Here is a 72,089-nt window from a genome sequence, read left to right as displayed (position 1 = left end):
AAGGCATGGCAAGGCAAGGTAAGACATGGCTAGGCAAGGCAAAGTTTGTCTAGGCAAGGCAAGACAAGGCATGGCAAGGCAAGGTAAGACATGGCTAGGCAAGGCAAAGTTTGTCTAGGCAAGGCAAGTCGTGTCTAGGCAAGGCAAGGCGTGGCTAGGCAAGGAAAGGCGAGGCTAGGAATAGCGAGGCGTGGCTAGGCAAGGCAAGACGTGGAAAGGCAAGGCAAGACAAGGCAAAACAAGGCAAGCAATTTAAGGCAAGGCAAGGCATGACAAAGCAAGGCAAGGCCAGGCAGGACAAGGCAAGGAAAGGCAAGTCAAGGCAGGGCAGTGCGTGGCTAGGCAAGGCAAGGCAAGGCGTGGCTAGGCAAGGCAAGGCGTGGCCTGGCAAGGCAAGGCGCGTCTAGGCAAGGCAAGGCGTGGCTAGGGAAGGCAAGGTGCGGCTAGGCAAGGCAAGGCTTGGCTAGGCAAGAGAAGGCGTGGCTTGGCAAGGCAAGGCGTGGCTAGGCAAGGCGTGTCTAGGCAAGGCAAGGCGTGTCTAGGGAAACCAAAGTGCGGCTAGGCAAGGCAATGCGTGGCTAGTCAAAGTAAGGTGTGTCTAGGCAAGGCTAGGTGTGGCTACGCAAGGCAAGGCGTGGCTAGGCAAAGCAAGGCAAGTCTAGGCAAGGCAAAGCAAGGCAAGTCGAGGCAAAGCAGGCAAGGCAAGGCAAGGCAAGACGTGGCTAGGCATGGCAAGGCGTGGCTAGGCATGGCAAGGCGTGGCTAGGCAAAGCAAGGTGTGGTTAAGCAAGGCAAGGCGTGGCTAGGCAAGCAAGGCGTGGCTAGGCATGGCAAGTCAAAGCGTGGCTAGGCAAGACAATGTAAGGCGTGGCTAGCCAACGTTAGTTGTGTCTAGGCAAGGCAAGGCGTGGCTAGGCAAGGCAAGGCAAGGCAATGCTTGGCTAGACAAGGCAAACAAACCAAGGCAAGGTAAGGTAAGGCAGGGCAAGGCAAAGCAAGGCAAGGATAGGCAAGGCAAGGAAAGGCAAGGAAAGGCAAGGTAAGGCAAGGCAAAGTAATTCAAGGCAAGGCAGGGCAGGGCAAGGCAGGTCAGGGTAGGGCATACAGGGCAAGGCAAGCAAGGCAAGGCAAGGCAAGTCAGCGCAATACAGGGCAAGGAAAGTCAAGGCAAGGCAAAGCAAATCATGGCAAGGCAAGACAAGGCAAGGCAAGTCAAGGCTATGCAAAGCAAAGTAAGGTAAGGCAAGGCAGGGCAAGGCAAAGCAAGGCAAAGCAAGGCAAGTCCAGGCAATGCAAGGCAAGCCAAGGTAAGGCAAGGCAAGGCAATTCAAGGCACGGCAGGGCAGGGCAAGTTAGGCCATTGCAGGCAGGGCAAGGCAAGGCCAGGCAAGGCAAGGCAGGGCAAGGCAGGGCAAGGCGTGACTAGGCAAGGCAGGGAAAGGCAACAAGCCAAGGCAAGGCGTGTCTAGGCAAGGCAAGGCAAACAATGCAAGGCAAGGTAAGGCAAAGCAGGGCAAGGCAAAGCAAGGCAAGGCATGGGAATGAAAGGCAAAGCAAGGCAAGGCAGGGCAGGGCAGGGTAGGGCAGGACAGGACAGGGAAAGGAATGTCAAGACAGGGCAAGGCACTAATCTGCTTGTAACTTACACAATATTAATCGGACAAAGGTGTTACTTTAGAGCAATTCTGAATCAACGAACATTGGCGTGCAAGGACTACAGAGTTCGTCGGGGATTAACGCAGAAATACAGATGTGTGTGAATATATACGTTGCAATATTATCCACAGACAGACATGAGTTTTGAAGGTCGTTTGAAGACGTCTTATCATATACATGACTTATATAAAGAAACACAATTCTTTTAAGGAAATAATGCATTATGTTCATCGAACTTTAACATACTTGCAAAGATACGTACAAACGTGATAATACAAACAGTATTTAGTGACTCACGGCTCAGTACGCAATATTCCAACATTAGTCAAACCGTACATACCAGGTCGTCCAATAATTGTCAGAAATGGTGATTCATCAAGTTGAACGAATTTGTTTCGAAATATTATAAACATACACGTTAGCGTTTGATATCATTGGTTTAAAGTTGCACTTTTGTCCGATTAATATTGTTTAAATTACAATCAGAATGTTGTGTTAACATATTATGCGTTTTAAACTCCTAATAGCTCACTATTCTGTATCAACGATCATCGGCGCACAGTAACAACATAGTATTTTGAAGAATATCTCAGTTACAAAGATATGTGTGATTATATTCTATGCAATGAAATTTACAAACAAATTTGAGTTTAGATGGTTTTTTGATGACATCTTATCATATACATATTTTATATTAATATCTCATTTCTTTTGAGGTAATAAAGCATGATATACCTCGAACATTGTTATCCATTGAAAATAACATATATATATTAAAATACAAACACAATTTAGTGGCACAAATATCAGATCGAAAAAACAAAACATTAGACCATCCGTACATTACAGGTAGTACAAAAACTTTTAGAAGTTGTTGTTTATAAAGTTGAAGGGAAATATTTTCAATTATTATAAACATGTACACTTAAAATAGAGAATGATTGCTCTAAAGTAGCACCTTTGTCCCATTAATATTATGTAAGTTACAAGTAGATTAATGTGTTGTCATATTAAGCGTTTCAGCTCTGAATAGCACACAATTCTGTATCAACGAAAATCTGCGTTCAGCGACCACAGAGTTCGTCGGGGATTATCGCAGAAACACAGATGTGTGTGAATATATACGTTGCAATGTTATCTACAGACAGACATGATTTGTGACGGTTGTTTGAAGACGTCTATCACATACATGTATTATATAAAAAACACTATTCCTTTAAGGTAATAATGCATTATGTTCATCAAACATCGTCATTCTTGTAATGATACGTACAATAGTGAAAAGAATTTAGTGGCACAATAACCAGAACGAAAAATCAAAACATTAGACCATCCGTACATTACAGGTAGTACAAAAACTGTTAGAAATTATGGTTCTTAAAGTTGAATGAAAATATTTAAAATTATTATAAACATGTATATTTAGGATAGATATTAATTGCTGTAAAGTAGTACTTTTGTCCGATTAATATTATGTAAGTTTCAAGAATATTAGTGTGTTGTCATATTATGCGTTTTTAGCTCTGAATAGCACACAATTCTGTTTCAACGAACATCGGCGTGCAGCGACCACAGAGTTCGTTGGGGAATATATCAAAAGCACAGATGTGTGTGAATATATACGTTGGAATTATATCCACAGACATACTTGAGTTTTGATGGTTGTTTGAAGTCTTATCATATAAATGTATTTTATATAAAAAACACTATTAAATTAAGCTAATCAATCATGATGTACCTCGAACAATGCTATCCTTTCAAAATTACATTCAAACGTAAAAATACAGATAGTATTTTGTGGTCACAGCTGACAACGCAAAATTCAAAGCATTAGTCCACCCGCATATTTCAGGTCGTCCAAAAACTGTCAGAAATGGAGTTTCATAATGTTGACGGGAAATGTTACCAATTTTTCTATACATTTGCATTAGGGTTTAATATACATTTATTTGTAGTAGCACTTTTGTCCTTTTAATATTATTTAAGTAACAGGCAAATAAAAGTGTAGTCATTCTACTTGATTTCAGGCCTGAAAAACTCACAATTATGTATCAATGAACAAGGCCGAACGGCGACCATATATAACGTTTGAGAATATATCAGGTATAAAGATATGTGTGATTAGTTACGATGCAATGATAAATGCATACAAATTTGAGTTTTGATGGTTTTTGATGACGTCTTATCATATACATATTTTATATTAAAATCTCATTTCTTTTGCAGTAATAAAGCTTGACATACCTCGAAAAATGTTATCCTTTTTAAATAACATATTATTGTTAAAATACAAACAGAATTTAGTGGCACAAACATCAGAATTCAAAAATTAAAACACAATACGGTCCGTACATTACAGGTACTACAAAAACTGCTAGAAGTTGAAGTTCATTAAGTTGAAGGGAAATATTTCAAATTATTATAAACATGTATATTTAGGATGGATATTAATTGCTCTAAATTAGCACTTCTGTCCGATTAATATTATGTAAGTTACAAGCAGATTAGTGTGTTGTCATATTATGCGTTTTCAACTCTGAATAGCACACAATTCTGTATCAACTAAAACTGCGTGCAGCGAACACAGAGTTCGTCGAGGATTATCGCAGAAACACAGATGTGTGTGAATATATACGGTGCAATGTTATCTACAGATAGAAATGATTTTTTAAGTTTGTTTGAAGACGTCTATCATATACATGTATTATATAAAAAACACTATTCTTTTAAGGAAATAATGCATTATGTTCATCGAACAATGTCATCCTTGAAAAGATACATACAATAGTGAAAAGAATTTAGTGGCACAAAGTTCAGAACGCAAAAATCAAAACATTTGAGCATCCGGACATTACAGGTAGTACAAAAACTGTTAGAAGTTGTGGTTCATAAAGTTGAAGGGAAATATTTAAAATTATTATAAACATGTATATTTAGAATAGATATTAATTAATCTAAAGTAGTACTTTTGTCCGATTAATATTATGTAAGCTACAAGAAGTTTAGTGTGTTGTCATATTATGCGTTTTTAGCTCTGAATAGCACACATTTCTGTATCAACGAACATCGGCGTGCAGCGACCACAGAGTTCGTTGGGGATTATAGTAGAAACACGGATGTGTGTCTACAGACAGACATGAGTTTTGAAGGTCTTTTAAAGACGTCTTACCATATATATGTCTTATATAAAGAAACACAATTCTTTTAAGGAAATAATGCATTATGTTCATCGAACATTGACATCCTTGCAAAGATACGTACAAACGTGATAATACAAACAGTATTTAGTGACACACGGCTCAGTAGGCAAAATTCCAACATTAGTCAAACCGTACATAATAGGTCGTGCAATAATTGTCAGAAATGGTGATTCATTAAGTTGAAGGGAAATATTTCATATTATTATAAACATGTATATTTAGGTTACATATTAATTGCTCTAAAGTAGGACTTTTGTCCGATTATTATTATGTAAGTTACAAAGAGATTAGTTTGTTGTCATATTATTCGTTCTCGGCTCTGAATATTTCACAATTTTGTTTCATCGAACATCGGCGTGGAGCGACCACACAGTTCGTCAGGGATTATCGCAGAAATAAAGATGTGTGTGAATATATACGATGCAATTTTATCTACAGACAGTCTTGAGTTTTGATGGCTGTTTGAAGACTTCTTATCATATACATCTTTTATAATAAAAAAAACTATTCATTTGAGATAATCAAGAACGATGTACCCCGAACAATGTTATCCTTACCAAATTACATACAAACGTAAAAATACTAATAGTATTTTGTGGACACAGCTCACAACGCAAAATTCAAAACATTAATTCACCCGCATTTTCAGGTCTTACAAAAACTTTCAGATATGGAGTTTCATAATGATAACAGGAAATGTTTCCAATTTCTATAAACATATACATTATGGTTAGATATACATTTATTTAAAGTAGGACTTTTGTCCGTTTAATATTGTTTTAGTTAAAGGCAGAATGTTGTGATAACATAATATGCGTTTTAAACTCTGAATAGCTCACTATTCTGTATCAACGAACATCAGCGCACAGCAAACACACAGTATTTTGAAGAATATCACAATTATAAAGATATGTGTGATTATATATGATGAAATTAAATTTTCAGACAAATTTGAGTTTTGATGGTTGTTTGTAGACGTCTAATCATATACATATTTTATTTAAAAAACACTATTCTTTTAAGGTAATGAAGCATGATGTACCTCGAACAATGTAATCTTTTTAAAAATACATATAAAAGTTAAAATACAAAAAGAATTTAGTGGCACAATGAACAGAACACAATACGATCTGTACATTACAGGTAGTACAAAAACTTTTGAAAGTTGTGGTTCATGAAGTTGTAGGGAATTATATCCAATAAATATAAACATGTATATTTAGGATAGATATTAATTGCTCTAAAGTAGCACTTTTGTTCGATTAATATTATGTAAGTTACAAGCAGATTCCTGTGATGTAATATTGTGCGTTTTCAGCTCTAAATAGCTCACAATTCTGTATCAACGAACATCGGCGTGCAGAGTTCGTCGGGGATTATCGCAGAAACACAGATGTGTGTGAATTTATACGATGTATTGTTACCTTCAGACAGACATGAGTTTTAACGGTTGTTTGAAGACGTCTAATCATATACGTCTCTTATATAAAAAACACTATTCTTTTAAGGAAATCATGCATTATGTTCATCGAACATCGTTATCCTTACTTGGAAATCCTTTGTTCCATTAATCATGAAGAAAAAAATGCCACATGTGATCATCATATGGTGTGTTCATAGCCTTAAGACAGATATGTGATAGTGGAACTTTCTAGCAAATACAGACTTCTGACATACCAAGATTTCGTTTATTGCACGTCGCTCTTTAATGCCGGCCTTCAGCGATTTGATGAGACATCATACTTTGTCTCTCTTGAGCTCATCGTTCACCTCGAGCTCGTCATCTACCACGAAGTCATAATACATCTCGGGGTCATCATCCACCGCGGGGTCATCGTTCTCCTCGAGCTCGTCATTCGCCTCGGGGTCATCATTCTCCGCTGAGCTCGTTGTTGTGATCCTAGGACCAGAATGATAACATTTACACTGCAGCTAGCAGCTTTCAGTGCAAGCGGGAGAGATCTTTTTCATTGGGGAGTTGTTGCTCCGGTAAACATGTAATAACATATGATTCCCCACATTGATATCGGAATACATTGATATTCTCTTCACAGTCACTGCCACTCGCAGAAATGGAAGTAATTTGTCCTATGTATTGTTAGTTATTGTTTGCTTTTAACAAATTTCTGCTTATAACGCGAAGGTCGTGGGTTCGTTCACCAGACGGGCCACAAGGCAAAACGTGGCTAGCCAAGTCAAGGCGTGGCTAGTCAAGGCAATGCTTGGCTAGGCAAGGCAAGGCGTGGCTAGTCAAGGCAAGGCGTGGCTAAGCAAGGCAAGGCAAGGCAATACAAGTTAAGGCTAGACAAGGCTAGGCAAGGCAAGGTAAAGCAAGACAAGGCAAGGCCAAGAAAAGCAAGGCAAAGCAAAGTAATGAAAGGGAAGGCAAGGAAAGGCAAGGCAAGGCAGGGCAAGGCAAGGCAAGGAAAAACAAGGCAGGACAAGGAAAGTCAAGGCTAGGCAAGGCAAGGCCAGGCTATGCGTGGCTAGGCAACGCAAGGCAAGGCAAGTCAAGGCAGTGCACGGCAAGGCGTTGCTAGGCAAGGAAAAGCGTGGCTAGGCAAGGCAAGGCGTGGCTAAACAAGGCAAGGCATGGCTAGGCAAGGCAAGGCGTGGCTTGGCAAGGCAACGCAAGGCAAGCAAGGCATGGAAAGTCGTGTCTAGGCAAGTCAACGAGGGCAGATGAGGCCAGGGCGGGGAGGGAAAGGCAAGGCAAGGCAAGGCAGGGCAAGGCAAGGCAAGGAAAAAAAAGGCAGGGCAAGGAAAGTCAAGGTTAGGCAAGGCAAGGCAAGGCAATGCGTGGCTAGGCAAGGCAAGGCAAAGCAAGTCAAGGCAAGGCAGGGCAAGGTAAAGCAAGACAAGGCAAGGCCAGGAAAAGCAAGGCAAAGCAAAGTAATGAAAGGGAAGGCAAGGAAAGGCAAGGCAAGGCAGGGCAAGGCAAGGCAAGGAAAAACAAGGTAGGACAAGGAAAGTCAAGGCTAGGCAAGGCAAGGCCAGGCTATGCGTGGCTAGGCAACGCAAGGCAAGGCAAGTCAAGGCAGTGCACGGCAAGGCGTTGCTAGGCAAGGAAAAGCGTGGCTAGGCAAGGCAAGGCGTGGCTAAACAAGGCAAGGAATGGCTAGGCAAGGCAAGGCGTGGCTTGGCAAGGCAACGCAAGGCAAGCAAGGCATGGAAAGTCGTGTCTAGGCAAGTCAAGGAGGGCAGATGAGGCCAGGGCGGGGAGGGCAAGGCAAGGCAAGGCAGAGTAGGGCAGGCCAGGGAAGGCCAGGGCAGGGCAAGGCAGGGCAAGGCAAGGCAACGCAAGGAAAGGCAAGGCAGGGCAAGGCAGGGCAGGGCAGGGCAGGGCAAGGCAAGCTAAGGCGTGGCTAGGCAAGGCAAGGCAAGGCATGGCAAAACAACGTAAGGCATGGCTAGGCAAGGCAAGGTTTGTCTAGGCAAGGCAAGGCGTGTCTACGCAAGGCAAGTCGTGGCTAGGCAAGGAAAGGCGAGGCTAGGCATAGCGAGGCTTGGCTAGGCAAGGCAAGACGTGGATACGCAAGGCAAAGCAAGGCAAGGCAATGCAAGGCAAGGCAAGGCAAAACAAGGCAAGGCAAGGTAAGGCAAGGCAAGGCAAGACAGGGCACTGCGTGGCTAGGCAAGGCAAGGCGTTTCTAGGCAAGGCAAGGCGTGGCTAGGCAAGGCAAGGCGCGTCTAGGCAAGGCAAGGCAAGGCGTGGCTAGGAAATTCAAGGCAAGGCGTGGCTAGGCAAGGCAAGGCAAGGTAAGGCAAGGCATGGAAAAGCGTGGCTAGGCAACGCAAGGCGTGGCTAGGCAAGGTAAGGCAAGGCAAGGCAAGGCAAGGCTAGGCAAGGCAAGGCAATGAAAGTCAAGGTAAGGCAAGGCAAGGCAAGGCAGGTCAAGGCAGGGCAAGGAAGGCAAGGCAAGGCAAGGTGTGGCTATGCAAGGAAAGGCGTGTCTAGGCAATTGAAGGCAAGGCGTGGCAAGGCAAGGAAAGGAGTGGCTAAGCAAGACTGATCTAGGCAGGGCTAGGCAAGGCAAGGCAAGGCAAGGCACGACTAGGCAAGGCAAGGCAAGGCAAGGCACGACTAGGCAAGGCAAGGCAAGGCGTTGCTAGGCAAAGCAATGTAAGGCTGGCAAGGCAAGGAAAGGCAAGGTAATGCAAGGCAAGGCATTGCCAGACAAGGCAAGGCGTCGCTATTCAAGGCTAGGCAAGGCGTGGCTAGGAAAGACAAGGCAGGCAAGGCAAGAAAATCAAGACGTGGCTAGGCAAGGCAATGCGTGGCTAGGGAAGGCAAGGCGTGGCTAGGCAAAGCAAGACATGGCAAAGCGTAGCTAGGCAAGACAAGGCAAGGCAAGTCAAGGCTATGCACGGCAAGATAAGGCAAGGCATGGCAAGGCATGGCAAGGCCAGGAAAGGCAAGGCAAGGAAAGGAAATGAATGTCAATGTAAGGCTAGTCAAGGCTGGTCAAGGCAGGGCAAGGTAAGCAAGGCGAGGCTAGGTGTGGCTAGGCAAGGAAAGGCGTGGCTAAGCAAGGCAAAGCTTTTCTAGGCACGGCAAGGCAGGGCAGGGCAGGGCAGGGCAGAGCAGGTCAGGGCAAGGAGGGGCAGGACAGGGCAGAGCAGGGCAGAGCTGGGAAGGAAGGGCAAGGCAAGACAAGGCAAGGCAGGCCAAGGAAGGGCAATGCAAGGCAAGGCAGGGCACGGCAATTCGTGGCTAGCCAAGGCAAGGCGTGGCTAAAGAAGGCAAGGCGTAGCTAGGCAAGGCTAGGCTTGGCTATGCAAGGCAAGGCAAGGCGTGGCTAAACAAGGCAAGGCGTAACTAGGCAAGGCAAGGCTTGGATATGCAAGGCAAGGCGTACCTAGGCAAGGCAAGGCGTGGATAGGAAAGGCTGGGCAAGGCAAGGCGTGTCTAGGCAAGACAAAGCAAGGCAAGGCAAGGCAGGGCAGGTGAATCCAGGGCGGGGAGAGCAAGTCAAGGCATGGCAGGGCAGGGGAAGCCAGGGCGGGACAGGCGGGGCAGGGCAAGGCAAGACAAGGTAAGGCAAGGCTAGGCTAGGCAAGGCAAGGCAAGGCAAAAGAAGACAAGGCAATGCAAGGCACGGCAAGACAAGGCTAGGCAAGGCAAGGCAAGGCAAGGCAAGGCAGGGTAGTGGAGGGCAGGGCGGGCTAAGGCTAGGCAAGGCCAGGAAAGGCAAGGCAAAGCAAGGCAAGGCAAGGCAAGGCAAAGCAAGGCAAGGCAAAGCAAGGTAAGGCTAGGCAAGGCAATGCAAGGCAAGGACAGGCAAGGCAAAGCAAGGCCAGGCAAGGCAAGGCAGGGCAAGGCAGGGCAAGTCAAGGCGTCGCTAGGCAAGGCAAAGCAAGGCAAGGTAAGGCATGGCAGGGCAGGGGAGGCCAGGGCGGGACAGGCGGGGCAGGGCAAGGCAAGACAAGGTAAGGCAAGGCTAGGCTAGGCAAGGCAAGGCAAGGCAAAAGAAGACAAGGCAATGCAAGGCACGGCAAGACAAGGCTAGGCAAGGCAAGGCAAGGCAAGGCAAGGCAGGGTAGTGGAGGGCAGGGCGGGCTAAGGCTAGGCAAGGCCACGAAAGGCAAGGCAAAGTAAGGTAAGGCAAGGCAAGGCAAAGCAAGGCAAGGCAAAGCAAGGCAAGGAAAGGCAAGGCAAGGCAAGGCAAGGAGGGCAGGGCGTGGCTAGGCAAGGCAAGGCGCGTCTAGGCAAGGCAAGGCGTGGCTAGGGAAGGCAAGGTGCGGCTAGTCAAGTCAAGAATTGGCTAGGCAAGGGAAGGCGTGGCTAGACAAGGCAAGGCGTGGCTAGGCAAGACAAGGCAAGGCGTGGCAAGGAAATTCAAGTCAAGGCGTGGCTAGGAAGGCAAGGCAAGGCAAGGCATGGCAAAGCGTGGCTAGGCAAGGCAAGGCGTGGCTAGGCAAGGTAAGGCAAGGCAACGCGTGGCAAGGCAAGGCAAGGCAATGAAAGTCAAGGTAAGGCAAGGCAAGGCAGGTCAAAACAGGGCAAGGCATGGCAAGGTGTGGCTATGCAAGTAAAGGCGTGGCTAGGCAAGGCAAGGCAAGGCAAGGCAGGGCAAGACAGGGCAAGGCAAAGCAAGGGAAAGCAAGGCGTGGCTAGGCAAGGCAAGGTTAGGAGTGGCTAGGCAAGGCAGATCAAGGCAGGGCAAGGCAAGCAAGGCGTGGCTAGGCAATGCAAGGCAAGTCGTTGCTAGGCAAAGCAATGTAAGGCAGGTCAAGGCAAAGAAAGGCAAGGTAATGCAAGGCAAGGCAAGGCCAGACAAGGTAAGGCGTCGCTAAGCAAGGCTAGGCAAAGCGTGGCTAGGCAAGGCAAGGCAAGGCGTAGCTAGGCAAGGCAAGGCGTGGCTAGGCAAGGCAAGGTGTGGCTACGCAAGGCAATGCATGGCTTGGCAAGGCAAGGCGTGGCTAGGGAGGACAAGGTGCGGCTAGGCAAGGCAATGTAATTAAATGTAAGGTAACGTAATGTAAACTAATGAAATGAAAGGCAAGGCAAAGCAAGGCAAGGCAGGTGAGGCCAGGGCGGGGAAAGCAAGGCAAGGCAAGGCAGGGCAGAGGAGGCCAGGGCGGGACAGGGCAGGGCAGGGCGTTCAGGGTTTTGCAGGGCAGGTCTGGTCAGCACAGGCGGGGCAGGGCAAATCAAGACAAGGAAAGGCAAGGCAAAGGTAGGCAAGGCAAGGCAAGGCAAGGCAAGGCAGGGTAGTCGAGGGCAGGACGGGGCAAGGCTAGGCAAGGCCAAGCAAGGCTAGGCAAAGCAATGCAAGGCAAGGCAAGGCAAAGCATGGCTAGGCAAGGCAAGGCAGGGCTACTCACGGCAAGGCAAGGCAAGGCAAGGCAAGGCAAAGCAAGGCCAGACAAGGCAAGGCAAGGCAAGGCAGGGCAAGGCAAGGCGTCGCTAGGCAAGGCAAAGCAAGGCAAAGCAAGGCAAGGCAAGGCGTGGCTAAGCAAGGCAAGGCGTGGCTAGGCAAAGAAAAGCATGGCTAGGTAAGCCAAGGCGTGGCTAAACAAGGCAAGGAGTGGCTAGGCAAGGCAAGGTGCGGCTAGGAAATTCAAGGCAAGGCGTAGCTAGGCAAGGCTAGGCAAGGCAAGGCAAGGCAAGGCGTGGCTAGAGAAGACAAGTTGTAGCTAGGCAAAGCAAGGCTTGGCTAGACAAGGCAAGGCAAAGCGTGGCTAGGCAAGGCAAGGCAACTCTAGGCAAATCAAAGCAGGGCAAAGCACTGCTAAGCAAGGCAAGGCAAGTCAAGGCAAGGCAAGGCAGGGCAAAGCAAGGCAAGGCAAGACAGGGCAAGGCAACTGAAGGCAAGGCAAGGGTTGGCTAGGCATGGCAAGGCAAAGCAGGGCAATACAATTCAAGGCAAGGCAAGGCAAATCAAGGCAGGCAAGGCAAGGCAATCAAGGCGTGGCTAGTCAAGGCAAGACGTGGCTAGGGAAGGCAAGGCGTGGCTAAGCAAGGCAAGGCGAGGCTAGGCAAGGCAAGGCGTGGCTAGGCAAAGCAAGGCAAGGCAAAGCGTGGCTAGGCAAGGCAAGGCAAGGAAAATCAACGCAAAGCAAGGCAAAGCAAGCAAGGCAAGGCAAGGCAAGGTAAGGCGTGGCTGGGCAAGGCAAGTTGTGTCTAGGCAAGGCAAGGCGTAGCTAGACAAGGCAAGGCGTGGCTAGGCAAGGCAGGGCAAGGCAAGGCAAGGCAAGGCAAGGCAAGTAAGGGCAGGGCAGGGCAGGGCATGGCAGGGCATGGCACGGCAGGGCAGAGCAGTACAGCGTAAGGAGGTGCAGGACAGGGCAGAGCAGGGCAGAGCTGGGAAGGAAGGGCAAGGCAAGACAAGGTAAGGCAGGCCAAGGAAGGGCAATGCAAGGCGAAGCAAAACAGGGCACGGCAAGGCGTGACTTGGCAAGGCAAAGCGTGGCTAAACAAGGCAAGGCGTGGCTAGGCAAGTCAAGGCTTGGCTATGCAAGGCAAGGCGTGCCTAGGCAAGTCAAGGCGTGGCTAGGCAAGGCAAGGCGTGGCTAAACAAGGCAAGGCGTAACTAGGCAAGGCAAGGCTTGGCTATGCATGGCAAGGCATGCCTAGGCAAGGCAAGGCGTGGCTAGGCAAGGCAGGGAAAGGCAAGCAAGCCAAGGCAAAGCGTGTCTAGGCAAGGCAAGGCAAGGCGGGTCAGGTGAGGCCATAGCTGGGAGAGCAAGGCAAGGCATGGCAAGGCAGGGCAGGGGAGGCCAGGGCGGGACAGGGCAGGGCAGGGCGGGAAAGGCGTTGCAGGACAAGTGAAGACAAGGTAAGGCAAGGCAAGGCTAGTCAAGGCAAGGCTAGTCAAGGCAAGGTAAGGCAAAAGAAGACAAGGCAATGCTAGGCACGGCAAGACAAGGCTAAGCAAGTAAATTCAAGGCAAGGCAAGTCTTGGCAAGTCAAGGCAAGTCAAGGCTATGCACGGCAAGGTAAGGCAAGGCAAGGCAAGGCCGGGAAAGGCAAGACAAGGCAAGGCAATGAAAGTCAATTTAAGGCAAGGCAAGGCTGGTCAAGACAGGGCAAGGCAAGCAAGGCGAGGCAAGGTGTGGCTAGGCAAGGAAAGGCGTGGCTAGGCAAGGCAAGGCGTGGCTAGTCAAGGCAAGGCAAGGCGTGGCTAGGCAAGGCAAAGCAAGGCAGGGCAAGACAGGGCAAGGCAACTGAAGGCAAGGCAAGGGTTGGCTAGGCATGGCAAGGCAAAGCAGGGCAAGTCAAGGCAAGGCAAGACGTGGCTAGGCAAGGAAAGGCGTGGCTAGGCAATGTAAGGCGTGGCTAGGCAAGACAAGGCAGAGCAAGACAGGGCAAGGCAAGGCAAGTTGTGGCTAGGCAAAGCAATGTAAGGCAGGGCAAGGCAGGGAAAGGCAAGGTAAGGCAAGGCAAGGCCAGACAAGGCAAGGCGTCGCTAGGCAAGGCAAGGCAAGGCGTGGCTAGGCAAGGCAAGGCAATTCAAGACAAGGCAAGGCAAAGCAAATCAACGCAAGGCAAGGCAAGGCTCGGCGTGGCTCGGCAAGGCAAGGTGTGGCTAGGCAAGGCCTTGCGTGGCTAGGAAAAGCAAAGCGAGGCTAGGCAAGACAAGGCGTGTCTAGGCAAGGCATGGCGTGGCTAGGGAAGGTAAGGTGCAGCTAGGCAACGCAAGGCGGGGCTAGGCAAGGCAAGGCGTGACTAGGGAAGGCGAGGTGCGCCTAGGCAAAGCAAGGAGCTGCTAGGCAAGGCAAGGCAATGTAATTAAATGTAAGGTAACGTAAGTTAATGTAATGTAATGAAAGGCAAGACCAGGCAAGGCATAGGAAGGCAAGACAAGCCAAGGCATGACAAACTAAGGCAAGGCAAAGTAAGGCAAGGCAAGGTAATATAATGTAATATTAGGTAACGTAAAGCAATGTAATGCAAGGCAATGCAAGGCAAGTCAAGGCAAGGCAATGCAAGGCAAGTCAAGGCAATGTAATGTAGTGTAAGGTAACGTAATATAATATAATGTAATTCAAGGCAACTCAAGTCAAGGAAAGGAATGGCAATTCAAGGCAAGGCAAGGCAAGGCGTGGCTGGGCAAGGCAAGGCAAGGGGTGGCTAGGCAAGGCAAGGCAAAGTAGGGCAAGACAGGGCAAGGCACTAATCTGCTTGTAACTTATACAATATTAATCGGACAAAGGTGCTACTTTAGAGCAATTTTCAATCAACGAACATCGCCGTGCAAGGACTACAGAGTTCGTCGCGGATTAACGCAGAAATACAGATATGTGTGAATATATACGTTGCAATATTTTCTACAGACAGACATGAGTTTTGAAGGTCGTTTGAAGACGTCTTATCATATACATGTCTTATATAAAGAAACACAATTCTTTTAAGGAAATAATGCATTATGATCATCGAACATTAACATCTTTGCAAAGATACGTACAAACGTGATAATATATACAGTATTTAGTGACACACGGCTCAGTACGCAAAATTCCAACATTAGTCAAACCGTACATACCAGGTCGTCCAATAATTGTCAGAAATGGTGATTCATCAAGTTGAACGAAATTGTTTCGTAATATTATAAACATACACGTTAGCGTTTGATATCATTGGTTTAAAGTTGCACTTTTGTCCGATTAATATTGTTTAAATTACAATCAGAATGTTGTGTTAACATATTATGCGTTTTAAACTCTTAATAGCTCACTATTCTGTATCAACGATCATCGGCGCACAGCAACAACATAGTAATTTGAAGAATATTTCAGTTACAAAGATATGTGTGATTATATTCGATGCAATGAAATTTACAGACAAATTTGAGTTTAGATGGTTTTTATGATGACATCTTATCATATACATATTTTATATTAAAATCTTATTTCTTTTGAGGTAATAAAGCATAATATAACTCGAACATTGTTATCCATTTAAAATAACATATATTCGTTAAAATACAAACAAAATTTAGTGGCACAAATATCAGATCGCAAAAATCAAAATATTAGACCATCCGTACATTACAGGTAGTACAAAATCTGTTAGATGTAGTTGTTAATAACGTTGAAGGGAAATATTTCCAATTATTATCAACATTTACACTTAAAAGAGAGAATAATTGCTCTAAAGTAGCACCTTTGTCCGATTAATATTATGTAAGTTACAAGTTTATTAATGTGTTGTCATATTAAGCGTTTTCAGCTCTGAATAGCACACAATTCTGTATCAACGAAAACTGCGTGCAGCGACTACAGAGTTCGTCGGGGATTATCGCAGAAACACAGATGTGTGTGAATATATACGTTGCAATGTTACCTACAGATAGACATGATTTTTGAAGGTTGTTTGAAGACGTCTATCATATACACGTATTATATAAAAAACACTATTCTTTTAAGGAAATAATGCATTATGTTCATCGAAAATTGTCATCCTTGAAAAAATACGTACAATAGTGAAAAGAATTTAGTGGCACAAAGATCAGAACGCAAAAATCGAAACATTATACCATCCGTACAATACAGGTAGTACAAAAACTGTTAGAAGTTGTGGTTAATAAAGTTAAAATGAAATATTTAAAATTATTATAAACATGTATATTTAGGATAGATATTAATTGCTCTAAAGTAGCACTTTTGTCCGATTAATATTATGTATGTTACAAGCTGATTAGAGTGTTGTCAAATTATTCGTTTTCAGCTCTAAATAGCACACAATTCTGTATCAACGAACATCGGCGTTCAGCGACCATAGATTTCGTTGGGGATTATATCAAAAACACATATGTGTGTGAATATATATGTTGCAATGTTATCTACAGACAAACATGAGTTTTTAAGGTTGTTTGAAGACGACTTATCATTTCCATGTCTTATATTAAAAACACTATTCTTTTGAGCTAATCAAGCATGATGTACCTCGAACAATGTTATCCTTTCAAAATTACATACAAACGTAAAAATACAAACAGTATTTTGTGGTCACAGCTGACAACGCAAAATTCCAAACATTAGTCCACCCGCATATTTCAGGTAGTCCATAAACTGTCAGAAATGGAGTTTCATAATATTGACGGGAAATGTTACCAATTTTTATATACATATGCATTAGGGTTTGATATACATTTATTTATAGTAGCACTTTTGTCCTTTTAATATTATTTAAGTAACAGGCAAATTAGAGTGTTGTCATTCTACTGGATTTCAGCTCTGAAAAACTCACAATTATTTATCAACGTACACCGCCGAACGGCGACCATATATAACGTTTGAGAATTCTCAGGTATAAAGATATGTGTGATTAGTTACGATGCAATGATAAATGCAGACAAATTTGAGTTTTGATGGTTTTTGATGACGTCTTATCATATACATATTTTATATTAAAATGTCCTTTCTTTTGAGGTATTAAAGCTTGACATACCTCGAACAATGTTATCCTTTTAAAATAACATATTAACGTTAAAATACAAACATAATTTAGTGACACAAAGATCAGAATTTCAAAAATTAAAACACAATACGATCCGTACATTACAGGTACTACAAAAACTGTTAGAAATTGTGGTTCATTAAGTTGAAGGGAAATATTTCAAATTATTATAAACATGTATATTTAGAATGGATATTAATTGCTCTAAAGTAGCACTTCTGTCCGATTAATATTATGTAAGTTACAAGCAGATTAGTGTGTTCTTATAATATGCGTTTTCAGCTCTGAATAGCACACAATTCTGTATCAACGAATATCGGCGTGCAAGGACTACAGAGTTCGTCGGGGATTAACGCAGAAATACAGATGTGTGTGAATATATACGTTGCAATATTATCTACAGACACACATGAGTTTTGAAGATCGTTTGAAGACGACTTATCTTATACATGTCTTATATAAAGATACACTATTCTTTTAAGGAACTAATGCATTATGTTCATCGAACATTGACATCCTTGGAAAGATACGTACAAAAGTGATAATACAAACAGAATGTAGTGACACACGGCTCAGTACGCAAAATTCCAATATTAGTTAAACCGTACATAACAGGTCGTCCAATAATTGTCAGAAATGGTGATTCATAAAGTTGAACGGAAATGGTTCGAATTATTATAAAAATACACGTTAACGTTTGATTTCATTGGTTTAAAGTTGCACTTTTGTCCGATTAATATTGTTTAAATTACAATCAGAATGTTGTGTTAACATATTATGCGTTTTAAACTCTTAATAGCTCACTATTCTGTATCAACTATCATCGGCGCACAGCAACAACATAGTATTTTGAAGAATATCTCATTTACAAAGATATATGTCATTATATACGAAGCAATTAAATTTACTGACAAAGTTGAGTTTTGATGGTTTTTTGAAGACGTCTTATCATATACATATATTTTATATATAAAACACTATTCATTTGAGCTAATTAAGCATGATTTACCTAGAACAATGTTCTCGTTTCAAAATTACATACATACGTAAAAATACAAACAGTATTTTGTGGACACAGCTCACAATGCAAAATTCAAAACATTAGTTCACCCGCATATTTCAGGTAGTCCAAAAACTGTCAGAAATGGAGTTTCATAATATTTACGGGATTTGTTACCAATTTTTAAAAACATATACATTAGTGTTAGATACACATTTATTTAAAGTAGCACTTTTGTCCCTTTAATATTATTTAAGTTACAAATTATTGTGTTGTCATTCTACTCGTTTGCAGCACTGAAAAACTCACAATTATGTATCAACGAACACCGCCGAACGTTTGAGAATATTTCAGTTACAAAGATATGTGTGATTATATACCATGCAAGTAAATATACTGACAATTTGAGTTTAGATGGTTTTTTGATGACGTCATATCATATACTAATTTTATATTAAAATCTCATTTCTTTTGAGGTAATAAAGCTTGACATTTCTCGAACATTGTTATTCTTTTAAAATATTATATAAACGTTAAAATACAAACACAATTTAGTGGCACAAATTTCAGATCGCAAAAATCAAAACATTAGACCATTAGTACATTACAGGTAGTACAAAAACTGTTAGAAGTTGTTGTTAATAAAGTTGAAGGGAAATATTTCCAATTATTATAAACATGTACACTTAGAATAGAAATTAATTGCTCTAAAGTAGCACCTTTGTCCGATTAATATTATGTAAGTTATAAGAAGATTAATGTGTTGTCAAAATAAGCGTTTTCAGCTCTAAATAGCACACAATTCTGTATCAACGAAAACTGCGTGCAGCGACCTCAGAGGTCGTCGGGGATTAACGCAGAAATACAGATGTGTGTGAATATATACGTTGCAATATTATCTACAGACACACATGAGTTTTGAAGGTCGTTTGATGACGTCTTATCATATACATATTTTATATTAAAACACTATTCTTTTGAGGTAATAAAACATGATGTACCTCGAATATTGTTATCCTTTTAAAATTACATTTCAACTTTAAAATACAAACAGTATTTAGTGGCACACAGATCAGATCGTAAAAATCAAAACATTAGATCATCCGTACATTACAGGTAGTACATAAACTGTTAGAAGTTTTGGTTCATCAAGTTGAACGGAAATATTTCAAATTATTATAAAATGTATATTTAGGAAAGATATTAATTGCTCTGAAGTAGCACTTTTGTGCGATTAATATTATGTAAGTTACAAGCAGATTACTGTGTTTCTTATTATGCTTTTTCAGCTCTGAATAGCACATTCTGTATCAACGAACATCGCCGAACAGCGTCGACATGATACGTTTGAGACCATCTCAGTTACAAAGATATGTGTGCTTATAGGTGATGCAATGACATTTACAGACAAATTTGAGATTTGATGTTTTTTTGATGACGTCAAATCATATACATATTTTACATTAAAATCACATTTCTTCTTAGGTAATAAAGCATGATATACTTCGAACATAGTTATCCATTTATAATATTGTAGCGTGGGTCGGTATACAACCTTGATTGTCAACCCTTGATTTCTTGCGGGGATTGTAAGAGACCACAAAGTCTTCCAACAATAATAAATTTAATCAACTAAAACGTCTTTACAGCACAAAATAATCTCGTCTACAACACACTTCTGACACCAATGTAGCGTGGGTCCTTTGACTGTATTTGACGCACCGTTAGTGTTGATCCTGCGGCTGCCTTTGCTGCCTGTAGCTTCAGGGCCTGTCCGAGTGCTTCATTGAGGGATCGGTCCCCGCCCATTAGTAGGTGTTGCTTAATCTCTCGGTCTCCCAGGCCGTCGATGAAAGCGTGAGCGGCCTCCCTCTGCAAGAAATCTGCGGGAAGCCCTACGAACGCTCGATCGGCCAGCTTCTCTATTGCCGCTGCGAATTCCTGCAGAGTTTCGCCCCTCCCCTGCGTCCTTGATTTCAACTGAGATCGGTAGACCGCCGCCAGCTGATGGTCCCCGTAACGGCCCTCTAATGCGTTGAGGATGTCGTCGTAGGCCGCCCCAACAGGAAGGCCATGCAGGATGTCAGCAGCCTGCCCCTGAAGTACGGCAAGGAGATGCGTTACCTTCTCCCCAGACGTCCAGCCATTGTGGTTGGCCACAGCCTCAAACTGCCGATGAAATACTGTCCAAGACGTGGATCCGTCGAACTTAGGCGGTTTCACACGGTCCGTGCCACCCACGAACATTCCGGCCCCTCCGTGCCTTGTTCGGGCTTCCACCGCCTGCAGCCGTGTCTCGAACTCGCGCCGCGTGGCCTCTAACTTTTGTCCGAGATCGTCGGTGATCCTTTCCTCTAATTCCACCTGACTGCACCTCAGGGCGCTTATTTCTTTCGAAAACTGTGCGCCTAGATTTTCTTGTAGCTGTTGCTGGCTGGCATCCATCTTGTCTTCAAGATTTTCCTGAAGCTGTTGCTGGATGCATGTAAACTGGTCTCGTAGCTGTTTCTGGCTGTCCTGAAGCTGTCTCCGGCTGGCATCCAGCTTGTCTTCAAGATTGTCCTGAAGCTGTTGCTGGATGCATGTAAACTGGTCTCGTAGCTGTTTCTGGCTGTCCTGAAGCTGTTTCTGGCTGGCATCCATCTTGTCTTCAAGATTGTCCTGCAGATGTTGCTGGTCGTTGCTCAGACTCTGCAATCTTTCCAGTATTTCTTGCAGTACACAATCCATGGTTGACAATCCCACTTCTGACACCAATGTAGCGTGGGTCGGTATACGACCTTGGATTGTCAACCCTGATTTATTCACGTCAAATTAAATCACTTACAGTGGTCTGCACATACAGTCATCTCTCTACAATAACACACTCGAGTCTCTCTCTACAACAACACACACATTCTCTCGCACTGTCCATCGAGTCTATCTGGTCCCCGAGCTCCGCTCTTCACTCTCTTCTCTTACACGTCGGCCCGTAGCACCCCACTGGACACACGCTGGCTCCTCAGCCGCCCCGGTCCACGTACCCGGTGCTCGCTCACGTAGCCGACCCGTCCATACTCGTCGTCGGCCCGTAGCAACCCACTGGACTCTCGCTGGCTCCTCAGCCGCCCCCGTCCACGTACCCGGTGCTCGCTCACGTAGCCGACCCGTCCTTACTCGGCGTCGGCCCGTAGCACCCCACTGGACTCTCGCTGGCTCCTCAGCCGCCCCGGTCCACGTACCCGGTGCTCGCTCACGTAGCCGACCCGTCCTTACTCGGCGCCACACCAGACCTCTCGTTGACTCCACTCACTCGACTCCACCAATGTCCGCAACAGCATACCGCTTGCAACTCACTTCTACATCCTTCCACAATACAACCTCCAACAGTCTCCTCACAATACAACCTCACTCTAACACTCTCTCTTTCCAACCTCTCTTCAACACTCTCCCTTTCCAACTCTCCAAAGCCGATTGTCAACCGGCTTTTATACACAAATACAACAATGTCTATGCAACAATGCTAAACGCAACAATGGTAAACGCAACAATTATAAATGAATACAACAATGTCATTAAACAGACACAACAATGCCAGACACAATAATGTCTAACGCAACAATGGTTATAAACAAATACAACAATGCCAAATACAACAATGTCTATAAACGGTTACAACAATGCCAGACGCGACAATGTCAATAAACAGACAACTAAACTGTTTATTGACATTGTTATGCTGCTCTCAAAGCAACACGTCACAATATCATATAAACGTTAAAATACAAACAGAATTTATTGGCACAAACATCAGATCGCAAAAATCAAAAAAAAAGACCATCCGTACATTACACGAAGTACAAGATCTGTTATAATTTGTGGTTCATAACGTTGAAGGGAAATGAAGATTTCTGTCTTCTGGGTTATTGCGCTGTGTAGTCTGGTCGATGTTAACAAACGTTTCAGAGGTCATACTGCCTCCATCATCAAGGCGATGAAGGCAAGGCAAGGCAAGGCAAGGCAAAGCTAGGCAAGGCAAGGTAAGGAAATGCAAGGCAAGGCTAGTAAAGGAAAGGCGTGGCTAGGCAAGGGAAGGCGTGGCTAGGTAAGGCAAGGCGTGGCTAGGCAAGGAAAGGCGTTTCTAGGCAAGGCGTGGCTAGGTAAGGCAAGGCGTGGTTAGGCAAGGCAAGGTGTTGCTATGCAAGGCAAGAAAGGCAAGGCAAGGCAGGGCAAGGCGTGGCTAGGAAGGCCAAGGAAGGGCAATGCATGGCAAGGCAAGGCAGGGCACGGCAAGGCGTGGCTAGGCAAGGCAAGGCGTGGCTAGGCAAGGCAAGGCTTGGCTATGCAAGGCAAGGCGTGCCTAGGCAAGTCAAGGCGTGACTAGGCAAGGCAAGGCTATGCGTGGCTAGGAAATTTAAGGCAAGGCGTGGCTAGGCAAGGCAAGGCAAGGCAAGAAAAGGCAAGGCAAGGCAAGGCAAGGCAAGGCAAGGCAGGGCAAGGTAAGGCAAGGCGTGGCTAGGCAAGGGAATGCGTGGCTAGGCAAGGCAAGGCATGATTAGGCAAGAAAAGGCGTGGCTAGGCAAGGCAAGGTAATTCTAGGCAAGGCAAGGTAAGGCAAAGCAAGGCAAGGCAGGGCACGTCTGAGCGTTCAGGTCGTTGCAAGGCAACGCAGGGCGGGACAGACGGGGCAGGGCAAGACAAGACAAGGTAAGGCAAGGCAAGGCTAGGCAAGGCAAGGCAAGGCAAGGCAAAGTAAGGCAAGGCAAAGCAAGGCAAGGCAAGGCTAGGCATGGCAAGGCAAAGAAAGGCAAGGCAGGGTAGTGGAGGGAAGGCAAGGTAGGGCAGGGCAGGGAAGAGCAGGGCGGGGCAGGCGGGATAGGGCAAAGCAAAGAAAGGCAATTCAAGACCAGGCAAGGCATGGCAAGGCAAGACAAGGCAAGTCAAATCAAGCTCTATCTAGCCTTGCCCTGCGTTGCCTTGCCCTGCCTTGCCTTGCCCTGCCTTGCTTTGCCCAGCCTTGCCGTGCCTTGCCTTGAATTTCCCTACGTTGCTCTGCCTGTCCTTTCCCTGCTAGCCTTGTTTTGCCTTGCCATGCATTGCCTTGCTTTCCCCTGCACTGTTTTGCTTTGCCCTGCCTTACCCTGCTCTGCCTGCCTTGCCTTGCCTTGCCATGCCTTGTCTTGCCTTGCCTTGCCCTGCCATGTGCTGCCCTGCCCTGCCTTGCAGTGCACTGCCATACCTTTCCTTGTCCTAACCTGCCATGCCGTGCCACGCTTGCACTGTCTTGACCTGCATTGCCCTGCCTTGCATTGCCTTGCCTTGCCTTGTCCTGCTTTGGATTGCACAAAATTGCTCTGTCCTGCTTTACCCTGACTTGCCTTGCATTGCGTTGACTAGCCTTGCTCTGCCCAGCCCTGCCTTGCCCTGGCCTGCCCTGCCCTGCTCTGCCATGCCCTGCCCTGCTCTGCCCTGCCCACCCCCGCCCTGCCTGTCCTGCCCTGCCCTACCCTGCCTTGCACTGCCCTGCCCTGCCTTGACCTGCCTGCATTGCCCTGCCTTGAATTGCCTTAAATTCCCATGCCCTGCCCTGCGCTACCTTGCCCTGCCTTGACTTGCCATGCCTTGCCTTCCCCTGCCTTGCCTTACCGTGCCATGCCCTGCCTTGTCCTGCCCTGCCGTGCCCTGCCTTATCCTGCCTTGCCTTGCATTGCCAAGCCTTGCCCTGCCTTGACTTGCCTTGCCTTGCGTTAATTTTATTTGCCCTGCCCTACCTTGCCCTGCCTTGACCATTCCCTGCCTGCCCTGCTCTGCCTTGCCCTGCCCTGCCATGACCTCCCTGCCCTGTCCTGACATGCACTGCCCTGTCCTGACCTGCCATGCCTTGCCCTGCCTTGCCTTGCCTTGCCTTGCCTTACTTTGCCTTGCCTTGCTTTGGCTTGCCTTGCCTTGACTTGGCTTGCCGTGCCTAACTATGCCTTCAATTGCCTTGCCTTGCCTTGCTTTGCCTTACCCTGGCTTGCCCTGCCTTGAACTGCCTTGCCCTGCCTTGCCTTGCCTTGATTTGCTTTGCATTGCCTTGCCTTGCTTTGCTTTGCCTTGCCTTGACTTGCCTTGACTTTCCTTGCCCTGCCTTGCATTTCCCTGCCTTGCCGTGCCTTGAACTGACTTGCCCTGCCCTGCCCTTCCGTGCCCTGCCTTGCCCTGCCTTGCCCTGACTTGCCCTGGCTTGCCCTGCCCTACTCTGCCTTGCCCTGCCTTGACCTACCTTGTCCTGCCTTGCCTTGCCTTTCCTTGCATTGCCTTGCCTTGCCTTGCTTTAACTTGCCTTACCTTTCCTTGCCAAGCCCTGCCTTACCTTTCCTTTCCCTGCCTTGCCTTGCAAAGCCCAGCCTTACCCTGCCCTGACTTGCCGTGCCCTACCTTGCCCTACCCTGCCTTGACCTGCATTGCCCTGCCGTGACCTGCCTAGCTCTGCCTTGCCCCACATTGCCCTGCCTTGACCTGCCTTGCTGTGCCGTGCCCTGCCTTGCCCTGCCCTGCCCTGCCTTGCATTGCATTGCCCTGCCTTGCCCTGCCTTGCCCTGCCTTGCTGTGCCTTGCTGGGCTCCAGAGCCGATCTGGACGCAGAGGCTAGAGGAAAAATCCTTTGCCCCCATCGGGGATCGAACCCTGGCCGTCCAGCCCGTAGCTAGTCACTATACTGACTGAGCTATCCCGGCTCATACTCACACTAGTGTACAGTACTAAAATTGAAAGTAGATTATATTGTGCGAGAGTGGTGGTAAAGTTGAAGTATTTCCTAGGGTGTCAAACACCTTCATGCCAGCCCTCTACACATAAGCAACATGGTAGATCCTCACTCATAATCACGGTTCAAGTCACAGCTACAGTTCAGATTGGTTGGGGTCAGTGGTATTTAATTTAATCAGTAACAATGACAGCTTAGTTTGGGTGATATGTAGCAGAAAATAAAAATATTGAAACTGCATCTCATTACCACAGTAAGACTGCAAGATATACCATATTCTATCCCCTCAGTTCAAGGAATTTATTTGTTACTTTGTTTCTTTCAGCTAAGAGTCATACACCGAGACCTAAAACCACACAATATACAGGGATATTCAAAAAGATTGTCGGGGTTTTAAAAAATCACTACACTTAGTACAATTTAGGTAGGAATACGAATCTTGTTTTATTGTGTAGCAAAACTCTCAAAGTTATTTTACATGCATGATAAATGCTCAATATGTGCACCATTTGTCACTCTGCAGACATCTACACGATAGTCCATTTTTCCCACACAAACCCCAGCGTGTCAACGGTGATGATTAGAATGGCGGTTCTGATACGCACTTTCAGATCCAGGATAGTAGCAGGTAGAGGGGGGACAAAAACTTGATCCTTCACGTAGCTCCACAGAAAAAAAATCACGTGGTGTTAAGTCCGGTGAACGAGGTAGCCAAGACAGGAACTTCTGATCAATGTCGTCCCGCGTCCAATCCATCGCTGCGGTAAGTGCTGGTTTAAAAACGCCCTGACTTCCCGATGGAAATGAGGTGGGGTGCCATCTTGTTGCAGTATGAAATCAGCTCTGTCCTCATTCAGTGACCATATCCAGATAAGTCAGTCCTGTTACTGTCTGTTCGGCGAAGAAACAAGGACCGTATACCTTCATTTTGGAAACAGCGCAGAACACATTCACTTTGGGGGAGTCACGCTGATGTTCAACGTAACAATGGGGATTTTCCGTAACCCAAACTCGAATATTGTGTTTATTAACTTTTCCACACAAATGAAAGGTTGCCTCATCACTAAAAATCAGTCGGTCACAAAAGCCATCTTCTTCCATTAGTTGTTGCAGTGCAGTGCAGAAAGCCGCCCTTCGGTGGTGGCCATCAGGTGTTAAAGCTTGAAGCAGCATTAGGCGATATGGCTTCATTCTTGGTCACTTCCGTAGCACACGCCAAACTGTGGGTTGCGGTATGCCGAGTTCCCTGCCACCTCTCGCAGTTGATTTTCTAAAACTACGTTGGAAAGCTACTCTGATCTGGCCCACTTTCGCTTCCGACACGGAAAGACGCCCACTGCTTTTTCCTTTACACATGCACCCCGTCTCCACAAATTGTGCATACCACCTGCGAATGGAATTGTTGGAGGGCTGATCCTTCCCAAATTTGGTGTGGAAGTGCCACTGGACAATAGTAACGGACCGACTTTGATGATATTCGAGAGTACAAAACGCCTTCTCCTTACCGTTAGCCGCCATATTGCAAAAGCTGACACCTGGCGGCCAAACGCATAACTACTGAATGGCAGGCGGTACAGAACAAAACTTTGAGAGTTTCTCTATCCACCAGTGAAATGATAATAGTCGTACGTTTAATGCACTGCCCCACAAAAATTCACAAAACCCCGACAGTCTTTTTGAATAGCCCTGTATTGGTAGATCTTCAGGGCCGCATTGCTGTTGCAGATTATGGTTTATGCAAACAGTTTGTCAGCTCTGAAGAGGTAAATATTATATCCACCTTATCTTTTGTTCAGTGTGCGTACAAGGACACATAGGCTGTAAATGTAAGCGCTATGTGGGCCGCTGTCCATCAGGCAGTGCCCTTTATTTGAGGGGTGTCAAAGTATGAGACCTGTAAAGAGTTGACAGGCATCAGGTGCCTGATATTTGACCACACATTTTCACAGTGTGTGTAACTAAAAGATATCACAAGGCCTGTGAATTTGAGGAGGTAAACATGAAGTGTAATACTGGATACTGAAAGGGATGACCCAAGGGCCTAGTTTAAATATCATTTTCTTCTTCATTTTGCACTGCAGTCCTTGTTGGACCCTGGCCTCCTTAGTTTAAATATTGTATAAACATAAAACTTGTGGTACATACAGCATACTGAGTATGGTCACAGTTAAGGATCTTACTTACGATGGGTGGGGCGTGTAGAGAGAGAAGAAATGCTACAGAGTATCAGTGGTAAAATGTCTTAGAAAATGGCAGCTTCAGAAATCATTAAGGAAAGAATCATAGCATTAAGAGGGATGTTACAGAAATGGATTCTGAAGGCAGGAGGTGAATGGAAGTCGCTCAGGACTTTGTCCAATGGTGGTCTTCACTTTTTGACGTAATCAGTGTTTTTTTTGTGCCCCAAATTCCTGTCACAGTTACTCAAAGTGTTGTTTCCATCATCAGGTTGATCATGTGTATTCACCGTGTGGCACAAGTCAGTACATGGCACCAGAGATATTCATCGGCGAAGGCTACAGCTATGTAAGTTTCTTGTCTGTTAACAATATGATAATAAGAAGCTCTTGGTTTTATGCCAAACATGATTAATGTAAACTATCAAGAAAACACATTGTAAGAGTTTGGAGCCACACACAGTAACTTCATGGAGTTTGTAACGACACATGCATAAACTAGTCAGTATACAAGAGAGGAGGCCAAACATTCGAGTGAATGTGGCGCAGTCAGCTGCCTTGCATCTGGCATGATGACATGCATTTTTGTCATATAACAGAATTTGAAAGCCAGGCACTAAAATTCGAAATAAGTGTTGTTCAGACTTTGTTTCTTATGTGACTCAGCATGCAAGTAGCTTTAAGTATCTTCTTGTGGCACATTACACCCAAAAACAGAAAGAAAAATGAAGTAGCTATCACCAAACCTCATGCTTCAAGGCCATTGAAATACTCCATGTCCCTTACCACACTGCTCCATGCTCACCAACTAAAAGGCATGGAAATTAAAACTGAATGGGTTTTAGTAGTTTATGTGATCAAGTGTTCATGACCTAAATTTCAGATGTTCAATGAGGGTGCTGTAAGTGGCCTGGCAGATAACATAATTATATTCAGATTCAGTCCACTCTATAAGGAGGTCTAGGGTGACTTTAGCCAATTCTCCTACCAAGTTCTGGCAAAGTGGAAGTCACTGTTAGCACATGGATAGCATCCTCATGTACCCCCAGAAGAATGCTTTCAGGGGAGGAAGTTCCTGCACACAGCGTGGCCAAGTCACAGGCCCAGCCTTGTCAATAAAATTCTCTTAAAACTTGCGATTTAATTGTCTATCAGTTAGTTGTGAAAATGTGGAGGCATTCTGTCTTGTTCCAACAGCATGTCAATAGGACACACTTCTTTAAAACAGGCGTGAGGAATTCCTCTGCTTAAGATGTCGTCTTAACAGCTGCGAGTGTGGTGCATCTTGTGGAAAGATATGGAAACTAAATCAGCACGAGTTATAAACTTCATCATATAACATTCTCAAATTAATTTAGTTTATATTCCGCTGCATAATGATTCACTAGCATTAAAATGGCATACATTTCATGTGCACACTCTGTGTATAAGCTGTTCTTGAACTGAAATAAACATAAATATTTGCGAAAACTTGTTGCAGTAAACAGTATTGATGGAGGCACAGCAGTTCGGAACAAACATGGAACATTTGTAGGTGCTTTCTCGACAGAAAAATAGAAAAATGCTCCTGTTAGCTTTACCCTGTAGCATTTTAATAATCACTGAATGGGGTGTAATGGCATTTGATAATTTTCCTCACTTGCGTTCTAATGTCATTTATGTAAAATAAGTGATAGTATAACTGTATAATGTCAATTGTAAACGGTGTTTAGTAAAGTGTTTTTTTAAGGTTCTGACTGAGCACTCAAAGAAAATCATAAGAAAATTCACCCCAATCTGTGGCTGACCAAGAATCAGACAGATAACTAAATGAAATAGATAAAAGAAGAAAAAATCATTATCAGACTTAGAAATGTTCCATGTTAACCTGGAGGCAAGAAACGAACAATTAGTTCATTCTAACCACAAAGTTTCTGTTTTTTGGAGAGCCTTGTGAAAAATGTACAAGTGTGCAATGTAATGAAAGTGTCTGATTGCAGCTGTTACCCGTAATATTAATTGTTACAGGAAGTGGACTGGTGGAGTGCCGGCGTAATGGCATTTGAAATGGTGATCGGGTACAGGCCCTTTGAATATGATGAACATCAAAATGATGCAGTACTTTGTTGGTAAGTATTTAGCATGGGAACAGAGATCTGATGTATCTGTTCCCTGTGAACATCATTTTCCTTTGAACTCATTTCTGTTGAAATTAGTTTATGGTTAACAGATGACTGTCTGTTTTAATGGGAATAAATTTGGTGTATGTGCCTGATACCTTTGGAGAATTAACCTTAGGCAGAAAACAAAACGCAGTCTCAACGATGGCCACAATCTTTAACGAAGGAAGTTTGTGCTGGACAGCAACTGAATGTAAGGCACAGAGAAGGAAGGGCTCCAAAAGCTGAAAGCATAAAATGTTTAACATTGACCATCCTCCTTATCTCTTGCATGACCTATCTCAGAGATTTGCATGCAAATCAGACATTGACCACGCCACTTATGGCAACTTTGAAAGGCGTTATAAATATTAATTGTGAATGCAAGTTTATCGAGTACTTTTTTTTATGGCAAATACAAGAATGAACCTTTCTCTTGCAGCAAAACATTACATCATATACCAGACATCCTGTCTTTGTTCTCGGACATTGAAGTTGATGTTATGAGAAGAATGTTGCAGTAGGATCCAAGAATTTGCTTAGGTGGGGGGAAACATGGAACTTAGGAAATCAAGGAACATCCTTTTTTTTGACATGAGTTCTTTTACCTTATCTGTTATCACATAAAAATAGGCTATATGTACATGTTTTAGTTCTAAACTGTGGCTAAGGTCAACTACAGTGGGATGGTCCACTCAGTTTGAGATTATTGACACTGTTTCTAGACAATTTGATTCTTTAAATCTTTAGTCAGCAAAAATTGTGATATCTAGTGGGCCTATCTGACTCAATTGTGCTAAATAGCCCAGAAGGTCTAAATTTCCCATTAGTTCCTAAATCACCCACAGGGCCTAGAATGTCTAAAGGACCTAACTTCCCAAGAGGGTATATATATCCAAAACGGCCTAAAGGACCCAAAGGCCAGTTATCTAAATGTACGTTAGGTTAGGTTGTTACGTTTGGTTTAGTGGTAGGTTGGTTTACGTTAGGATAGGTTAGGTTAGGTTAGGTTGGGTTAGGCTAGGCTAGGTTAGTTTACGGGGAGTTGGCAGATTGATAGGTTTGGTGTTTTTTCCAAGTCCAAGGTGGGCCCCAGTGGTCTAAAGGGCCTAAAATTACCAATGGTCTGAAAGGGCCAGAGGGCCTTAATAGGTCAGCGAGCTTAAAATGTCCAAAGGGTCTAAATGGTCAAAAGGGCCCAAATGGTCCAAAGGGCCTAAATTGTCAAAAAGGCCCAAATGGTCCAAAGGGCCTAAATGGGCCTGAGGGACTAAATTGTCCAGAGGGCCTAAATGGGCCTGAGGGACTAAATTGTCCAAAGGGCCTAAATTGTCAAAAGGGCCTAATTGACCCAGAGGGCATAACTGGATGAAAAGGGTATGTGGCCAAAAGGTCAAAATGTCACAGATCCTAAATGGCCCATTAGGGCATAAATTGTGCAACGGTCCTAAATGGCCCATGGGGGTCTAAATTTTCCAGAAGGCCAAACTGCCACAAATGAGCTAAATGGTGAAAAGGCCTAAATGGCCCATTGGGGACTAAGTGGCCCATACGGCCTAAATGATGAAAGGCTATTAATGGTATAAAGGAGTTCAATTTTTCAATGGATCTAAATGGGCCAGAGGGTCTAAAATGTCGAAAGGGCCTAAATTGTCAAAAGGTCATAAATGGCCCGGAGGGCTTAACAGTCTCAAATGGCCCAAGTGCACATAAGGTTCTAAATGGCACAGAGGGTCTAAATGGCCCATTGGGGCCTGTATTGCCCAAAGGGCCTTAAATTTTTAAATGGCCTAAATGGTCAAAAGGATCTAAATGGCCCAGAGGGCCTAAATAGCGCATACGGCCTGATTTGTCCAAAGGACCTAACTTGCTAACAGGGCCTAAATGACAGAAAGGCCAGTTTGGTAAATGTAGGTTAGGTTAGTTTAGGTTGGGCTGTTTCTTTCCAAGTCCAGGGTGGGATTCATTGGCCTGAAGGGCCGAAAATCAGCAATGGGCCAGAGGGACTAAATTGTCCAAAGGGCTTAAATGTCCCACTGGGCCTAAATGTTCCTGAGGGCCTATATGGTCCAGAGGGCCTAAAATTTCGAAAGGGCATAAATGGTCAAAAGAACCTAAAATGTAAGAAAGGCCTAAATGGTCAAAAAGTTCTAAATTGTCCAGAGGGCATAATTGGGCCAGAGTGCATAAAATGTAAAAAGGGCCTAAATGGGCCAAAGTGCCTAAATGGTCTAAAGGGCGTAAGTGGCTCAAATGTTCTAAATTTCCAAAAGAGCCTAAATGGACAAAAGCCTAAATGGTGTAAAATGTCTAAATGGTCAATAGTTCCTAAATCGTCAAATGGGCTAAATGTCCAAAGGGCCTAACTGGTCAAAAGTGCCTATATAGCTAAGATAACCTAAATGACCCAACGGCCAGTTTTGTAAATGTATGTTAGGTTAGGTTGAGTTAGGTAGGTTATGTTAAGTTAGGTTGGGCTGTGTTGGGTTAAGTTAGTTTAGGTTAGGCTAGGATAGTTTACGGGGGTTGGTGAATTGATAGGTTGGGTTTTTTTCCAAGACCAGGTTGAGCTTCGGTGGCCTAAATGATCTAAAATTACCATTGAGCCGAATGGGCCAGAGGGCCAAAATTGTCCAAAGGGCCTGAATGCCCCACTGGGCCTATATGGGCCAGAGGGCCTAAAATGTCAAAACGGCCTAAATGGTCAAAAGGTCTAAATGTTCAAACGGCCTAAATTGTCTGAGGTCTAACCCTTAAGGATGTGGACCGGACTGTGGGCAAAATTAAGCATGACACACATAAGCAAAAAGTGATTACAATTTTGAGCCTTTTGGGTTGTTTTGGATCTCTTACAAGAACATGCATTCAGAGCCCGAAGTTTCAGTCATGTAGTGTAAGTAGCAGCGATCATTTGTTACCTTGAGAATGTTGGAACAAAAAATGTTCCCCCACATCAGAATATTATTACTAATTGTTTCAGTACACATACTCGTGGTTTGTGGTACCAAGTTAAAATATTCTCTCTTCCTGGTCTTTTCGAAGTGTGCAGTTGCCAGTAGTGAGTGACCAGCCCACAACCTCCGCACAATTTCTACTCAATCCTTATTTTTGTCTGCTAGAGCCATCTAATAGGAATCAGGAGATATGTGGCCAGCGAGTTTTGCTTACGAAACATCTCGTTCATGCTTTTTTGTGTCCTAAATCTAAGGCATGGGACCGCCGGCTTTAATTCCCCTCCGAAGGAAGTTGTGCTATGGATTTTTATCACCCTTTAAAAATCCACCGACCTTGGCCGGGTTTGAACGCGCATAGCTTGGGTCCAGTGGCGACCACATTAACCACTAGTGCACTGAGGGCGACAAGTTCATTCAAATATTACTTTGCCAAAATAACAACAGAAAATTTTATGAACATGTTTTTTATTTAATATCCTTAAATATATAATTCATATTTAATTAGAAACTAATTAACAATTTAAGTGTTTAACAAAATCTAAAACAATTTAACTATTTAAAAACAACTATTTTACAAAAAATTAATAATTTAACTATTTAACGAAAAATTAATAATTTAACTACTTAACAAAAACTAGACAATTAAACTATTTAAAATTACTAAACTATTTAACAAAAACGATTAAACTATTTTACTAAAACGATTTAACAAAACAACTGTTTAACTAATTTTCTTAAAACAATTTAAGTATTTAACTAAAAACAATTGAACTATTTAAAAACAACTATTTAACAAAAACTAAACAATTGAACTATTTAAAAACAACTATTTTACAAAAAATTAATAATTTACCTACTTAACAAAAACTAAACAATTTAACTATTTAAAATTACTAAACTACTTAACAAAAACGATTAAACTATTTTACTAAAACGATTTAACAAAACAACTTTTAAACTATAATAATTTTATTCACCGTCTTTACACAAGCTTATAGATTGTTAAAATCACATAAAATTATAACATTTCTTCATTTGATATTGTTACATTTTAAAATGACGACATGTTTCGATGTTCATCCTATCATCGTCAGGTCTATCAATTAAAATTTAAAATCTGTTGCACTTGCTGCCCTGCGTATACTGATTTGTTCTACCCATTAGATTTTATTTGTTTAACCTTCAGGCTTCTTCCATTAAATTTGGAGGCTGCGTCTAGATGCCTTAAATCTGCAAAATCAATTTTAATTTTCATATCGTGATTCTGGATAATGACATAGGAAATGGAATAATTTTAAAGAATTATTACGCAATATATCGTAATACAAGCAAAAGAAAAGTAATCACAAAATATTTAAAGTATTATAACATACCGGGTTGTGTGTGATGTGCGTGTCCGATATTACGGAACGGTAGACTGCAACTAAGCTGTGTGTATCGTGTGTGGCTATATATATTAAGTGAAAGTTGTTCAGGGGGTTGGGTCGATGGACTGTAGAATATTAAAGATCGGATTGTTTGTGTAGATGTTACTGTCGTTTAATGCAAGATTTTGTTTATGTGTTCTTTGTATATGATATTTTTCTATGGTGTCTCTATGTCGCTTGTTTTGTATTATTTTTATAATGTCCAATGTTTGTTCTATTTTGTTGTATGCATGTCCCGTGTTTAATATGTGCTTTGCATATGCTGAATAGTCTTTATTGTGTTTAATTGCTGTAATATGCTCTTTATATCTTTGACTAAAGGTGCGTCCGGTTTGGCCTATATAGGTTAACGGGCAATCATTGCATTTTAACCTATATATGCCTGGTTTTTCGTATTGATTTGTTGTGTCTATTTGTGGCTTTTGTTTCAAGATGTTTTTTATTGTGTTTTTTGTTCTAAATGCTATTTTTATGTTATTTGTTTTAAATGTTTTTGTTATATATTTGGTTTCTTTACCTATATATGTGAATGTGGCCCATTTGTTTTGTTTATTTTCGTTTTCGTCTTCATTTATGTTGTTTACATTGTTTATTTTATTTTTGGGTTTTAATTCGTAATTATTATATCCGTTTTCTATTAGAATTTGTTTTATTATGTTACATTCAATTTGTTTGTTTATTGTGGTTATGGGATATGTATTTTTTCGGTTTATTAAGTAATTGATAGCCATTTGTTTATGTTCATTTGGATGGCATGAAGAGGCATGAATTATGGTGCTTGTATTTGTGGGTTTTCTGTATATTTTGAATTCGAAGTTATTTTCGTTTCGTATTATAGTTAGATCTAAATAATTTAATTTGTTATTTTGTTCTGTTTCTAAAGTGAATTGTATATTTTGATTTATGTTATTAAATTCATTTAAAACATTTTTTATATTTGTATTTTTTGCATCAAAAATCATGAGTATATCATCAACATATCTACTGTAGTATTTGATTTGATATTTGTTTAATATATTTACTATATAATCATGCTCGAGATATTGCAAGAATATTTCGGATAATATGCTTGAGGTGGGAGCTCCCATGGGTAATCCTGTTTCTTGTTTCCAATATTCATTGTTGAATTGGAAATAATTTTGGTTAATAATAATGTTAGTTATATTTGTAATTTCATTTATTAGATCTGTATTTATATTTTGTCTATTTAGAATATCTCTTACAATATCTCGTAGCATGACTGTTGGAATATTTGTATACATATTACTGATGTCAAAAGAACAAATTTGTATATTTTTTTTATTATGAAAATTCAATTGTTGGATTTCGTTTATTAATTTTATAGAATTTGTTATGTTAAACGTATTTGGTAGATTACAGTATTCTTTTAAAATGTTTGATATTTTTATTGCTATTTTATATGCAGGGGCTGATGTCCAATTTATTAGTGGTCTGATAGAATATGGGTTCTTATGTAGTTTAATTTGTCCTGTGATGATTGGTGCGGTGGCACTGTGATTATAGTATTGTGTTTTAGGAGGATTAAAAATGTTATTACATTTTTGGGTTATTTTTTGTATTTCCTTTTGGTATTTTGGTGTTGGGTTTTGTGTTAGTTGTGTGAATTCATTTTTGTTTATAAATTGAGTAATGTATTCTTGGTATTGTTCTATAGAGAGTATTATGATGGTTTTTCCTTTATCTGCTTGCGTAATTGTTAGTTTATTTTGTTGTAATTTTTGTTTGATATTTTTTATTAATTTCCATTCGTTAATATGTGTTTTATTATATTGATCGTTCTTTTTGTTTTGTTTTATTAGGTGTTCAATTTTGTCAGCTATTATGTGTCGTATGTGGTCTTGTTTTTGTATAGGAATTAGATTTATTGCACTTTCTGCTTCCAGTGCTAGATTTGTGATCCATGTTTTTTGTTTGTGATGTAAATTGTATTTTAAACCTTTGTTTAGTAAATTATATTCGTTTTGTGTGAATTGAATATTTGTTAGGTTCTTTACGCGACATGCGAAATGGTGTGATGGTTCATTTTGTTTGTATTCGTTATTATCTTCGTTTCGTATTTTGTTTAGTAATGTTTTTATTTTATTATTTTGTTTTTGATATAATTTAGTCAATTCGGTTTTTAATTTTTGTGTTATTTCATTTTCTATGTCAATCCATGCATCCTTCCATATGTTTGCAGCTTCTAAATGTTTTTTATAGGTTAATATGTTTAATTGATATTTCTTTTTGTATAATTGTTTGATTTCTGCTTTTATATATAATGTTTCTGCTTTTCGTTGAATTATTTGTATATTAGGATTATTTCCTTGTATTTTTATTTTTACATATTTCGGTGTTATTCTCTCCTTTAAACATAATTTGTTGAATCTAATATTCGCATTGCACTTCAGTACCTTTCATTTCAAATTTAATAATTGATACACGCAATTTATTTGACAATTAAATAGACAAAATATAAATACAGATCTAATAAATGAAATTACAAATATAACTAACATTATTATTAACCAAAATTATTTCCAATTCAACAATGAATATTGGAAACAAGAAACAGGATTACCCATGGGAGCTCCCACCTCAAGCATATTATCCGAAATATTCTTGCAATATCTCGAGCATGATTATATAGTAAATATATTAAACAAATATCAAATCAAATACTACAGTAGATATGTTGATGATATACTCATGATTTTTGATGCAAAAAATACAAATATAAAAAATGTTTTAAATGAATTTAATAACATAAATCAAAATATACAATTCACTTTAGAAACAGAACAAAATAACAAATTAAATTATTTAGATCTAACTATAATACGAAACGAAAATAACTTCGAATTCAAAATATACAGAAAACCCACAAATACAAGCACCATAATTCATGCCTCTTCATGCCATCCAAATGAACATAAACAAATGGCTATCAATTACTTAATAAACCGAAAAAATACATATCCCATAACCACAATAAACAAACAAATTGAATGTAACATAATAAAACAAATTCTAATAGAAAACGGATATAATAATTACGAATTAAAACCCAAAAATAAAATAAACAATGTAAACAACATAAATGAAGACGAAAACGAAAATAAACAAAACAAATGGGCCACATTCACATATATAGGTAAAGAAACCAAATATATAACAAAAACATTTAAAACAAATAACATAAAAATAGCATTTAGAACAAAAAACACAATAAAAAACATCTTGAAACAAAAGCCACAAATAGACACAACAAATCAATACGAAAAACCAGGCATATATAGGTTAAAATGCAATGATTGCCCGTTAACCTATATAGGCCAAACCGGACGCACCTTTAGTCAAAGATATAAAGAGCATATTACAGCAATTAAACACAATAAAGACTATTCAGCATATGCAAAGCACATATTAAACACGGGACATGCATACAACAAAATAGAACAAACATTGGACATTATAAAAATAATACAAAACAAGCGACATAGAGACACCATAGAAAAATATCATATACAAAGAACACATAAACAAAATCTTGCATTAAACGACAGTAACATCTACACAAACAATCCGATCTTTAATATTCTACAGTCCATCGACCCAACCCCCTGAACAACTTTCACTTAATATATATAGCCACACACGATACACACAGCTTAGTTGCAGTCTACCGTTCCGTAATATCGGACACGCACATCACACACAACCCGGTATGTTATAATACTTCAAATATTTTGTGATTACTTTTCTTTTGCTTGTATTACGATATATTGCGTAATAATTCTTTAAAATTATTCCATTTCCTATGTCATTATCCAGAATCACGATATGAAAATTAAAATTGATTTTGCAGATTTAAGGCATCTAGACGCAGCCTCCAAATTTAATGGAAGAAGCCTGAAGGTTAAACAAATAAAATCTAATGGGTAGAACAAATCAGTATACGCAGGGCAGCAAGTGCAACAGATTTTAAATTTTAATTGATAGACCTGACGATGATAGGATGAACATCGAAACATGTCGTCATTTTAAAATGTAACAATATCAAATGAAGAAATGTTATAATTTTATGTGATTTTAACAATCTATAAGCTTGTGTAAAGACGGTGAATAAAATTAATATATTGAAGAATACAAGCATGACGCAATTAAGATATAAACTTTTAAACTAATTTTCTTTTGATGGGTAAAGAAGTTAGAAGGCGTTCACCATGACTGAGAAGATGGTGTTTCATTCTTGTTCCTTCAACACTCTATCAACTGATAATGTTGCGTATCCATTAATTAAATATGACAGGATGGTTATGAATGATAAATCGCGAGAGTGCATTCTGTGCTTGCTTTAAGGTAACTGAGAAGAACCAGGAAACTTGGGGTAGCCAATGATCCCAGGATTTCTTCATAGACTGAAGCAGTTATTGTTCTGGCTTGTAGACGTTTCGGAGGAACATATAGTGGCCATATTGAGGACTGGATTGACTGCTGAAGGCAGAAATGTGTTATACAGTGAAACCTCGATGCATCGTTTTCGGCGGGGGTGGGAAATAAAAACGATGAATGCGGGAAAACGATAGATGCGGGAAAGCATTAAAAATTTAAAAAAAAAAACAATGTTTCTCTTTCAAAGTTACTTCTTTTTACTAAAAAAGTCTTTAATGGACAACTGGTTTGTCAAAACTTTACGTTTTAGGCCAAACAGAGCCCTTTCCACGTTCAAAATGCCTTCTTCGTCACGTTCACTAATATTATGCGCATAAAAGAACGACTTCACTTTTGCCAATGCAGCGTGTGCTTCGGCAAAACTCGGCAAAGTTCGGGCTCGCATTCGTCGTTTCTCCCTCTTCCTCGCGGCTCCATCAACCTTCGCGGTCTGTAACAGGAAAAATGGAAGTACTATTACTGCCGAACTCAACGAAACGTAGCTGTAAAACACACGATATGAACCAGAAGAATGAAAAAGTTTCGCTCGCCTTTCCTTTGTACTTATAATAAAAGCATTTGTGAAGAAATTCACACTGCACATGCCATCTGGCATCGCTGGAACGAAATATGAGTGCACCCAAATTAAAATCGTAAAATTTCTGACAATGGGCACCGCCATTCATTCCAACTATCACCCCTGCACCGCTGACCCCTCATTCCAAAAGAATCTGTGCTGGTTGGGCGACATAACAGGTTACCGCTACTGTTTATTCCAAAAACATTATGCGTCTTTCGGTATTAATTTATCTCTAAACCCAGCATTTTAAATTCTCAGAAACGATCATTGCGGGAAAATTGTGGGCCGGGACTAAGATTTTTGAACGATCGATGCTATAAAACGATAGTTCGAGGAACGATAGAAGCGGGAAAATGTAACATTATTTTATATGGGATGTATTCGGGACCGAACAAAACGGACGATGCATCCGGGAAAACGATAGTTCCGGGAACGATGGATAGAGGTTTCACTGTATTATATTATGTTAGATTATATTGTTGCATGTCGTATAATTCTCACTCATGGTTAATTTAAGGACACTTTAAAGTTATGTTAGGTTAGGTTAGGTTAGGCCCTGTAAAGAGTAAAATGATGCGGTGGTGTGTTAATAGTAATGAACTTGGAAGGACTCGTTCATCTCGTAATTTAAGGCGGGTCGAATGTCTCGAAGTTTGTCTGGAGTGACTGACAAAACTCACGAAATAATCTCCGGATAGTCTGACCCTGTGCCGAGATTTGAACACGGGACCTTCAGAATACGAGACAGTAGTGCGTCGTTCGGTTTGTCTAGCTTTCATGAAGACGAATTAAAAAAAACGCATTAGCTAAGTAATTGATGAGCTCGTCGTCGTGTAGTTACAATTTAGTGATAAACTTATTGTAATTTTCTGAAAATGTTCCAAGATTGAGTCGTAAATGTAGGAGATTTCTGGTTCTCACGACGGCGATTATGAAGATGGCTGGCTTCTATGTTGTTGAGCCTTGTAGTGTGGTAGTTTACCGACGTTTCGGAGGTGCGTGCTGCCTCTGTCATCTCCATGGTGCCAGAACCTAGTTTAGATGAAGTTGAACTAGCCATTGGGAAGTTGAAAAGTTATAAATCTCCAGGTATTGATCAGATTCCAGCCGAATTAATTAAACCAGGTGGAAAAGGGTTCCATATGAGGATCCATAAGCTTATTCAGTTAATTTGGGATAAGGAAGAGATGCCACAAGAATGGAAGGAATCCATAATTATTCCTATTCATAAGAAGAGGGACAAGTCTGAGTGTGGTAATTACCGAGGAATTTCGCTGCTATCAGCCTCATACAAAATTCTATCCAACATTCTTTTGGCAAGATTAACCCCATATGCGAATGAAATTATTGGGGATCATCAGTGTGGGTTCAAACGAAACAAATCAACAGTTGATCAGATCTTTTGCATTCGTCAGATACTATAGAAAAAATGGGAGTTCGGCGGGAGAGTACATCAATTATTTATAGATTTCAAAAAAGCCTATGACTCTGTGAAGAGAGAAGTGTTATATAATATTCTTTTTGAATTTGGTATACCAAAGCTAGTGAGTCTAATAAAAATGTGCTTAAATGAAACCTGTAGCAAAATTCGAGTAGGTAAAAATGTATCTGAGACATTCCTCATCAAGAACGGCCTAAAATAAGGAGATGCTTTGTCTCCCTTGCTCTTTAACTTTGCCCTAGAATATGCCATTAGGAAAGTCCAAGATAGGCAGGAAGGTTTGCAATTGAACGGGACACATCAGCTATTGGCATATGCTGATGATATTAATTTATTGGGGGACAATATGAATACAATAAAGAGGAACGCAGAAGTTTTGCTAGAGGCTATTAGACAGATGGGGCTAGAATTAAGTTCAGAAAAAACTAAGTACATTTTAGTATCACGTCGTCAGCAGACAGGCGGGCAAAATTATCTTAGGGTGGCTAATAAGTCCTTTGAAAGGGTTACAAAGAACAAATACCTGGGAACAAAACTGCATAATGATGAGCTTAAAAATCTGTACTCCCCCCTAATATTTTCAAAGTAATTAAGTCGAGAAGAATGAGATGGGTGGAACATGTAGCTCGCATGGATGGGACAAGAGGTGTGCACCGGATATTGGTTGGGAAGCCTAAGGGGAAGAGACAGCTGGGGAGACCTAGACATAGATGGGAGGATAATTTCAGGGGGAATCTATGGGAGATAGGAGTCGAAGGAGACTGGATTTTGTTGGCCCAGGAAAGGGTCCGGTGGAGGGTTTTAGTTAATTCGGTGATGAACCTTAGGGTTCCGTAAGCCATCTAGTTAGTTAGTTAGTTAGTCCCCCTCCACACCCCGCATCGAATAACACTGTTGCAGCAATCAGAAGTATTAGCATTTGAGTCATGCCTCATGGCTCGAAGTGGCCTATCTCCCCTCTCGACGTTCTTTGGAGCCTCTGGCTTCGAGGCCCTGATGGGACAGCAGGGCAGGACAGTTTGTGTGTGTCTGTCCTGAGGGAAACGACTCGAGCTGTTTGGGGAGTCTAGTTTTATACGTGTTTACTCACATACCCAACCGAGCACTCAGCCCTGGGAGACTTGACCTAATTGTGTCTCTTGGTTTTCTTTATTTCTATATTTATATAATTTTTATTAAATATTCTTTGTTGCCCAAACGGGGTGCATTTATTTGGTGTTTTGGCTTAACCGCTGTCGCCATTCCTGCAATCGTACCACCTCCCGGCCTGGGATAGTTCGGTTTCAGTGACGAGTTCCGGCAGTCCCCAAACGGGGGTTCACATTACATCTGTCTTCTCATTAATGAATAAGAATACACTTAAGCAGCCATTTTAGGGTTTTGAGACAACCAAGTCGTAAGCCACGTAGATGACGCGTGAAGGCTTAAAGTGAACGACGATTTCATCGCCTCAAATTCTCTCGGTCTTTAAACAAACTCCGCGTCGGTGATGCTGAAATCGAGAAATGTCAAGGTCAGTCGAGTGTGAAGTCGATTATCTTCTGCGATTTTGCGCTGTGGTAGACGATTGCTGACGTTTCAGGGGATGACATGATGATGGAGCCAGCAGATATCTCTCAAACGTCGATAAACGTCTGTCAGACTCCACTGCGCAACATCCAAGAAGACAGTCAATTTCCTACACATCGTGTTTCATATTCAAATAAAAAGTAATTCGGTTTTGGGGTTGGAGACTGATCGTCTCTGTTGAGGTCTTCCTCAGTTGCTGCTTCAGATGATGGGGTAATATTTAACGAACCTTTATCGACTCCAGTGCACCGATGAGGAATATGGATGTGTTGATGCAGTGTGACTTGCAATAGAAATGGCTTGAAAGAAAATAGTCGTGGCCTATTTTAGGGTATTTCCTCAGAACGTGAATAGCTGGTCTTAGGGACAATTTGCATACAGCCGTGGCGACTAAATAGGGCAGAGTATTTGTGAGAATGTGAAAGGTGTTTGTACTCAGATGCATAGAACAAAGGCAACTAAATCGTGGCCACCCCTGAACGTCCAATACGCATTAGGCTGTGAGTGAGTGAGGAAAACTCAGGGGCTCTGTGGGAGAGACACTTATGATATGACCCGCGGTCCAGACAGTGAGTTAAAGTTGACACCCCTGGGGCTGATGGTGAAGTACTTGTACATGCACGTGTGAGTGGGGTAATTGTTTCTTTACCTCATTAAGAATATAGATTTGATTGAATGGTTTAACTTGTGAAAAGAATTTAAAATAATTAGTAACGTTATATCTACATCAGTGGCGACTCGTGAGTCTGGGCTAAGGCAAGCACCAATTTACGCATAAATTCTCCGTAAAGATATCGGCACCTAGTTGCACGAAGAATATATTTGCCGGTCGTCTTTGTCACTTAGCACAGCAAGCCACAAAAAACTTTAAATTTCGTCGTATACCTGCACACGGCTATAACAATGAGCACTGGGTTTTCCTAGAACTTCCCCGTCCTTCCTACCAGGTCGAAGACATACAAGGGGACAACCGAAACATAGGACGAGGCGGAACGCTATAATAACCAACTACGTAAGCGACACGTGGAGTTGGAGGCTGCCCACGACTTGAGGAACAGCACAAGGTCAGTGACCGAGAAGCAGCGAGACTGTGAGGGGTTGAGTGAAAGTGAAATTCACGAACTACCTGCCGCCCAACCAATGTTTTCCGATAGCTCAACTGAGGATAATTCAGGGAGGAAATAAATATAAGGTCAGGAAAGCAAGAAAACGGGGCAAAAAGGAAAAGAGACAAACAGGACAGATTAGAAAACGAAAGAAAAACTGAGGAAATTAGGAAACAGGAGAAGGAGGAAAGGGAAGAACTCAAAAGAGTTGAAAACAGGATGAGTAGAATAGAGAGCAGGAGAGGAAGGAAGATAGAGAAAGACTAGATAAATTGGAAAATGACATTACCCAAATTTCAGAGAAGTTATCAGAACATTTTAAACGAACGAGCTCTTGCAAGGATGGACAAGGAGTGCGGCAAATTATCCGAATCCGTGAAAGCCCTTCGACGAGATACCCAGCAACAAATTGAGGGTGTGAATGAGAGGATTTTTCAGGTAACCGAATTTGTAAATGATGAGATTGACCAATTGAATGAATGTTATGTGCAATTTTTGGCCGAATTAGACGGTTACTACCGCTTGAAACGTGTGCCTGAAACGCTTAAATTGCCTATAGCGATGAAGGGAATCTGCGATTCGTATTCGAAGCAGTGGTTCACTGCAGTGTACGAAGATTTGACTAATTATGACCAGTTCAAGAGAGCGTTCACTGAGTTGTTGTGGGGCCTTCAAATTCAATCACAAGTTATTAGCCAGTTGAATCAGGATTGTTTCGACAGAAATTCGAATGAAAGAATGTCGTCACACTTCTTAAAGTATTCGGTATTGGCCGTCAATTTATCGCCTAAGTTGTCCGAGCTGGAATTAGTCGACGGAGTAGTGGGGCACTTCCCGCTTTGTGTCCGAAGGGCTCTTTTGTCGGCTGGTGTACGAACGATACAAGATGGGTTGACCCTAAATAAGTTAGAAACAACGGAGCAGACAGATTCAAGTAGAGGGGGGCAGAACCCAGGTCCACCTCAGAACAGGCCCAACCAAGGTCATTCATCTGGTCAGAACCGATATGATGGTGGCAGAGCAAACGTAACAACCATTACGTGAGGGGTGTACATTTTCCGACCAACCAGTGTTTCCGAGGAGACGAGAACTACGAGCGCCGTGAACCATGTTTTTCACGCCGGGGAGCAAGTGCGTACGTGCATGGGCCTAGCCAAGGGCAGCGAGGTGAACCGAGTTTGAATCCACGAGCTCCCGCCTTTGGCCCTAGTGCTGAATCCAGGCAGGGCGGGGTTAGGGACGCCAACAGGAACAATTCGGAAAACGAGGGTAGGACGCACTAGGGCAAAAAGTCGCTTGATGTGCCTCGACAAGTCGCAGTGCGTTCCGCAACAAATATCATGTGCCCGCTTATCGGTTGAGAGGAGGCAACACGAAGGAACATCAAAGATCAAAGAACGTCTCGAGTGTTGCAATAGCTTGCGTGCAGTGTGGACGTGTCACGGGACCAGCAACGAATGTACAGTGGTCGAACGATCGTGTTTTAAAACTGATTGAATTATACCATGGAAATCAATGTCTATGGAACGGGCAACATGCCGATTATAAAAATCGGAATAAAAAGACAGATGCTCGGAACAGCATCGCGGAAGAAATGGGAACACCACGAAACATCATCGAAGCGAAAATGCACAACTTTCGATAACAGTTTATGCGCGAAAGAAAGAAGATTCAAAATTCTATGAAGAGTGGTGCAGGAGCTGATGAAGTGTATGTTCCAGCTTGGTTTGCCTACCAACATTTATTTTTATTATTGATGTTCAGGTGGAATAAATAAAGTGAGTACAATTTAATTATTTTATTGCAAATTTTAAATTAGATATCTGCACTGTGTTATTGTGAAATTCCGTAGTTTGCTTACACCAGTGTACTTACATCATAATATATAATCATACACATTACATTATATCATACATCATACAAAAGTATGCCAAGGTACACTACCTAAGGGACTCAAAAAATAATCAGCAAACTACTTTCTAGCTTCTGCAGCGGCTACAGTAGATCTTCTCGCTACCCTATCCAGGTCCCGGATTCCCCGAAAATTTTGTATTTCGCGCCACCAGGAACCTTGAGTAGCGGAGTTAGAATTCACATCTTCAGTATCCATATTTTGACTCTTGATTCTTTCTCACGTCTAAGGAAATTATGCACATATAAACAAGTCATTACAAGCCTTGTCGGAATGAAACAGTATAGGTTTTTGAAAAATACGAAATACTGAGCAAATAATTCCAAAAACATTTTCAACCAATCTTCGTGCTCTTGATAACCTATAATTGTAAACTCTTGTAATACTGCCTTGTTCATGTGTTCCGGCAAATGGCTTCATTATATTTTCAGTTAATGGAAACGCCACAAGCACATATGGTAATACATATTGTTCATTTATTATTGGCTCTGGCCCTGGTATAGAAAGCTGTCCATTTTGTAACTTGTGGCAAAATGTTGTATTTTGAAAAACACCACCATCGGAAATTCTTCCTTTATCACCACAATTTGCGTAAAGTACTCTGTAGTCAGCGTCCAAAATAGCCATCAAAACAATACTAAATAGACCTTTATAATTGTAGTACATGCTTCCACTGTTGTGTGGCGCTTGAATTAATATGTTTCCCATCTATCGCACCTACGCACCTGGTCGTGTGCTAACTCTCGCCAACCTTCCTCTGTTTCAGGTAACTGAAAAATAAGGTAAATACATGACAAAATTTTTATTTTAGGTTGCTGATGGGGACGATGACGATGAAGCTATACCCCTACAGAATGATGTAGAAGAAAGTGAAAATATGTCGTCCAGTCAAACCACCGCCCAGAAAAAAAAAACGGAAGATACAAACCGAGATGAGAAATTATCAAAAGCATATGAGATAATGGCGTCGTTGCATGATAAATATCGTGACAGAGATGGATTTACGATTTATGGTGAATATGTTGCAGCAGAATTACGAAAAATCAAAGATGAGGAAGTCGTAGCTGTGGTAAAATAACATATAAATAATACGTTACTTCAAGGTCTAATGAGGAAATTTAATCGAACACCAAATTATGGATACTTTAACCAGTCAGCATACGATTCAAGCAATTCATCGCAGTCATACTGTTCAAACATAGGAACACCACAATCAAGTCAACTTTTGCAGCAAAATCAGGAAAACACCACTAACGATTTAGACGCACTGAAATATATGATAACACATAATTTTTCTGTTCAGACTTTGTTTAAAACATAATTATATGCAATTTAATTGTATTTATTTTTTTATTAACATAAGTAGTAATATTATTAGCTACAATGATTTAATTAAGTATGTATACCGGAATCCATAGGATCATTTTGCTTTAATGTGTCCTGTATTGCAATAATTATTGTGAATAATTACACCACCACTACTGAATATTTCTGAGGAAATGTTTGGTTCAATATGTTTAAAATTCATGTTATTGTTAAATAATGTTACACAGTGAATAATAAAAAGAAATAATAGCACCTTTCCTGTAAAAGTACTTTACACCGAACTTATTACAATGTAATATTTATTTCTTTAAAAAAACAAAAACGTTCAGTCAGAAAACGTAAGGATGTAAATATTGCAACCCTGTAGGCTCTGTTTTGTGTTAGTGCAAGTCAACCTGTCATGCGGCACCATTGGTCTCAATGTGCGACACAGGTCGCTTTGCCCTCCACTGATCCAAAAGACACTGATTCAACTAATAGTAATAATTAGGCCTAAAAATAACTCACCTTTATATAATCAGAGAGTGCTTCATTCAAACATCGGCACACTTCTGGCACTATTTCACTGATGAGTTGCTTCGAGACTTTAAATGTATACATCAGAGATGTATAGGGATCCCCAGAAGCCAAAAATCTCAAGGTTATGATTAATCTTGTCTCTGGTTTCACTGAATCTCGAAATTTTGTGTTAGTCTTCGCAATTGAACTCCCAACCATTTGCAACAGTACCTCGAAATCAGTTGTCGTCATTCTGGTGAAGTTGCAAAATGATCCATCTGACATCTGCAGGTTTGAGAGTACAATAAAAACTTTCTTACCCACACTCTCGTTTCGCGCTTCGATTTCTTTTCAGCTAAATGCACAGGTCAACAACTTCCGACATCTTAACATACAATGTGGACGGATGCGTCGGTGTCTCATGTCCCCTGATACAAGTGGCTCAACTTCTATCGCACGGCATTGTCCGAACGTGAGGGTGGAAACCCAGGTCCAGTGCTGAGTCAGAGGCTAGAAAGCGAGAGAGAGGTAGTGCCTGGCGATAATCACAGATGTGCAGATTGTGATGAAAGTTTTGTTGAAGACCCTGCAAATGTTACTGCGTATTTCATAAATGACGTGAACCTTCCCGGGTGTCCACATGTGGAGTTGGCAATTGGAGATAAAGAAATTATAGCATTAATTGACAGTGGAGCAGAGGTCAGTGTAATGTCCGAGGAATTGTTTAATTGATTTTTGGAAAGGGGACTAAAGTTTCTTTACATTCCAGTTACAAATTGTGTGTTTTCCTCTGCGTGGCTCTCGAAGTCTGAGAAAATTAAGAAGCAAGCTTGGATCGAATTCAAATTAGGAGATGATCAGTTCGAATTATATTTTATGGTAGCACCGCAGGTAGCGACGGACGCCATCTTGGGTGCAGACTTCCTGAGCGAGTTTAACGTCGTTTTGGACTTTCAAATTGTAGTTTCGTGACGAGACACGGAGATTTGGCGAAGAGACACCGCTTCTCTTACGGAGGGATGGCAGGGGGAGGACATGACAGCAGACCTACATCGAACCCAGATTGTCTAGACCTGTTTAATCCAGGCGTTGATATAAAGAGTATCAATGTACCGAATCCTGAATTTCCGTGATGCCGAGTGGACCTGAGCTACGACGACGTAAGAGTAAACAAAGAAGTATGTGGTGGGCAGGGGGAGAGAGCCCCTTTTATCGATGAAGCTTTCCGCGACGATGTTTGTATTAAGAATTATAGGGTAGTGTACCCTGACGTATTGTTGTTATAGGAATTTTGGAGATCCCGGGGATGGATCGCATGCTGTAGCCCAGCATCGCAATGATAGTGAGTAGTTCGGCGCTTCAGAAATACAGTCACGATTCGCATCCTGAAATTAGCGATGCAAGGTCTGTTTCCTTCCAGGAAAATGCAAACTCATGCAGTATAGATTCGAAGTCACGAACCCAGAACCTAAAGTAGGAAACAGTCGGTCAGAGCAGAATGATGCACAAGGATGGAATACTGGAGTTGTCACATTCTAGCTATCTAAATATTTTAACTATTGTTTTACGCGAAGGAAAGGCCCCACGTATTTGCGTAGACGCCAGGCGCATTAACAAATGGATGACGCCAGACAGGACTCGAGTACAGCGCTTCCACGGATCGCGTTACATTAGCACGATTGATCTCTCATCAGCCTTTCTACAAGTAGAACTGGCACCAGTGTCGCGGAAGTATACCGCCTTCCTGTTTGAATTTGAAGTGTACGAATTCTGCAGAACCCCGTACGGATTCAAGAACTTACTCGCCGCCTTTATTAGAGCATTGAATTTAACCCTCGGCTCTGGAACCTGTGAGTATGCCCTTTGTTATGTCAATGACGTAACGATACATTAACCAACCTTCGAATCGCATCTCGAGCACCTCGATACTGTGATTGGTAGATTAACCGCAGCTGGATTTGCTATAAACGCAGGAAAGTGCAATTTCTGTAGAATGGAGATTTCTTTTCTTGGCCACGTAATTAGTAACGGCGAAGTAGCTCCTGATCCGCGGCGGATTAAAGCTATCTTAAGCTACCCAGCACCTAGAAATCAGAAGCAGTTACGCAAATTCTTACGTGTCTGTAACTGTCACCACAGATTCATAGTAAATTACGCAAGCTACGTAGCCCCATTGCTGCAGTTCCTTAAGAAAGGAGTTGGAAGGCGTTTGGGGTGCTCCGAGCTAAATTCGCGGACAGCGTACAGTTAGTGCACTCAGACGATAGTTTGCCATATTCAATACACACGGACGCGAGCATTAAAGCCATAGGTGCAGTGTTGATGCAGACCAACAGGCAGGGGGAGACGCACATAATATTCACGGAATCGAGCGTTAAGCCGGACCGAGCAACGTTTTTCGGTGGCAGAACATGGACTATTGGCAATAGACTAAGCCCTGGAGAAGTTTAGGATTTACTTATACGGTCACGAAGTCCACTTGTGTACTGACAACAAGGCGTTGACGTTCCTGAGCAGATGTGCTTTAACTTCTAGCAGGATCGCTAGGTGGGTAATGCAATTGCAGGATTACGATTTGCATATTAGGCAAGGGACCCTAAGATACAAAAGACAGTAGAAAAGGTGAGACTTCACCCGAGCGGTCGGACGGGAGGTACCTGATTCGATAATGAGAACTACCCTTACCGGAGACCAGTCTTGCCAACCGAACTAGAAACCCAAGTGATAAGATTCGTACAAATGTGTTTCGGGCATTTAGGAACAGAAAAATGCATGGCCCAAATTGCCAACACTTTTCATGTAAAAAGTCGAAGCAGGAAGGTCCGGAGGCTGATATCCCGCTGCGATGTGTGTCAGAGGGTCAAACACCCCAACCGCAGCTACGCGATCATGTTGATCATGTCGAAAACTCACCTGAAATTTTGCTCGTCTAAAGCAGTGGTATTCAAACTTTTTTTGTTCGCGTATCCCCAGATACAATTTCTCTTCAACTTTGTACACCCAAAGTTGTTGGTGTATAATTCAAGTTATACATAGTATATAATGTACTTCTAAAATATATTAAATAAATTAAATTACTAATTATTCAGTGTTTATCATAAAGTAATATATATATTTAAATTTCACGTACCCCCTAAGATGTCTTCGCGTACCCCCGGGGGTGCGATTACCCCAGGTTGAATACCACTGGTCTAGAAACTAGAAGCTTAACTAACAATTGTTGTTTGCTCATAGTAGAGGAGGTGATTTCGGGACATTGTGATTACCAGATCTTGCAATGCAATGTGGAACGCTGTCAACGTTTTGCGACTTGCAATGCAAGTCTATGAAGGACGCAATATTACAGCCAGGCCACACAACACGTTTGAAGAGCAGCAGATGAGTGACCTTGTGCAGATGTTGGACAATCAAGATTTCTGTCCAGATCATTTCATCGAAACCACTGACACGCTGGACATTTTAGACAATAAACATGAAGGAACTGATCAATCTGATTAGCCATTTGATAGCGATGTACCAGTCAGTTGGTCATCAAGCGATGACGAGCAGTGCATAATTTTGTACATTATTTTTTCGTACGCATTCTGAGAGCTCTGCTTGATTCCTAATATAAAACACACTGGAGAAATACCCATCAAAATAACAACAATAACCTTTTGAAACCCATTCCCATGCATTGCACATTACACCCCAGCCTCAATGAAATTTTCTAAACTTAATTCAACCAGTTTTCCCTTCCCCGTCGCAAAAAGAAAAACCCCGGTTCCAGTAACAAAGATTGAACACAAATTCAAGCGCAGTTCTTGTGCAGTTAAAACTGTATCTGCAATTTCGTAGCTCAGTGAAGTGTTTGTAGCCGAAAATGTTTGAAGGAAGTTAGTTTAAATACTTGAATTTCTACAAAGAACAAAGGACTGGCTGCTCAGCCTGGTGGGAATTTCAGTGGAGGTGTTTTGGTTCCCACCACACCCACGCCACGTCACTAACGGCCAATTAGTGGTCAAGATCAGTGTCGCTGTATATTATTAAAGTTTCAATAAAGTTTTAGAAGTTGGTTTTAAAAAAATTGTGTCACGTTGAATGCATCCCAGTATCCTTGAGAGGACCTCATATTTCTGCTGACCGAATGCTAGCTGATAAAAGAGCACCAGTGGAGTTCAAAAGAAAGAATAACTAAACACTTCCACTGCATTCCAACGATGGGTTCATGTCCCTTCTCCCGCCTCCCTGACCACAAGCTAATCCACCAGACAGAAGGCATTCATCAGTCAGTAATTCAAAACTGTAACTGTAACTGTAAACGTTTTCCTGAAAAGTATCGAAGCTTAAGTGCACGAACCTCCCCAAGTTCCAGGATAAAGGAGTGTCCGATACATTTTGGTGCTTTTGGATGAGTTTTCGAAATTTGTAAAATTATACCCTTTGCGGTCAGCAACCACGAGGGCCTGCCTGAATAAATTGACAGGTTATAAAACCTCAGATCGTGTTGAGTGACAATGGGACTCAATTTTCAAGCCCGACTTGGCGCAAGAGGTTAGCAGAGTTAGGCATTGATGTCAGATTTTCACCTGTTCGACACCCGCACGCAAACCACAGGTAGCGTTGTATGAAGGAAATGGGAAAGTTCTGTCGCATCTACTGCCACCAAAACCACAAAAAATGGCCGGAGTTTCTGAGTAAAATTGAAGATTGGTTAAACGGCTCGGTATCAGACTCCACACAGAGCTTATGCGCGATAAGCCGATGCCTGACTTATTTAAGAAATTCCTGATAAAAGAAACCGATCAAATGCCGCCGTGTGAGAGTTTGCAGGAGAAGGCCCTGAAGGCTTACGTCAGGCTGTGCGCAGGAACAGAACGCGCAAGTTATGTAAGACCGAATGGGTGCGACTTGACAAGTTCACGAGAGAGGCTGATCAGGAAATTGTATTTATTGTTTCAACATGTTAGTTGTATTTGTGGGCGTAATTGTGTGGTATGAGTAGTGAGAGTAACCAAAAATGTTCTAAGTCTGTAATTATCAGGTCCGTGCCGAAAACCCAACTCCCTTGCTACCTGTTGACGCGAGAGTGACACACCTCCATAAAAACCCGTTACTTCCCACATTCCATTTCCCTTTCTGACCATTCTTGTTCCAGGTGCACCAACGTACCTCTGGCTTGTGGTAAGGATTACACATTCTGCCGCCTCAGTGGAAATTCCACTGCGGTTCCTATTGTCAAAAGCACGTCCCTTGCCAGACGCCAGTCCTCATAGAACACACCCGGATTTACAACCTAAAGGCCATTTCGTGTTCATCTCAGGTAGCCTGTCCGGAATTGAACTCAGAACAGGCTGTCACACCTGTAATGTGCTCAACGTATATGTACCTGGAGTAACGAATCACGTCCGACACACAAAGTTTCTTAAATAGGTTCATATACTTACGCGAGGACATCGTCTTCATAACCTTATCGTTCTCGGGGTCCCAGGATCCCAACGAACCAAGAACGATTGCATCAACTTTAACATCTTCAACTCGCCCACTCAGGGCCCTCGCTAGATCCTGATATTTCTCTATTTTTCTGGTCCTAGCCTCCTTGATGGCTTCCATCCTGTTCTCGAACGGGATTGTGATGTCAATGATCATTGCCTTATTGTCCTTCGCAATGATCAAAACTGGCCTCAGATGTCCCTGTACTGCCTCATTTTCAGTGATAATCGTGAACTTACCCTCAGCTGCTTTCCTGACCCTGCTTACCACTGCGTCATGTCTTCTGGTCATCAGATCAGAGTATCTCATGCAGTGGTTGATGACGTGTGGCAGGGTCTCCCTTTCATAACCACATCTTCTGCAGCTTTAGTCCAAGCCCGCGGAATGTGGGCCAGTCGCGTCACACAGTTGAAGATGGCTACAAGGATGTGGCCGCCAGCGTCGAACTTCTTCCAGACGGGTTTCTAGCGCGGCACTTCCATGGGCAGAGCTTCTGTAGCTTGGTGGCCTCCGGCGGTGAATGCGGGAGAAGTGCGCATGCAGGTCCTCAGTCGGGATCTGGCAGAAGGGGAATTCAACCTCTGTTATCTCCTGGAAGGCACGGGGCGGGCATCCACGGTAGAGTTTTTGGATGCGGGAGGCGGCCTCTGCATCGTATCCGTGACGCCGTCGCCTGCGGGACGTCGGGTTGGGCCCCGGCGGGCGATGGCGAGCAGTCGGCTGACGGAGCCGCGACCTGACCGGCATTCTTCATCTCTTCCTCAAGCCGGAGGAGCGCTTTGTCCAGCTCGGCAGCGCTCTGGATGTTGTCGAGGAGCGCGGTCCACTCCCGCTGCCTTTGTCAGGTCTGGCGATGGAGCGTCCTCCACGCCTACGCCTTCGGTGGTCGGCCCCCTAGGTGGCCGTTCCTATTGGCACGAAACGTTAAAACTATTGTAATACCTAATTGATATCTTATAATGCGTTTAATTACGAGTTACAGGGTTTTATTACGTGTACATTTGATTACCATACTGACCAGTTAGAATTTTCACCATGTAGCGGAAGAAACATCGCAGGGCACGTAAAACAAAAATAGTTCAAGAAACCCGTTGGTAAACGGTGTTTCTATATCCTCGTCTGTCCTTGAATGTACTGATGTGGAGGCTGAGGTGTCGCCCTCTTGATTATGTGGAGTGGAGTGACGACGTCGGGCACTCAGAAAATAACATTCAGTCACTTGTGTCAGTGAAACAACTATTTCATATGTTTAATATTCTGGTGCTGCGATGCAAGACGTATCAGATATTAAGCTGATAGGAGAACGAGTAACCCCTGCGCCCGTAAAACGAAAATATTTCAACGAACACCAAGAAACGTCAAAACTGTTGTAATACCTAAATGATATCTTATTATGAGTTTAATCACGAGTTACAGGGCTTTATTACGTGTACATTTGATTACCATACTAACCAGTTAGAATTTTCACCATGTAGCGGGAGAAACATCGCAAAACAAAAATAGTTCAAGAAACTCCACGGCCCGTTGGTAAACGGTTGTAACACGCGCTGAATACGGGGTTAATGAGCTTTATTACGTGTACACGTAATTACTATACGTCCCATATGCAATTAGCGGAAAAGAGATTCCCCGTAAAGCACAGTAACGTTGATTAACGATAATGACAGATAAATATAAACCTAATAATGAGTAGTTTATGGTGGGCCGATCCCGGAGGTACTGCAATACCGGGCCAACCCGTGACAGAGGTGGAGCAAGCTCCTAGCACTCCGTCATTTTCCAAAAATCAGTTTAATATTCTGGTCCTGCGATGCAGGACGTATCAGATATTAAGCTGATAAGAACAGATACTACACTTTGATCTTAGCCAAAAGGCCGAGAAGCGATGCCCTAATCAGGCGTCGCGACGCTGAAATACATTATCTGATGCATGGCGTCCGTGGGTACTGCAAGATATACTTGTAACTTCAAAAACATTTTTGCTGTCATCCGTCATTTTGACGTTACGGAACGCAAGGCAAGGGCCTACTGTACCGTTTGTCAGAGGGGTACGACTCAATAATTTCTTATTTCTATCAATTATGTAAATGTTCTTAATCCTAGTATACACTTTCACCCGTTCTGCCATCTAGTAGGGATTCATGTACTTCTGTCTCTCTCTCTGTCGCACACCAGCTCCGCCTCGCGACAACAGAACTCCAAGGCTCAACAACAGATGGTACAACTAATTCTGAAAGAAAAAAATAAACTTCATTCTCATACTTATTACGCGAATACATGTACTTATTCTGCCATCGTAAGCACAGTCATTTAGCAGGTCAGTACAGTGATAACGATCGGAGGTTGGCTATTATTACTCAGCTCTTCAGCGGTTTTCCTCAGTACCTACAGAGTGCCTCTCTACCTCGTCACCTACTTCATCACAGAGCGTCGTTTAATAACTTAATAACTAGACTCTTATTTTCGAAGTTCCAGAAGTTGCACATTTTTCTTGGTGCCCTCGTCAGAGGTGCAAACCCATTCCATTGTAACTTCCTTCTTTTATGTATATTGAGGGAGTTGTAAAAACGGCGAAATTCCCCTACACTCTGTTGTCCACTTAATCTAATCATCTCATCTGTCTGCACTAAATACCTAATCACGCAGCGGGAGATTGGGTAACATCATAGAAAGCATTGCTAAAAATAGTCACATTTAAGAAGTGTAGTGTAACAGTCCAAATTACATCTTCCGCTGATGTAGACTTAATCATACTGTTTAATTTATTATTATTCATTAACCTGAAGTTATTTTAGTTTCCTCTTCAAAATTGTAACTTTGTGTGGTGTTTGGAGTGTTGTACTGGGACAGATACTTCCATTTCGTGGCATCTACCCAAGTGTTTAAGACACAGTTGTGAGAGGACCTTCGAGGCCTGGAAGTTTTGGTTTTGACAAATGGGTAATAATTTATCGTGACTTGGGTGTAGCTCCATGTGTCACTCTCTGACATTTAAGGCTTCAGTATGCCAAAAGTCAGTTTGGACCTAAAGGTTCATTGTCACTCACCGGAATGTGAATTTTAAGGAGTGTCGATGAGGCAATTTGAAAGAACCAATTAGACGCAAGAGTTGCATGTAATGTTTGAATGTTTCGAACCAGGGGCATGCCGCTTCCATCAGCGCGTCGGTTTGGCATTTGGCTACAAATTTTGAACATGGTCACACGCGTAACATTTGAGTCTATAACAATTCAGCAAGAAACTTTAAATCTACATAACATCCATAGTTACTCTAACGCTGTAACAAGTTACCATTAGACCAAAGTCATAAATCTTCTCCATTCATGTACTAGAATTTTGGCGTCATCCGCCTACAGAATGTACTTAAATTAAACCACTTACTTCATTGATTAATTTCAATTAGAGGTATACAACATCTAGGAATACACGTGACATGGTGTTTGATACCTTCAATCGACGTCTGCATGTTTGGAGTCGTTTGTTAAGTTTACCAATTTCGCCTTGCGACATGTTCAGGATATGAGTACGGTAACCAGCTCTACTCTTGCATCCGAGCACTCACTTCTGGTACAGTCCTCGTCCTAGTCAGTTCGGGTGCACTCATATGTCACACTTCGTAGGGTTGGCTTACCCACACACGTCTCAAAAGACGCTCCATCTGACCTTTGAATGAGTTTATCCACCTGACTGATCTCCTTCAACGTTTACCTGTCTTTTGCTAGACCCTCGGCAATTACATCATAGAATTCTTGCGGACTCATCCATTGACAAACAACACACACAATCTCTACAACTTACGTACTATGCTCTGTGACCTTAATTTACAAGGAGTTCACCGATTGAACCAGCGAAGCCACTCATAACAGGAAAAGCGAAAATAGTTCGCGCAATGGCGACAAAGAAAAGCATTTATTTAACCAAAAAAGTACCGTCATCCTAAGATCGTCACCGCCTCTCAATCGTCATTCGTAAGCAAAGACTCCGTTTATGGTTTCTCTTACAACAATGTATGTCATCTTTAATTTGTCAACAAATCGTAGTACTTCTTCAGTGAACACTTTCCCGGTTGTGTAGTAAAAGAATTCTTGTACTTTACCAGCATCCTAAACTACCTCTCCCTTTCGTCCTCACACAGACCTACAGCAGTTCCTGGACCGAAACAAATCTAGCATCGCCCTGCTCTGTATCCGAACCGTGGTCGTATTCCTGAAGCGCCGAGCCATCCCTCGAAGTCTCATCTCAATTATGATGCTGGACTACAGCATCTGATCCTTCCTCAGGATTCTCGTAATTCCTACTAATATTTAAAGTGTCGGGGAACCACGCCCCACTATCTTCAACATTTACGTCTTCACGACGAACTCCAAGCAACAAAGGGTTTATTGTCCACAGACCAGGAGAAAAGCCCTGTGGGGGGGAAGTCGTTCCTGGGGCGGTGCAGGAGGAATGTTTACTATCAAGTGGACTAGAGCAGTGGTATTCAACCTGGGGTACGCGTACCCCCGGGGGTACGTGAAATTTAACAAAATATATATATTGTTTTATGATAAACACTGAATAATCAGGGCAAAATTTAGGGTTAGCCACAGGAGAAGAGGACGTAAGGACATTCGATTTGGGAGAGCCATTTTTTTTCGCTCTCTCCTTAATGTAATTCTTATCTGGGCGGCAGAAACAAGCTCAATCATCTCAATAACAGGTCTGAACCGCATTAATTAATAATTGATAAAATATTTAAACATATTATTTTGCTTTGCTAAAATACCTTCGTTCCTTTATTAATTTTTGTATGATAGACAATAATGTATTTGTTGTTTAATAGCTTGATTTTCCTTTTTTAAAATCTTATTATTTAATACATTATTTTGGATGTAATTTATTTAATTTATTTTGGATGTAGATTATATACTATGTATAACTTGAATTATACAAATTATACTTTGGGGGTACAATGTTGAAGAGAAATTATATCTGGGGGTACGCGAACAAGAAAGGTTGAATATCACTGCTATTGGTGGGAAGTGTGACACGCCAGAGTTTTACACTACTACACACAAACTGAAAACATCGAGCAGTTAAGAGTAGCGTGTAGTGAGTCCACCTGTAATGTCTTCTGTGCGGGTTGTCATAATATTATAGATTAAATCACTGTGCCAGTGTGAGGCAATCTTAAGGGTGGCCACACACTCTACGGCTTACCGGAAGGCTTACGTCTCTGAAGGCAAACCGGAGCGTGTGTGTGTTGAATTTCGCCGGAAACTGAGCCCCCGATAAATCTGCAGTCGCTTGACTTTTTGCCTCGAGACTTACTGAATGTTTACAAGTCGCAACGTGTGTGGGCAGAGACGAGGGTAAAGGCAAGGCTTGTAGCATTTAGTCATCTCAACCAGCCACCGAGAACTTCAAATCCTAAGTTTAACAGTTCCAAATGTGTCCTCATCCATTCGCAGGTAGTTACGCCAGTCCGTCGGCTCTAATCGAGTTTCATTCAACAAATTTACGTGAGAATGTTTTGATCCATCTAACCAACTTCTGACCCACTTAGAACGTTTCAACTTTCTTTTATTTTTCAACATCAAAGTAACAGCAAGACCGATTAAAAATGGCATCGTCTTCACTGAACATTTTGTAGCACCGACTGAAGAATAAAAAGACTGAGCACAAACCTGACACAAAGTCTGTACGTGTGTGGTGGACTCTCAGAGGTTTGAGGCTTACCTTCCGACTTTAACTTGGAAGGCAGGCCTTCCGGCAAGCCGGAGCGTGTGTGGCCACCCTAAAGCTATACACATCAGAACACATGAAAGCCTGTTGTCTGTTGTTCGTTCAGTGGTTGTGGAACGAATGCTTTTAGGATGGGTCGTCGTCACTCACCGCGAAATCTTGCGCATGCGCGTATATCGCATTCCTAGTAGGGCTTTTCTTCTGGTCTGTGGACTGTACCTCCACCTGCTCATCATACGATTCATGACAAACTTCACTACTACGTCGCCTCTGGTCGCCTCGGCTCTCGGGAATATCAGAATCCCGAACGTCAGGGCCTTTAACACTCACGCCAGGTTGAGATCGGTCTTGATCTAATGTTTGCAGCGACTGAGGAAAATCTGCTAAGTTGTTCGGGTTCGATACCGCCCTCCCCCTGCCATCGTATTGACAAAGAATTTGTGTCTAGTTACAATACCCTCTTTCTTCATTGAAAAACTTCTATTAGCAAAATCCATTATCACCTGGTACTCAACCTAAAAATTTGCTCCCGATATTGCTTCTGTCGTCAACTGTGGCGCTGTCATGAAGTCCAGCTCAAATAGGTCACGCCCTAATCCGAATTCAAGCCAAGCTTGCTCTTGACCTTGATTGCCATGCCGATGACAACACACAATTTGCTAAGAATAAACAGGAACTTTAAGCCTCTCTCTCTCTCTCTCTCTCTCAGACATCACGCCTACTTCTGTTCTGCTGTCAATCAGAACAACTTTTTCTCTACTTCCTATCTTTATCTTTACGTGAGGACAACCTTGAAGATTTCCCTTATTGATGTATTATACAGTGATGTTATCTGCGTCTCCTCCAAACTCCAAATTAAAATTTTCACTTGCACGATTCACGTCAGGCACTCCCAATTTTTCATCTCTTAGCCTCAGACTCAGTGTTGAACGTGGGTGCCTACCCTCATAACCGGATAATGTTTGGCCCTCTACATCATCCTGCGGTCGTTTCCGAATGATTTCGGCCGTTGTTTTGATCATTGTCCGGCCTCTGCCCTCCGCCGGGGTCGAAAGTGTGGTCAGAGTCTGTCGAGACCTCGTACACTGCGGTCAACCACTATCGCCTTTACCGCGACTTGTAACTTCAATGATTCTGGGACGGAATTTAAACGATAGTAATCATCCATCTCCACCAAGAATTGCACTACGTTTTGTTTGTGACAATCGAATAATTTTGGCAACACAATGTCGCCAAAACGTGGCTGGGGCATTGATGATGGGTTAGCTCGTCAAGTTCACGCGGTCTGTGCGCCTCACCGTCAGCGTTGCCAATAGTGACTGACACAACTGACACATGGTCGCTACCGCTACAAAGGTTGCTCAACCTACTATCACATTCATTCGTTATCCTCTCGCTCTCTTGTCGGGTTTCAAAATTAACTACAGGCGTAGAAGACGATCTCTGAACTGAGCTACTGCTCTAACCACCATGTCCTAGTATTACGTACTTTCTGCCTCCGACATGTGCCGCAGGGCAGCCACAGACTCCTTAAACTTTCTGGTTTCATCTTTCATTTTTGTAAAAACCTGCTCGCTATTTGGGACCTGAACTGTTTCGACAACTGCTCTGGAATTTGTGCAATGTCATTTTGCAATTTATCTGGTCTTTCTCTATTCTCCTTCCTTTCCTGCTTTCTTCTCTTTCGAGTTCTTCCCTTTCCTCCTTCTTCCCGTTTCCTAATTTCCTCAGTTTTTCTTTCGTTTTCTAATCTCATTCTATCACTTTCCTTTCTGCCCTGTCGGCCGGGGGATGCTGGCTACCTAAGTGGTCTCCAATAGGTTTAGCACTGACTGTACTAGCAATTACAGTCACTTCTGAGGGGGACTTGCATTACTTTTGCGCGCCTATATTCTCAATAGAAAGCGTCGTCTCGTCTCTTCGAAATCCTCAAACGAATTCCTGTCAAGCAAGGGCCAGCGCACACGTAAGACTTAACCGTCGGCTGACGGTTCTGTCGTTGTCGGCTGAAGCATACGACCCATAACGACACGACAGTTCAGTCCATGAGCATGCGTACACGTACGACTAAACAGTCGTTCTTTTGTTCCACATTCTTCGCTCTATGCTCGCCGAGTACAGAAGTTAGGAATGTTGCAAGAAGAAGTAGAGGAAGAAGAGACACACTGCAGTTACCAGTTCCTGAATTTTGTCTAACCTGCTCGAAGATTCTCCTAATGTCTTTACGCTGTCCCTGCTAGCAGCCTTCACTTGCTCCCGAAACAGGTTTATTTTTTCCTCCGTCACTCCCCCCTTAAGACTCGAAATTTGCTTATGAATATTCCTCATATTCGGCCCTGAGTTCCTTTCCTACCTTTCGTGGTTCGCCTTGGCTTCGGACACTGGCGTTCTTAATTCTTCATTCATACTTTCATTCACTTGGTCCACTTTATCATTCATACTGTTAATTTGTTGCTGAGTGTCCTTTTTCAGAGAGATTACAGCTCGCTTTAATTTATTATTTGCATCTGCTATTCTCTTATTAATACTTTCATTTAGTTTACTAATCTCGGTCTTCAATTTTTCAGATAACAGATAATACTATCCTGCAATGTCCCTAAAGTTTCCTTCCTGATCCTTTCACTTTCATCTTTGTCCTGTTTTCTGTTTTCTCTGTCTACTGCACAGTCTGCCATATAACGTTTATTAGATTTGTCTACACATTTTGATCTGCCCCCCCCCCCCTTCTTGCTATTCACATCAACTGAACCTACAGATCTTACGTTTTCTCCCCTGTTGTATTACATACTAATACTTCCTCAACCTCGGCTACTGGATTCCCCACTAATTGTTCGTCTTCGGTTTCGCCGCACGCCCTCTCACTTCGTAGCACCCTAGAAGCCATGTTGTTTCTTACTAACCTGAATAGGTAAGTCGTCGAAGATTATAGTCCTCGGTTCTAACGTCTGTAGCTGCGAAAGTTGTAGCGACTTGTTCACAGCTCCACCGCTTCTTCGGGTCCCACGTTGTACGCGCCACTTCCGCACACGTCGCTCAACTGAAGTAGCCGCGGGTTCAAACCCAGTAGCGAGCCCTGTTCGCGTGCGGTTACAACTTGAGACATAAGACGTAAAAGAATATCTGGTGCGGGGTTTGTCGGTGAGCGAGGGCCTCCGAGTCTCAGGGAATGTACGGGGAAGCCGATGGTTGGAGCGGCATTTGCGCGAAGGAAGCCAAATCTCTGGGCTTGAGCAACTGAAGACGACACTGACTTTATCTTCGAGATGTCCACTTTTATTGAGTCTTGAGACACACTGATGTACAACCAATTACACTTATTGCGAGGCAGCGCGATGATTCGGCTGCTTGTCTTTGTACTGAAATTTAAAGGTACAAGCAGAACGTGTGTGCGCGATTTGAAGAACCAAAACTTAACAAGTCCAACCAACCAACCAAAAAGCTAACTAAGGGCGGAGTCCTGCGCAAGCGCAAGATATCGTCCCTTGCTAGATAACACCATTCCTGCGTACGAAACGCATTGCTGGAAATGGGAATAGTCCAACATCACAAGCGAGGCCATAAATACCCCCGCAGCCGGTAGTTGTTCAGAATTTTGAATTGAATACGGCGATCCGATTCGTCCCCCAAAAGGCAAACCCCTGACGTCGGAAAGGCGCCGAAAAGCCATATTCGAATTTCATTGGTCCCAGTCACCTCACAGCGACATTTCTAGGCAACCCTCATTCCACATCTGGAAGGGTTTAACTTTTACGAGTGCGAAAGCTTTGTACAATAAAACCTCTCTAACTTGGACACTTGCGGTTCCACGATAATGTGTCCAACTTACAGAGGTGTCCAGGATAGAGGGAAAGAGAAAAATCATCCTTTCAAATTGTGGTGTAATGACAATGTGGTAACTGTAAAGTATTATGGAGCCCTTCCCAAAAAAAGGATATTATTGATAAGAAAAGTCAAAAGGGTATATTAAATTTTTAAAAAAAATTGTTTTCACTAAAATAAACTTGCATGGATAAGCTCAAATGGAAGGGCACCGATACTTTACGTTTACCGAAAATGTAATCAATCGATTTACTTACATAATCTAACTACTGTAGGCTTGATCGAATTAAGAATTAATGACAATAATAATAATCTTTTGAAACCCACTCTCATGGTTGCACATTACACCCCAGCCTCCATGAAATTTTAAATGTTCAGAACGTATTTTTTTAATTGTACTTACGGCATTAGCTCAACATATGATGTCACTTATTTCTTGTAAAAAAGTCCGTCGCAAGACACTGCTTTTTTGCTTTTATCTTGGAATTTGCTATCCTCTTTCCAATTTTCGCCGCAATCAGAATAAAGTTTCAACCATTCCTGGTTGATTTTGAGCGAAAGCACACCGTTCCAATTTCTGTTTAACTCAGTTGCAAGCTCAGTACTGACAAAGTTAAAACTGTACCAGCAATACCTACAACAAAAGAATAACTGTACACTTTCACTGCATTCCATTGATGTGCTCAAAGTCTCACACCCTCAACCATAAGCTAATCCACAGGTAGAAGGCATTCATCCGTCAGAAATTTAAAACAACAAAATACCAACTGTAAACGTTTCCCATAAAAGCAGTGAAGCTAAGTGCATGCATGCACCTGTCAAACTTACAACAAAAGGGGTGACCAAGTTCCAGAATATAGGGGTGTCCAACTAGAGGGGTTTTACTGTATAAGTCACGTCGCCCCTAGACGGAAAGTCTGGAAGAAACGGCTGAGTGTCGCCTCTCTCTTCAAATTTAATACATTAAACAATGCCAAAATTAAAGAAATAAATCAAATTTGGATCAAGTAAGGCGTACCAAATACTATCTAATCACGCCTCCTTCTTTTGTATAACTAGGACAGAACGCTCCTCTCGGAGCTCCTCGGAGGGGTTGGTCAAGTTTTTAAAAAGCAACCAACCCCTTCGGGGGGGTTGGTTACGTTTTAAAATCTTGTGTAAGACTAAACTAAACCCCCCGAATGGAGGGTTAAAACACTTGACCAACCCCCTTTCGGGGGGGTTGGTTGCGGTTTAAAATCTTGAGTAAGACACTAAACTCGACATTGTTGTGTTGTACTCGGCATTGTTGTGGAACACAACAATGCCGAGTTGTTGATGACGTTGTTGATGACGTAATTTATTGACGACGACGAAATCACAAATTTTTATAATACTAGAGCAGGGCGCTCCTTTGGTCAAGTTTTTAAAACGCCATCAACCTTGTGTAAGAAACTAAACTAACCGCCCCGAATAGAGGGTTAAAACAATTGACCAACCCTCCTAGGGGGGGTTGGTTGAGTTTTGAAATCTTAGGTAATACGCTAAACTAACTTCCCTTCGGGAGGTTAGTTTAGTGACTTATTAAAGTGTTTTAACTCCTGAGTAAGAAACTAAACTAAACCCCCGAATGGGGGGGTTTAAACATTGCGTTGCGTTTTAAAATCTTGAGTAAGACACTAAAATAAACCACTTCGGAAGGGTTAGTTCAGTGTGTCATTCAATTGTTTTAACCCTTGAGTAAGAAACTAAACAACCCCTCGAATGGTGGTTAAATTACTTGACAACCCCCCATCGGAGGGGTTGGTTGCGTTTTAAATTCTTGAGTAAGAAACTAAACTAACCCACCCGAATGGGGGTTAAAACACTTGACAATCCCCAATCGGAGGGGTTAGTTGCGTTTTAAAATCTTTAGTAAGACACTAAACTACCCTCCCCTTCGGGGGGAGTTTAATGTCTCATTCAATTGTTTTAGCCCTTGAGTAAGAAACTAAACTAACCCACCAGAATGGGGGGTTAATACACTTGACAACCCCCCTTCGGGGGGTTAGTTGCGTTTTAAAATCTTTAGTAAGACACTAAACTAACCTCCCCTTCGGGGGGGTAGTTTAGTGTAAAATATAAGTGTATTAGCCCTTGAGTAAGAAACTAAACTAACCCACCCGAATTGGTGGTTAAAACACTTGACAAACCCCCTTCGTGGGGGTTAGTTGTGTTTTAAAATCTTAAGTAACCCGCTAAACTAACTCCCCTTCGGGAGGTTAGTTTAGTGGCTCATTCAAGTGTTTTAAACCCTGAGTAAGAAACTAAACTAACCCCCAAATGGGGGGGTTTAAACACTTTAAATTCTTGAGTAATACACTAAACTAACCCACTTCAGAAGGGTTAGTTTAGTGTCTCATTCAAGTGTTTCAACCCTTGAGTAAGAAACTAAATTAACCCTCACTCACGAATGGGGGTTTAAAACACTTGACTAACTCCCCATTTGGGGGTTGGTTGCGTTTTAAAATCTTGAGTAAGACACTAAACTAACCCTCTTCGGGGTGTTAATTTAGTGTCTTATTCAAGTGTTTTAACCCTTAAAGAACAGTATGACTTGGATGAATATTATTATTATTATCAGATTACCTTTTTGGTGTTGGTAACGTCTTCTTTCACTTTTCTTCATTTCTTAAATAGTCTAATGCCGCTGTTCGGAGACGATATAGAGCAGTGATAATGCGACTGGCTTGGTACTAAGCGTAATTCTTTACTGTGCATTGTTGTGTACACGGCATTGTTGTTCCACAACAATTCCGTGTATAAACAAATATAAGGTGATAGTGTTGATGACGTCATTTTTGACGAAAACGACGACTAATCCTTTCGGAGCGCTTCTTGTAATCTGATATTTTACTTCTTTACGTCGCTGATCAGAGGCCAACTGTTCTTGGTTAGTCAACTATCTACTTCCAAACCCACCCTTGCAAGTCTTCGTTTGTTTTCTTCTGCTCTTATGTTCTTGTTAAATAAGTTTTTCTACGTTTATCAATGTAAATCTCCCTTCGCTTTTCTTTATTTGTTAAATATGTCTGATGTTTTAGTTCTTTACGTCGCTGTTCAGAGGCCAACTGTTCTTGGTTAGTCAACTATCTACGTCCAATCCCAACCTTAACCTTGCAAGTAATTCCCCCTTCGCTTTTCTTTATTTGTTAAGTAGGTGTGATGTTTTAGTTCTTTACGTCGCTGTTCAGAGGCCAACTGTTCTTGATCAGTCAACTTTCTACGTCCAACCCCACTCTTGCAAATCTTCGTTTGTTTGTTTTTTGCTCTTCTGTTCTTGTTGAATAAGATTTTCTGCGTTTATCAATGTAAGTCTACCTTCGCTTTTCTTTATTCGTTAAATAGGTCTGATGTTTTTGTTCCTTACGTCGCTGTTCAGAGGCCAACTGTTCTTGGTTAGTCAACTATCTACTTCCAAACCAAACCTTGCAAGTTTTCGTTTGTTTTCTTCTGCTCTTCTGTTCTTGTTGAATACGTTCTTCTTCGTTTATCAATGTAAGTCTCCCTTCGCTTTTCTTTATTTGTTAAATAGGTCTGAAGTTTTAGTTCTTTACGTCGCTGATCAGGGGCCAACTGTTCTTGATCATTCAACTTTCAACGTCCAACCCCACTCTTGCAAATCTTCGTTTGTTTGTTTTTTGCTCTTCTGTTTTTGTTGAATAAGTTTTCTACATGTGTTCTTAATATGGTCTCGTTTATCAATTAAGTCTTCTTTCGCTTTTCTTTATTTCTGAAATAGGTCTGATGTTGTAGTCCTTTAAGTCGCTGTTTAGAGGCCAACAGTTCTTGTTCAGTCAACTTATTACGTCCAGCCCCACCCTAGCAAATCTTCGTCTTAATATCGATCAAAAGTCAGTTTTCATAATACTTTCGTAATCATAAAGTCAGTTTTCATAATACTTTCTTAATCGTAATATATCGAATGAGTATCAGTTTACCTTCTTGGAGTTGTTAGAGTTAATACTTCATATAGTTGATAACGTCTTCTTTCACTTTCCTGATGTTTTAGGCCAACTGTCAGTCAATATTCAAGAATGCGACGTGCTGCTTGTAGAGCAGTGATAATGCGACTGGCTTGGTACTAAGCGTTATTTGTTTTCTCGGCATTGTTGTGTTGTACTCGGCATTGTTGTGTTCCACAACAATGCCGAGTATAAAAAAACATAAGTTGACATTGTTGATGACGTAATTTATTGATGACAACGACTAATCACAAATTTTTATAGTAAGACTAGAGCAGGGCGCTCCTTTCGGAGCTCCTAGGGGTGTGTGTGTCAAGTTTGTAAAACGCAACCAACCTTGGTTAGTCCCGAAGGGGAGTTAGTTTAGTGTCTCATTCAAGTGTTTTAACCCCTGAGTAAGAAACTAAACTAACCACCCCGAATGGGGGGTTTAAACACTTGAACAACCCCCCGAAGTGGGTTTTTTGTGTTTTAAAATCTTGGGTAAGACGCTAAACTAACCCCCGTGTATAAACAAATATAAGGTGATATTGTTGATGACGTCATTTTTTGACGACAACGACTACTAATCCTTTCGGAGCGCTTCCTGTAATCTGATATTTTACTTCTTTACGTCGCTGATCAGAGGCCAACAGTTCTTGGTTAGTCAACTTTCTACGTCCAACCCCACCCTTGTTCTGATGTTTTACTTCTTTACGTCGCTGTTCAGAGGCCATCTGTTCTTGATCAGTCAACATTCTACGTCCAGCAACTCCATTGCTAATCTTCGTCTGTTTTTTCTTTTTCTTTCTTTTTCTCTTCTGTTCTTGTTGTATACGTTTTTCTATATTTATCAATGTAACTCTCCCTTCGTCTTTCTTTATTTGTTAAATAGCTCTGATGGATTAGTTCTTTACGTCGCTGATCAGAGGCCAACAGTTCTTGATTAGTCAACTATGTACGTCCAGCCTCACCCTTGCAAATCTTTTTTTTCTCTTCTGTTTTCAGTTGAATAGTTCTGATGTTTTAGTTCTTTACGTCGCTGTTCAGAGGCCATCTGTTCTTGATCAGTCAACTTTCTACGTCCAGCAACTCCATTGCTAATCTTCGTCTGTTTTTTCCTTTTCTCTTCTGTTCTTGTTTTATACGTTTTTCTATATTTATCAATGTAACTCTCCCTTCGTCTTTCTTTATTTGTTAAATAGGTCTGATGGATTAGTTCTTTACGTCGCTTTTCAGAGGTCAACTGTTCTTGGTTAGTCAACTATCTACGTCCAACCCCAACCTTAAGCTTGCAAGTAATTCCCCCTTCGCTTTTCTTTACTTGTTAAGTAGGTCTTATGTTTTAGTTCTTTACGTCGCTGTTCAGAGGCCATCTGTTCTTGATCAGTCAACTTTCTACGTCCAGCAACTCCATTGCTAATCTTCGTCTGTTTTTTCCTTTTCTCTTCTGTTCTTGTTTTATACGTTTTTCTATATTTATCAATGTAACTCTCCCTTCGTCTTTCTTTATTTGTTAAATAGGTCTTATGTATTAGTTCTTTACGTCGCTGTTCAGAGGCCAACTGTTCTTGGTTAGTCAACTATCTACGTCCAACCCCAACCTTAACCTTGCAAGTAATTCCCCCTTCGCTTTTCTTTATTTGTTAAGTAGGTCTTATGTTTTAGTTCTTTACGTCGCTCTTCAGAGGCCAACTGTTCTTGGTTAGTCAACTATCTACGTCCAACCCCAACCTTAACCTTGCAAGTAATTCCCCCTTCGCTTTTCTTTATTTGTTAAGTAGGTCTTATGTTTTAGTTCTTTACGTCGCTCTTCAGAGGCCAACTGTTCTTGGTTAGTCAACTATCTACGTCCAACCCCAACCTTAACCTTGCAAGTATTTCCCCCTTCGCTTTTTTTATTTGTTAAGTAGGTATTATGTTTTAGTTCTTTACGTCGTTCTTCTGTTCTTGTTGAATACGTTCTTTTTCGTTTATCAATGTAAGTCTCCCTTCGCTTTTCTTTATTTGTTAAATAGGTCTGATGTTTTAGTTCTTTACCTCGCTGATAAGAGGCCAACAATTTTTGATCAGTCACCTTTCTGCATATAACCCTACTCTTGCAAATCTTTGTTTGTTTTTTGCTCTTCTGTTTTTGTTGAATAAGTTTTCTACATGTGTTCTTAATATGGTCTCGTTTATCAATGTAAGTCTTCTTTCGCTTTTCTTTATTTCTGAAATAGGTCTGATGTAGTAGTTCTTTACGTCGCTGTTTAGAGGCCAACAGTTCTTGTTCAGTCAACTTTTTACGTCCAACCCCACCCTAGCAAATCTTCGTCTTAATATCGATCAAAAGTCAGTTTTCATAATACTTTCGTAATCATAAAGTCAGTTTTCATAATACTTTCTTAATCATAACATATCTAATGAGTATCAGTTTACCTTCTTGGAGTTGTTAGAGTTAATACTTCATATAGTTGATAACGTCTTCTTTCACTTTCCTGATGTTTTATGCCAACTGTCAATCAATATTCAAGAATGCGACGTGCTGCTTGTAGAGCAGTGATAATGCGACTGGCTTGGTACTAAGCGTTATTAGTTTTTTCGGCATTGTTGTGTTGTACTCGGCATTGTTGTGTTCCACAACAATGCCGAGTATAAACAAACATAAGTTGACATTGTTGATGACGTCATTTTTTGATGACAACGACTAATCACAAATTTTTATAGTAGAAGATAAATAGAAGACTGGAATACTGGGAACGACCTGTCCTTCAAGTGCCTCAGCACTGCGGGTCGCAACTTTTCGTTGGCTTGATCTATAGACATTTCGTAGGACTCCTTGGACGAGGGATCGGCCCGTCGCAAGGCGTCTATCTGTACACAGGAGAGCACAACACAGGAAAACATACCATGGTTTGAGTGGGATTTTGGATGGAACACGCTATTTATTTATGATCTTTGTGATCGTTGATCTACATATGCTGATCCCACGTCACGCAGTCCAATTCTCCATGTTTTTGCACTTAGTTAAATTTTACAATTCTCTCAAATGCACCGCTACCACCGCACAGTCGTGCCACTCTCCGCAGCTCACAGCTCGGTCCCCCTTCACACACACTGACTTCTCAATCACCTCCTTTCTTAATACTGTAACTTTTAATGCAATGCAATCCTCTGCGTTCCCACGTACTTCAGGTACCGCTATACCACTCAGAATCGGCTGTCCATTTCGGATCGCAAGCTTACAATATTCCAGAATATAAAGGAATACAAAGAAATCGTAAACTAACAAAAGAAAAGCAGGACAATACAAAACCTTATGACCTTGCAATTAAAAGTTGGGTTTCTTACACTGTAGCATACACCAGTACAGGGATTGATGAGCGGTTACAGTGAGCCTTTCGGCCAATGAATGTGAAATGTCAATGCTACAAGCAATCCGGTTGGTCGTCAAAACCAGCACTCAAAGGATCGCAGAACTAAAGGAAACACTAGGGACACCCCTCAAAGGAAATTCTTGAATTTACGCTGCACGCTCGTTGAACCTGATGACAGTATTGTGTCCTGACCAAGGGTAGCAGAATATTAACATTCCTCATTGATTGCACTGGTTACAGCGATAAAATGATGATGATGAGATCAATTACATCTCACTGTGTAAATCGTACGCAGTGGGACATCATTCCACAGCTACACTTACCCTTCGACTGCTGTGAAAAGCGTAGAAACAAAATTACTTTAGACGAGTTACAGCTAGAAGCGCTCCTCAAGAACATACTCGCCCACAACGACGAATTACGATTGGCCAGCCATAAAGTTAAGCTTATCGAAGAACAAGAATGGAAATTGAAACAGGCAAATAACAAGCACCAACCTTCAGGGCTGTCCTCTGTAGGCGCAGCCACATTAGCTGCCGTTGTTGCAGAAACTGATGGCCTAAATTTGTGAAGTGGAAGGAAATGCAGTTCTGTCGTGTTCAAGCCTAGGATAACAAACAGCATTCACACGTCAAGTGACGGCTTGCACGGGCAACAGAAATGGCCCCAGTGAATGGGTCTCCCGGAACAAGGTCCACCAGTAAGAGTTTAGCAGTCGGAAGTAGGTGACCTGATCGGTTGTGCTTCTGGAAGCTACAAATGAAGTTAGATCTATCGTTTTCGAGACGGCAGAACTGTTTTAGGAATAAATAAGATAGATGAATTACAAACCGACCTGAGGGAAGCTGCCAGGAGGGTTTCGAGGTCCATCTCTGTCCTCGTCCTCAGGGTACTGAAGTGGTGGTCATCCACCAGTCACACGGGGCTGGAGCAGGTATATATAAGATACGGCGGAGAGCCCCAACCACTTCAGGGTATAATTTAATAGGGGCACGGCCCGCCACCCTCCCCCCCCCCGGATCATGGTGGCCATCAGCTGAAGTGATCTTCCCCCCATGCCGCGGAGGCCTTCAGCCGAAACGGCCCCTCCCTCTCTGGGTTCAAACCCAAGAGATCCAACCAACCAAATTCTTTCGGACAACTTGCCTGACGGGATAATCTCCCATCAGCAGCAACAGATCCCAGTTTGAATGGTCGAGGCTCCCGCCACGACGTAACCCTGTTAGCGTCAGCAAAATTTCCGTTTTTTATATTAAGACCGTTTACCATTTCCAGGAATGCGCCTTGTGCACAGGAATTGTTTCATCTAGGAAGGGACGATGCTTGCGCTAGCGCAGGCCTCCGCCCTTAGTTAGCTTTTTGGTTGGTTGGCCCAACCACTTCAGTACCCTGAAGACGAGGACAGAGATGGACCTCGAAACGTTGGTCTCCTCATGTTTTAAACACTTGACACGGCTGATAGCCCGAGAAGATTTTATTGTACGTAGTCGCCGTGAAGGCTCAAGATCATACATTCATTTTCCTACTTTACGGTTTTAGTCAATAATATGTAGCAGTCACGCTCGTCCTCTAAAGCGCACAGGGTAAGTCTGATTTGTATATACAATTCCTAATAGTCTGTCCATCGTAGTCCTTTTATCTCAAATGAAGTATTCTAGAGAAGTTTTATACTGGACAAATGTGTTGATCTTTTTGTAGTTCAGGAAACATTTTGGCACTGAACAAGTTAAAAGATGTTTGCTTCAACATCTTAAGAGGGACTCGAACCCAGGATAGGTGTCGAGTCTGTGACCTTAGATCCTGTAATTTGCTCCGTCGATCTTTTATCGCGGTTACGTTCCTGTCGACAGAAACCATCCTCGTCAGGACTCCAATTCAGTGTCGAGGCCATTGCCTCTGTAATCTTCTCTTCGAAGCAAAACACTTTGATCCTCGCGCCGTTGTTCTATCTCTCTTAATTTCACGGTTAAAGGAAGCGCCCTTGCCGACAATCGAACTCAGGACAATTTTTTCTGAGTCCTGACCTTCCTGTGTTCTCTTATTTGACTTGACGAATAATCACGCCAGGGTAGGAGCAGGCCAGGTTTCTCGTTCACGAGCCGTAGAATCACATTAACTAAGGGGAAATACAACATTTTTTTGCAAATTTATTGTATGGAACACAGGGCAGTTTTCTGTAAGGTGACCACGCTCACTGTGACAAATCCTATGAAAGGTAAAGTTGTCTCTGGTGCTTAATAAGCATCACGCCATGAAGACTCATGGCTTCACATATTCTTAACCTTTGCAGTAGATCCAGAGCGTGAGCAATGGATGAGAGGCTGGGTGGGATACATTACTGGTCTGGCCGCAGTGGCGAGGAGGGAAATGTGTACTCCAGCTGCCAAGAATTGAACCATGGTTGTCCAGTCTATAGTGTAGCCACTGCCCTGCAGTGACTGAGTTACTCTTTAATCTCTTTTAGGACATACACAGAATTTTACTGGCATTTGGTTTCCTGTATTTGATAATGTTGTAGTAAACATATTCTAGGTAGTCTCTGATATGTGAAACTACAGAAAACCGTATACATTCACTGTTATCATTAGGACATAACACATCCGCACACTACATTCAGCTTTATTTTTTTAAGCTTCCTTTGCGTATGTTGGAGGCCTCATAACCTTGACATTGCTTTGAACCCGAGGTGATTAAAGTGCGGCTGTGTCTACGTCCATACTCACATTTCATTAATTAAGTTGTGAATTAAAAATTAAACCGCTATTACAAATGCTCAGTGTAAACAAACGTTACACATCGAATATGCAAGGTCACAGTACAAGCAAATCATTCTCCCAATTTCCGTACTTCATTCCTAACATTACCATACAATGTTTCTGTGACATGCGATTAATAATGCAAAGATGACAATATGGCGACCAAAAAGTAACTAAGCAGAATGTGATTGCACAGAATCAAATCATTATTCAAGGCTAAACTACATTTCTATAGGTACAAGAAAACAAAGGACTTACGTATTTTTGCTTTTGTTTTTGAATTTAATTTGTACAGATCTTAAAATTAATATGGGCTCCTGTCTAACACATGTGACTGCCATGAAGCTAACCAAACTAATTCCTCATCTCGCCACAAGAGGACTCGGCTTATTTCACATTGTTTGGCGCAATAACAATGTAGACTTTGTTGGCATTGTTGTTGTTGAGCGTCCGTAAAATAATGGTGGGGTAACAAACAGTCATAGTTTTGGAATAAAGCACGAAAAATAAAACGTCAAAATAAAGAGAAACTCTTGAAGAATCGTACCTGTTCAGTAGATTTCGATATGCGCTCCTTTAGTTGCCCTGCAGACATCAAGACGATATTCAAGCTCTTGCCATACACGACCGAGAACATCCGGTGTGATAGATAAAACAGCTTCAGTGATTCGTTCTTTCAAATGGTCCAGATTTGTTATTTGGACAGAGAACACAAATAAAAATCCATAGAGGTAAGATCTGGAGAGCGTGGAGGCCAGGCTATCGACCCTCCTCGTCCGACCCATTGCTGAGGAAATGTTTGGTTCAGGTAATCCCGCACGAATGCGGCAAAATGTGGAAGAACTCCATCTAACTGGAGAATGAAATTCTCCGGTATTTGGGGCACTGCATACCCTTCTAACATATCCAGGAAGTTATTTCTCGTCACAGTTTGTTCAGCAAAAAAA

At 42.2% G+C, this 72,089-nt stretch overlaps 1 protein-coding gene, 1 long non-coding RNA gene and 1 other non-coding gene across 4 annotated transcripts; 1 reads left to right on the top strand and 2 right to left on the bottom strand.

Moving 5' to 3' along the window:
• Positions 1–24,521: 24,521 nt before the first annotated feature.
• Positions 24,522–45,226, top strand: LOC147874119 (uncharacterized). 2 transcript variants are annotated; one of them, XM_087347405.1, is made up of 4 exons: positions 24,522–26,251; positions 26,937–27,014; positions 28,673–28,773; positions 45,038–45,226. In XM_087347405.1, the coding sequence occupies exons 1-4, from the start codon at positions 26,102–26,104 to the stop codon at positions 45,087–45,089; spliced, it is 381 nt and encodes a 126-aa protein (XP_087203531.1). In that variant the 5' UTR covers positions 24,522–26,101; the 3' UTR covers positions 45,090–45,226. The 2 variants fall into 2 exon arrangements, with proteins under 2 accessions (XP_087203531.1, XP_087203528.1); XM_087347402.1 differs by lacking the exon at positions 45,038–45,226 and adding an exon at positions 29,246–32,203.
• Positions 45,227–53,216: 7,990 nt separating this feature from the next.
• On the bottom strand, positions 53,217–53,409 carry LOC147874118 (U2 spliceosomal RNA). The gene has a single exon (XR_015534845.1). It is a non-coding gene; the product is annotated as a U2 spliceosomal RNA (small nuclear RNA).
• Positions 53,410–69,842: 16,433 nt separating this feature from the next.
• Positions 69,843–71,508, bottom strand: LOC147874117 (uncharacterized). The gene is made up of 2 exons (XR_015534656.1): positions 71,401–71,508; positions 69,843–70,502 (listed from the first exon to the last, which is right to left on the bottom strand). It is a non-coding gene; the product is annotated as an uncharacterized LOC147874117 (long non-coding RNA).
• Positions 71,509–72,089: the final 581 nt, after the last annotated feature.

The sequence above is a fragment of the Zootermopsis nevadensis genome, unplaced genomic scaffold (genome assembly GCF_977971745.1).
Source record: "Zootermopsis nevadensis isolate Lab colony 2312 unplaced genomic scaffold, Znev_1.0 Znev_ptg000011l, whole genome shotgun sequence".
NCBI classification, from domain to species: domain Eukaryota; kingdom Metazoa; phylum Arthropoda; class Insecta; order Blattodea; family Termopsidae; genus Zootermopsis; species Zootermopsis nevadensis.
The sequence above is the reverse complement of the archived record's forward strand: the minus strand, read 5'-3'. Positions and strand labels throughout refer to the sequence as shown.

Excerpts from the sequence above, each read along its gene's own strand:
- LOC147874119 (XM_087347402.1), top strand. The coding sequence starts at position 26,102 with ATGATAATAGTCGTACGTTTAATGCACTGCCCCACAAAAATTCACAAA. Across the intron at positions 27,015-28,672 it reads TCGGCGAAGGCTACAGCTAT|GAAGTGGACTGGTGGAGTGC; the intron begins GTAAGTTTCTTG and ends TAATTGTTACAG. Across the intron at positions 28,774-29,245 it reads AATGATGCAGTACTTTGTTG|CAAAACATTACATCATATAC; the intron begins GTAAGTATTTAG and ends TTTCTCTTGCAG.